Here is a 72,089-nt window from a genome sequence, read left to right as displayed (position 1 = left end):
ACAGAGTCCATCTGGGGTAAAACAAAATGGTGCAATGGTGCGTTCAAACCCTAAGTCGAACCGATACACGTTCGTGGTTTGGCAGCATCATATCCGTGCTTTGGGTTTGATGTAAGTGACGTATGAGATACTCATCAGTTATTGCTTATATACCTGGAATTCTGATTAAAGTGGTGTTAAACCCAAATCACTCACAGTTAGAAATTGGGACATAGCTACAGGAAGACAACATTGTTGTAGCTAATTTTGATTACAGTAGATTGTGTGCATACCATTGATTTCCTGCTTTTTTCAACTTCAATTTGGTATTTCAATACAACACAACGTCTGAAGGGGAAATTAGTACGCCTAATTGATTACCAGAGTCTCCAGTTTAGTGTTGGTGAGCACAAGCAAACATTTCGTATCCTTCAACCAATGGTTAAGTGGTCATGTGATCTACAATTGCCCATTCAAAGCATTTACTTTCAGTTACTTGCATGCTGTTGATCACTGGAGTGTCAGGTCCCGATTTTATGCTACACACAATCGCCATATAGCTGGAATAGTGCTGAGTGCGGCATTAAACAACAAACCAACCAAACTATTCGACAAGGAAACAAAGAAACCACCGTGAAATACACGATTCAGTTCATAATCTAATCGCTTATGGGACACTCACTATGCATCAATGCAACAATATGTCGTTGAAAGAGAATGGAAATCTTTTCTTTCTCCATAAATTCTCTGTCATGTATGTGGACATGAACGAAGACACATACCACAATTCGGATGAGTGAATATCGTGGCCCTGAAAGTAAAGGTAATAATAGTCAACTTTCTGTTTTGGATCAAAGGAATCAACTGCCAGATTAATTGTGACATTGTTGGTGCCATATGATGTGCGACTGACCATTGTCTTCAGGTTATGAATTCAGCTTTATCATTAAAGCTGCTGTCACTTAAAATGAGTGAGTGAGTGAGTGAGTTTAGTTTTACGCCACACTGGAATATAGCAATATTCCAGCTATATGGCGGCGGTCTGTAAATAATCGAGTCTGGACCAGACAATCCAGTGATCAACATCATGAACATTGATCTGCGCAATTGGGAACCGATGACATGTGTCAACTAAGTCCACTTAAAATGAACTGGTTACCTAAGGGACCGTGCATTGTGTCGGGGGAGAAAGGAAGAGGAGGAGATCTAGAAGGCCGAAGACAGCTGTTCTTCACATATTCTGTTTTTCGAAAATGACGTTTTTACCAATATGTCTTTTGCACTCCTACAGATTGATAACAATGACTTACCACTCATTTTCATTTTAAATATAATCACAGCAACAGTTTTATTCTTAAAGAGTTTTTCGATTGCTATTTAATATGCGCACGAAATATTGGTGTTTGTTACATTGTATTTTGTATATTTTCTTGAACTCTTATCAGACAAGAAGAGAAATATTTGTTGTCTTTTGGTTATTGAACACATGTTCTGGTAACGTGACTGCATTTTCAGAAACCTCCCCTATGTCTAATTCATCAATCTAACTTCTTTTATTTTCCTTTTTTGCTCTATCTTTGCTTTCTGTTATTTCATGCTTCCTGTGGAGCAATCATTCATCCCATACGTCAATGTTAGTAGAGCCATATGTTAATGTGACATGAAACATAGTGGTTTGAGAAAGATTTTTGTAATATTTATCCTGTCAGATGGTCTGTGATATGAGCTTTTAGTCGTGTGCTAGATTCTGAGGAAGCCATATAAAAAGCATTAATCCGGACTTCATCTCGGTTATTACTTTATGCTTTAAAGTTTCACGATCCAGAAAGGAAGTTGTAAATGATTTCCAACGTTGCATTGATTTTTAGTTTTCTATTTTACTCTATTTTGTTCAAACCAAATCGGGTTTTATGTGGGGTATCGATTTTAACGTTGTGTAATATGCTATAATACTTTATCATGTTCCCCGTAGCCTCTAATATGCTGAAAAGGCTTGTTACTGAATATAGGAGGATGTTGATGTATTTCTGTAGAGCATAAAACGTATGACCACGAATCGCGGGAATTGTATGCAGGCTTTCAGTGACACGTTCTTGGATTTCGCACGTCACACAGTATTACATATGAAAGAATACGCAGCAACATATTTGGCTTTATATTTTGGTTTTTGCCTGTACACTTTATGTGATGCTGGTATTAAGGTATCAAGATAATAACTAGCTGGGAGTGTACATTAACAAGAACGTCTAAATGAAACCTGCCATTCAGCGGTTACACTGCTATTTAGGTCCCAGAGACCACCGCCTGCCATACAAGCAGTATAATGAGCTTGACGTGGCTGTGTTTCCTTTTCTTGTTAAATGTGTGATTAGCTATCGTATAACGTTGTTCCTGACATTAGTGACGTCGGAGTTACGCAGCAATTATTCATTACATACGTGGAGAGAGGTTAGTGGAGAGCGAGCGTCTGGGTGTCTTCTGTGCAAAAGATATGGAAACATTTAAGATGGGAAAACGCGCATTATACTGCATCAAAATTTCAAAGTTCTATATTCTCGTTACATTCATTCAAAACCGATCGCAAGTGTACATTCCAGATTAGAACAGCAATGCCGATGTTTGTGCGAGATATCCAAAGAAAGAGGCAAATGCAGAACTGAAGCAGAAGCATTTGAGGGTTTGTGCTGGAGGGCAAAACAGGGTATGGCGTCGAACATCACACTTGTCTTAGACCTGTGAAAACCAGCGTCACATCTGGCATAAGAACGTGTGAGTCTTCTAATGAGTTTTGTAATGCTGCCAAGTAAATATCTGAGCAACATCAGATGTTTACCATAATCTCAAAAACTAATTGTCCTCTTTACATAAGTACGTGAATAAAATGGCAACGTAATTTTTCACTATGGGTTGTTATTATACTTAACACTAATGATTTGTGATTCTGGATTCTGTAACATGTCATTTCCAGAAGACACTCAATGTGCCAAAACTGTTGATTTGGTAATACTTTTGTGACGGGTTTGGCGGTTTTTTGCCCGTTTTGTTTTTCTTGCACAACAGTACAAGTATGTTTGAAGATAATTTTGTGTAAATAATACAATTTCCTAAATATTAAGAAATCTCTCGAAAATTCAAACCAGACGCCTCTGCAAGATTCTGACAACATCATAAGCGAATGGTTTTGAATAATTTTACCTGATTTAAAAATGCACATGTTTCTCTATGGTCAAAAGTGTGCTCCAGAATATAATAAGGAAAATGTGTGTGGACTTCATAGTGAATGCACAATGACATCATGTCCATACACATTAGCTATTAAATCCGGATCATTAACACGTTATGAATTACATAGTTAATCATTAATAAATGTTACTGTATATGAGGCAGTACATTGAAGTGCAAACGGAATTTTATGTAACACTATCATGTCTAACAATTATATAATTCTTAGCGTTTATTAGTGCGTTTCCAGATCGCTCATCCTCATGTTCGTATTCGAGCTTCAGCAAAGCAATAGTCGTAACGTGCATTGGGGAGATAACAATTTTAATGATGCACTTTTAATGTTGATGAATGAAACAACAATGCATAACAAAATATTAACGGATACAATCAGATCAGTGCATCCCAATTTTGGCCCTTTTATTATTCAGTTTATGTGTTTCACCCTGAAGGTTTGATCGAAATTCTGACATTCAGGTTTCATAATATATATAGAGATATGTTATTACATTAGCATTACATGTTTGATGTTTTTAACGCCATAGTCTTTACTGTTTTGTAATGAGGATGGTTATGATGGATATTTCGTGTGATATTCACTCGAAGCCAAATCATATGACTGCTATTCATCATATGATATTGACTATGATGGTATGTAAGTGTCTATCTTCAGGGATAAAGACGGTTCCCCATCCGAAAATGTTACGTGATGGAATGCATGAGAGTTAAATTCGTGTTCGGTCACTATGCTATGTATTTGGAAAGCTTGCCGTGTTGCATGTCTGAAATGTTTGCTACAAAGCCGAACAATCCCTGCCCTTATCAACAAGAAATCTCTACCAAAAACAGTGTGGGCTATATGGGATATTCTTCAAATTCACAACATTGTTACATTTCTTAAACTGGCCGAATGAATACAGACATCCCTAATCACGTTATTAATTATTTCTTACCATTTGCATGTGGTAGAAATATTCCTTTATGTATTTTTTCTGAAATCATTATAAATTAAGCATACAATTAGGAGTGAGTGAGGGAGTTTAGATTTACGCCGCTTTTAGCAATATTCCAGCAATATCACGACGGGTGAGACCAGAAATGGGCTTCACACATTGTGCCCATGTGGGGAATCAAACCCGGGTCTTCGACATGACGAATGAACACTTTAACCACTTGGCTACCCCACCGCTCTCATACAATTAGGTCTTCAACCATATCAGGATAATTGGTTTATGTAACCTACGAAAAGGGATAAAGCGCTAACCAGACAAACCTGAAACTTAAGGTCACAGTGACACTTACCACGGAAACATAGCAACTGAGACGGCAAGGCTTATCGTGCTTTGTTACGGTTATATAACACATCAGAACTTATTCAAGGCTGTGAAGATATATTATACGATAATTAGAGACGTTAACATTTGATCTTGTCTTGTTGAGCTGCTGCTGCTGTTAAGGCCGGTATATTTTGTCGCTATTATCTCATTGCACATGATCATTTGTGTTCGTATGACAACCTATATGATGTAGTGGATTTAGTGCCTGCCCAAAGAATAGTTCGATCCCCGACCGCGTCATAACTAAACGACGTAAAACGACACGCAGCAATACCTGGAGCTGCGCATTAAGGGAGTGGCTGGTTTGCTTAGAGTCAGCATTCAATGTTATTTTGGTATCCACATTTAAACTGAGGCCATGTATCTCAGTGAGTGAGCACTGCAAAACCGGTACTAATCCGAAATAGTACAATCAGCCACACACGTACACCTTACTACACAAGTGCTCAATCTTGAACGTCACTTTAAACCCTCACCTTTAATTCCTAGACATAAACCTATATATGCCAAACACTAATAGAGACGTACTGGGCACCTGAGCTGAACAGCAGTGGAACTGAATAGATAAAGAAAGAAACGGGTTCGGTGATGGCATTTACTGGAAAGAATATAACTCTTCTTCACACCCAGTGCGTGGAAGTTTGTCTGGAACGAATGATTGATCGTGACGTTCTGTTGAAATTGCACAGGACATACCATTTCAACTGGTGACTTGGGTAATCAAATCACGGAATTTCAGGAGTTCTCCAAGAAAACATATCGTGCATGTCATCTATTCCATGTGAAGTTGGACCGCCTCCGTGGTGTAGTGGTTAGAGCGTCCGCCCGGAGAGCGGAAGGTCGCGGGTTCGATCCCCGACTGCGTCATACCAAAAAGACGTTAAAAATGGTACTTGTTGGTCCCTGCCTGACGCTCGGCATTAATGGGTACAACAAGGACTGGTCGACTCGGAGTCAGTATAATGTGTCTAATTGGGGTATTCGTGCTTCACTGTGGCATGGTATCTCAGTGGGCTAGCACTATAAAACCAGCTTCAGTCTGGGCTAGTACAAGCAGCCGCACATACACACACACACGCATGCACGTCGTCATATGAGCGAAATATTCTCAAGCACGACGTTAAACCCAATTTCACCTCACCTCACCATGTGAAGTTGTATCTTGTAATGTCCATTTCAGCTATAGACAGAAAGTAAATCAATTTTGTGTTTAACAGACGTTTGTTACCAGTTTTATAACAGGACATTTTCAATCCTTCCTCTTCATGTACGCCCCATGCATGCTTTGCTTTAATGAGGCTTTAAAACCTATAAAAAAGGCAAGATGTTAACGCTGGGTTTTACAGCATCCCATGATTAAACTAAAGAGTCTTCCCAACGATTTTGGCTGGAGTTTGGATTGAAGAGAAAGATCAAATGTAGCACAAATAATGGTGTATGTGTACTTTCACTTTACCAATATCGTCGATGCACATGATAATTATACTTTTATATGATTTCATATACAGTGAACTTCCCTGAATATCTCTGACACATTCACTCCTTTGGTAACATCATAGATTGATTATTGGATGTGTCTTATGATTTACAGGTGTAAGCATTTTTCTTTTAATTTGAAAGTGTTTTGTCGGTTAAGCAGCAAGGAAAACTAGAGTGGTAGTTTTGCATAAGTAATGAATAAAGGGAAACCAGGCATAATACACGATTATTAAGCTGGCAAGCATCCAGTGACATAAATACGGTTGAAGCAATTTTAAGCCAAATCACTCACTGTAAAGTTTGACCACTTGAATGAAATCAATATCATTCGAAAAGTTAACGATTGTGCGTGAGTTAAAGCAAACCCCATTGGTCAGATACATTATGCTCTCGGCAGTATGGTGTGTCAGGCTTTTGTCAGTCACAATAGTTGTGTTTTAAGTCACTGTCCTATCTGTTGTATTACAGTCACCGTGGGTATGTTCACGTAATTCGTTCTTATACACCAGTTTTCGCTGGAAGGAAAAGTTTTGAAACAACCCGTTCTGAGATGAATGGTACCTGATAGACACTTGTACTGAATTCGGTTAATGAATGTTGCTAAACTCAAGAAGGAAATACTAACAGAAACATTTAGCAAATTAAAGGATGCGATTAAGATATTTCATAATATAAATCAAGTGAATGGAGTTATTTGTTGTGAAAGTTCTACCACAACCTGACGCATGGCTGATCTCAGGCCCACGTTTATGGCAGTTGTAATCCAACACCTTCCTTGATTAGTGGCAAGATTGTCAGATGTTTATGAGTGTGATCAATTTGTTTGGCAATATCAATTGTTTAGTTTATGGTAACGGCGAACAAGCGACAATAGAAACGACAACATGCTTTTGCCGTTGGTTATAAATAGGATAGAAGGAATTAGAATATCGATAGCACTGCTACATTGGGGATACGTGGTCAATTTAATAGATGAGGAGGTAGAAAATATTGTCACTGTATGGTAAAGAAAAGACACATTCTGACATTTTGAGATGTCTAAAATACAACACACACACTCGTGCGCACACACATTTAATTTATTCATGTATACACATATATTTATATAGTGTGAAAAGGTAGGAGACAGTGGGAGTCAAGATGTGTCACCTATTCCCTGGGGTGTTCAGGTCCCATGAGGTCCCAATCCCATCCGCATACAATGAACTGATAAAATCAACAGAACAGAGCACTACAGCCATCATTGCAAATTAATCCAATCTGCTATGTATATTTTGCTCCGCCTCAACTGACGTCCTCCAATGTTCAGATTCAGATTCTGCGTTATTACCAATATCCGTTATGGTTGTTGTTGTTGTTGTTGTTGTTGTTGTTGTTGTTGTAGTTGTTGTTGTAAATCCCTTTGATACCCTCGTGCTGTCTTACTTAATCCATGTTACGTGTATATAACTCGGTTCTGTACAGTATAAATTCACTCTTGCATGACAACGGTATTAGTATCTGTACCGAAACGTTGCATTATTATATAATAAATAAGTTGTTGTCCTTAAAGTATCGTACGTTTCTTAATAGTTCTATTTCCGACATAAACACGTCCTGGCCTTTGACCATTGAAATATGACGCAGCAGATAAATCAATGACGCCATTAGACCGCATTAGACCCCTTGCACATAGTGTGGGTACAGGTGTTTGCATTTTGTATCTCGATGCGCCGCCAACTGATTTAACCCTCATGGTGCCTGGCCGTCCGCTGACCTCGCGACTTAGTCGCAGAAATGCGGAAGTCATGCAATTAGTAGACACAAAATATTGATTTATGCCAAACAGCACTGAGTGAGTGGGTATGGTTCTACCTCGCTTTTAGCAATATCAGAGCACGGCGTTCTTCACACATTGTACTCATGTGAGGAATCCAACTCGAGCAAACGCTTTAACCACTACGTCATGGCTACCCTTCCGACCCTACATTCATAAACGAAGGGCCAATATTCTTTCCATAAACAGAATTGATTTTGCCATTCCGATATGCTGGCTGTAAGCATGGGTTTGCATAATTGGGGAATAGACATTAAGACACTGTGCAGCCAAGTATGTTCACTGTTATTGAAAGAATGGATTGGCAAAAAAACATTGAAATGTTCAGATATACTGATCGTTTAATAATGGTCAATATCGATTTTTCGTCCACTGATGTACCCACATGAACCAGAAATATAAGTGAAACCCATCTGTTTCATAATTAGATGCACTAGGAAATCTGTATAACAAAAGATCTGAATCCCAATGATCTGCATGCCTTATATTTTGAGCAAAATTACAGCGACTCCATCGTTTTAAGTAAACCCTCGAGTATGTTCTTTCTTCTAATATTTCAAAGCGCCAAGCATGAGAACAGTTGTTTGAACAACGTTAACAGTAAATGTCTTCGAGTTTTCAAAGAAACAAAGGTATCTTGAACACCTGCTATCATCGATACTTGATAGTGACTCATGAACATGATGCTTATCGTACAATCGAAAATGACTGAAAAGGATCGCATTTATTATTTTCCATCATTATAAAAGTGACAAAAAATGGGTGTTCAGGAGAAGAAATTCTGGGTCAAGTGCAGCAATGAAAGAGAACAGCAAGGGAGGGCGCACAGCCCACGGAATTAATATGTACACAATCTGATAGCCTAGAACATAGGAAATAAACCTTTTGGCAAGCTTAAATTGATGGATCTGCATCTTCCTTTCAGGTATTGTAAATACAATATAGATATAATTGTAAATAGAATCACTTTTAAAGGCTAGAGTGATCAAAATGCCTTCGTGGGGAGGCAGCATTGAGATAACTTGTACTTACATTTGGCACAAGAAGATACGATGTAAAAGCGACAAAACCCTTTCCATTCACAATAACTGTGTTGCTAAAGGCAGAGTCCATGGTATGATTTATATCATGGCTTCCACTACATCATGTGTGTCATTATGGAAAACGTTGTAGCACTCAATGGAAGTTGACACCCGCTGTTCGCGAACTGACAAGTGTATCCTGCTCAATGGTGGATCCAGTCACAAATACGTGAAAAGGTGAGTGAATTATCCACCTAAAAATGGAAACATATGGTAGGAATCAACATAGTTGAGTAATGTGACCAAACATGTTACTGCTTTCTCGATTAAAAGGGCAGCAGACACCCAACATAGACATTCCCTACACGTTTTAGCATTTCAGTCAATCTTCGTGAACAGGTATCGTGAACATGGATATGGATTATTTGGATGGGGATAAATTCATGTCAGTGTAGTTTTACACCGCTTTTCAAATGGGCTTCACACATTTCACTAAGTATATGTAAAAGCCACCGTAATTTTTATTTCAATGGAAACAGATATGCGTCAGATATGATCACACATAGGTCAACGTCCCACCTGATACAAAACAAAGGTGGACAATGAATGGCACTAGAATACATATGAACATAAATCTATATGAATGTGTGTTGATGAACGTCGTACTCAGCGATATCTACGATATTTACGGAGGTTAATGAATAATTGAGGCATCCCAGAGAGCATCGATCGACGCAACTAGAACATGCTGTCATGCATAAACCAAATCAGAAAGCCTGACCATCCCATGCCGTCAGTTACTTCTCACGACAAGCATTGGCTACTGAACAATCAAACTAACCCGAATCAGCACATCATAAATATCCGTGTTTATGACTTTAACAGAGATAAACAATGTAATAAAGATATAATTTTGGGTTATCTCCCATTTGACACACACCCATTTGACAGACAGTCAATTGACAGACACTGAACTGGAAGGTTAGTTAGGGTAACACCTACGGTCCACTGTCTAATGAGTAGAGTAGGGTGAGCCTGAAACAGGTTCGTTACTGAGAAGTTTGATTGTGTGTAAATAGAACTTTGTTGTGATTAAATGATAATCTGTCTTCTCTTCTCAAAATTGTTTTTACTAACAATTACTATCGAATATGAAAACAGCTTTGTCACTAAGATGTTTGATTGTGTTTATTGATTGAAACATATTTTATTCATTCAAAAAAATGATTGGGCACAACTTAGAGATCTAATTTTAACAATATTTTCTGAAGATTGTAACAGTTTATGTCTTTGAATAGTATACAATGGATATTCAAGGAAGTAATGAAAAACATTCTGGCCACATTGGCCACATTGACACGATGCATCATTTTTTTTTTTTATTTATTCTAAATAAAACATAATTAAGTGTATTCATCATATATCTTAATATTGTGTGCAAACCGGCATAAACTCTTGTGTGCAAAACATTTAACTTCCTTATTCCATATGAATAATATTTAGGTGCACATTTTTCTTTCACGTGGATATAAGACTTAGCAACAGAGTCGCAATTTCTAATAGCTAAGGGAATATTATTCCACATTTTAACTGTTGATGGATTAAGAGATGATTTTGAGTACCTCAGTCTTTTACGTGTTCGACTAAAATTATTTAACTCACAGTTGTCCAGTTGCCTACTACAGGTGGGAGTAAAACCTGAAAAAACTCATGTTCTATTTAGTAGGAACTTTAGTTTCTGAAATTCTCCAATCATTTTAGATGTATTTTAGAAAATGTTTTCAATATGATGCCGCCAACTCTCGTTAAACGAGAAAGTTAAACCCAAATGTTTATGACAATCAACTGTCTTCATATTGCAGCAATCAAAGTTCCAATTAATGTCTTTTTCTGCCATTTTTCAAAGTTAATGTTATAGCTCCATTATTTCTTGTTTTTATTTGGACTATTCCATTGTAATGGGTAGGTAACAGGTAGTAGCTAATCTGTTTATTGAACCATAAATGTTGATGTTTTAAGGCGTCTGCGAACTGCCTGTCTGCGTAATGGGAGGACACCAAATTTTGTAACAAGTCTCCTGAACCTCCATTTTGACGACCAAGCTTATTTCGAAAACAGAGTTGTCATACCCTGTCATACATGAACCAAATCAGAAAGCCTGACCAACCCATACCGTCTTTTACTTTTCATGGGCTACTGAACAGCCATACTAACCCGGATCAACACAGGGCAAATATATATGGCTTTCCAAGAGATAAACAATGCAATAAAAGTTACATTTACAACAGGTCCCCTGAACCTCCATTTTTCCGAGCAAGCGGTACCGAGAAGAATTATGACTCTTGCTTATTCCAAGAATAAACTTGTACATTATACGGAGGTATTCAAATAAAGACGATAGTGTAAATGTAGTGGACTATTTTCATCAAGTTCGAAAATTAGATGTAGAAAGTTAAAATGGGCTATCATCCTTGACATCATACAATGTCATAAGAGAGATAAAGGGGAGAACTTTGATGATGTTTTAAGTATCATGAATAACCGTTGGGTTATCTATGGTTGTTAGCACACAGGGTGACTGACCAAAGCACTGTTTGCCCAGACACTAAGTACAGTCTACAGTCTACCAACGAGTTTGAATCGTGTCGTAAAGTCGTCTATATTTCTAAGACGACAACCAAATCACTCCACCAATACTCTCATACATATGCAATGAAATATGAGGAGAAATGATTTCCTGGTCACGACCTTTGTAAAGAGTACTGCATACATTCATGGGCCATGGGACTCAGAGTGCGACAAGTGTAACAATTATTTCCTTCGTGTGGAGAGATCATACATCCCTACATAATACGTACGTCTTGAGCCTGACGGGACACTGGAGGCTCAAGTTCTCCGAGGCACCGTAAACCGTGCTACAGTGATGACTCCCTTGGCCAGGTCTTAATCCTGTGATTGTGGGTTCGAATCCTGGTTCACACTGACCATGTTTCTTCGTTTGTTATTTCCTCGAAGTGTTAATGCCCAATACCTACATTATTACCCAGTTCTCACCACACCAAGATGACACGCCGTTGTGTAACTGTTCTTTGACATAAAACCCAGCTCACGTCTGTATCCACTGGTTTCTAATTTAAGTGCAACTAATCTACCCTCTTCATATCGGTTTTGCAGACTGTGTACGTTTAGACGATAATGTTTATGCATCATTGATATATTATTATACAAACATTTGGCAGGAATAATACATGTATAATTCCAAACACTTTAGATACACACGGGGGTAATAATATCTTTAATATTATTTTAATCGATGTTACAGAGGTTATTTAACTCAACGAAGAAGCTTGGGACGGGGCCAATGAACCCATAGCCTGAATCAATTGTACGGAGCATCATTAATGTTCTTGTCTATGGACACACGACATCACATCAAGAAACCCCCATCTAAATATATTTCGAAAACAAAATAAATACATTATTGGAGGCAAGACGTTTCTAAGTATTTCCAACTTGGCGACCTAATTGGCATATATACTGAGAGAAACACATAAAGGTTCACAGGAAAATTCAATCGTTCCTTTATTATTTTCCAGTTGTTTTACGAGTATCACCACAGCGCTATACAAAGCTGGTGATGATAACTGGAAAATATTTAAAAAGGAACGCTTGCATTATCTTGTGATCCTTTATTTGTTTCTCTCGGTATATATCGGATCTTGTCCTCAGGTTTATCTAATGGCGTATCACAATGGTGACACTAGTCATTTCATGACAGGTGAAGGTAACCGGAAATGGAAGTTTCGTAACTGTTACATTTCGTAACACATTAGATTTGACGAATGTATACTCACAGCTTCTATAGGATTTGTTAAAGGGAAATGGAATCCTGATCTGTTTGGTTCGTAATAGCGCATCGAGTAATGGTTTCAGCAGACAATGCTATACATCATTTACGAATGAATACTCACGGCGAGGGATGACAACACCAAATTTAGGTTGCTTTGTGAAATCAGTGTTACATGAGATTAATGTACACTCAATTCTTACCTCACCGGTTAAAGTTAATTCTTCCTTTCGGACAGACATGTGGCCGTGACTGTGTCATTGATAGTGTTCCCATTAATCTCACTTCTTCTCCGCTTACTTCAGAGGATATATCAATGAAGAACAGTCAGTTAACACAAGGGATTTGACAAGAAATCCTTACACAAATACGCATGAAAAGATAAAACAGACAATGTCTCTCATTGTAGAATTCAAAAGGAGAAACCGCCTTGGTTTCCTCATTCTTGAGTAAACGTCGTCTTTGATGTAAAACCAAACACAAAACCAGGTTTGATACTTTTGCAGTTGATATTCTGCATGTCGTCCCCTGAGCAAGTTCTTAAGGGAAGGCTTTCAGTCTTTTAGTCGTTAATCATTCGTGATGTTCGTGTTTATTTGGTAACTAAATTACGCATATACGCTGTAAATTAGTACATCATTTAAACCAGAATATTCAAAACAAGCATTACTTTTTATCGTAAGCTGAAATTATGTTTGCTATAATATTTGAAACCTGTTAAAATTTGCAAAAGATAACAAAGCACAATTAGTTTCACATTCAATACCTTTAGTGCCAACCTGACATGATACGATGATGTAAAATGTGATACTTTATTTTCATTTTTTGTGGTATCATTATCACACACGTTATTGAAATACGCAAGTGAGATAAGGTTGATATATCGTTTTGATATCACAGTTGGATATGACAATGCGATATGCTGATATGATAGGTAAGTGTGATATCATTGTACCATGGCAACGGTTTTGTCATTGCAACATGACAATTGGATATGCAAATATGAAAAGGGAATCATATTATTACTGTCCTAAAATTACACATCATTACAATATTTCAATTTGTTACATACCACAGTGATATAACACAGATGCTACTGCAACCCTTGAGGTATCAGGCACACACAGGTTTCACGTGTATAATAGTTACAGAATCATCTTAATATTTACAAGTAAAATCAGCAGAGGTTTCATCAAAAGCACATGCACAAAAAAACATTTCATATTTGACGAAATAGCAGATAGATCCTGAAATGATACGTCTGTTACACTTCCTCTGTGTTGCAGACTTCTGTGACAGGGGCCTACTCAGCTATTCTTCCGGAATGATTGATCGTGACTCAGCGCTGAGATTTGGATCGGGGTGTCCATGCTTGCATGTGCTCACCAACACTCAACTGGAGACTCTGGTAATCAATTAGGAGTACATTATTGTCCTTGGTGGTTTTGTTAGACAAATGATTCCCCCTTTAGGCGTTGTGTCATACTGAAACACCACACTGAAGTTGAGAAAGGCAGGAAATCAATGGCATGCGCGCCATCTGCTGTAATCAGAATTAGCTACAACAATATTGTCTTCCTGACAAGATGCCCCAGTTTTGTTTTACAGTGAATGAGCTTTAATCAGAATTCAAGTTACATCAGTTATAAGTAATGAGTATCTTATGCGTCACTGATGCTGCCGCCGGGTGCGATGCCGCCGAACGAGTATCGGTTCGATTGACGTTACAGTTACGTTTCGAACCCATAATCTCACCATTTGTTTGCCCCAAATAAACTCTGTACCGTCAGCTAATTGAGACTGGCAACTGGCGAATTGTGGTTTGAACCTAAAATCATGGGGCAACCGAGGTCACAATTTGGAAAAAGGAATATATATTATTTATGTCTGTTATTTCGGCCTCTGTAATTCAGGTGAATCGTGGTTCTCCCACAAACACAAACACAGACACAGACACAAACACACACTCACACACATCGTCAAGTCAAGTTTTTATTTTCAATTTTTTAGTTCTCATTCTTATATTATTATCCCAACTTCATTTCTTTACATCTGACTTGTTTCGTCGGATATTAGAGGCAGGTTATTCCCTGGTTTAATTCTTAAATTTAAGTACTTTGTTGGAATTCTGATCGAATTTGCAAATTCAAAACCGCGAAGTATGCCGAAAAGTGCGATTTATGTTCCAGGTTTCGACAATTTGATACTATACTATTTGATCCATAGTAGTCTTAATATAGCTAATCCCTGTGTATTCATTTACACAACTTAAAGTATGTGTGTAAAGAGGGATGACTTTAACTTTCCAGCAATCAATATTTCTTCCAAGACTTGTAAAGTCTATGTGACGACTTCAAAGCTTGTCAAACGATTCTTGCCAATTAAGGGGCGGTGTGGTAGCGTAGTGGTTAAAGCGTTTGTTCGTCACGCCGAAGACCCGGGTTCGATTCCCCACATGGGTACAATATGTGAAGCCCATGTCTGGTGTCCCCCGCCGTGATATAGCTGGAATATTGCTAAAAGCGGCGTAAAACTAAACTCACTCACTCACTTGTAAAATAATGTTTGATCAGCATTCAAGTCCCGGGTAAAGCGTTCTATTGTAGATAGGTTGATAATATTTCCGAATTCCCATCTCAGACCAAAATTATGTATGATACGAGTCCCTATTATATCTCCGATTGTGTCAAAATGACATTGTTTTAACTTTGTACTTGTGGTGGGCGCCACAACTGGAGCAGGATACGCCCACCTTTTCCTGAGCAACTGGAGAAAATCTTAAATCAAATCGATACGATTTGGGCAGTAATAGTCTTCCAGCACGACTACAGGAAGCAATTATTCACATCTAATAGCCGTCGCATACGACTGGACCACCTACTCAAGTACAGAATCAGTTTCATACATTTCTCATGATATGGTGGGTTATTTGTTGCTTTTATGTTCAAACACATTTATGAGTCACACATGTTTACATGATCGAACGATCGGTGACCTTTTCGTTGTACATAGATTTATTTATCAAGAAATGTATTTCTCACACATTCAGCTACTTCGTTACCTGTAGGGGTTGGTCCGTTTCTTTGTGCAGTACTTAAAACACATCCATATTTACAATTGTATATAATTGAATATATACTGTATACTCGGTGTGTGTGTAAGCAGTGACACATCTGCCATCGTTCAAAACTAAAGTATATTTTCAGGTTCAACAGTGAGAAACACCATCGTGTCATGGGGTTATCTGGTTTGCTGTCACTGTATTGTCTGGTCGAGGAGCTGTTGGTTATAGGCCGCCGCTGTCGTTCGGTGAAGTAGTGTTGTGCAGCGTCAGACAAAATACCAATATTTATGCAAAATGCGTGACTGATGTGTGTCTTAATGAGCAGGACATCTTGTGTCAGTGATCTTCAGTGGTCCATTCACAATGGAAAATGTTCCCACAAACAATCGAGACGGATTATTCCCTGACAATGATGTTTCATATCATGATGAAGGATATGTATCGCCAACATGCCTACTTATCTCACTTATAGATTAGTCGTAAAGATATTTGTCATTACTTGCAAACTAAAGGTCAAGCTGCAGTCTAAATCTAGCCAGCACAGACGCTATTAATAAAATGGTGTGCGGCACATTTAACAGACATGATTTATTCATGACATCATAACACTATAATATGGCTGACGGATTCGTCAAGAGAAAACAAACACTTATCGATACATTTATGCTTGTGTGATCAAAGCGCAATATTCATCAGCATATCCTACATGTGGAAATGTCACCAATCACGCTATGGACAGCTGTCAGTCATTACTGAGATTAATCCGGTAGATTAAGGATTATATGTGGGCAGTTTCCACTTTGAATGAGTCACAGACATATAATCTTCAACACGATTTACAGCTCTTCAACTGGATGATTGGCCAGTCATATGAGTAAAGAACTGGCGTGAACTTACGGAGAGATTTTCTGTTCTTTTTTCATTTTCAAGGATAACAGTCCCAAGTCTATAACGTTGCCTCGGGCGGAAAAGGAACACACACCTCGTATTTACATAGTTAACCATTCGAAAATGTAAACTGTTGCATCCCTCAACCTGCACCACTGGCTGGGGCATTGAGCCTTTAGTTAGTTTGTCGCCATTGACAATTGCAAATTCAGGACAAAGACAACAACAGTAACTCGGTACCCACGGAACAAACATGAGTCACCACCAATGCATGTACACTTCTGCATATGCACCACAAAAGCCATGAAGCTTCGGTGTAAGTACGAAAACGCCTCAATACTCTATGAACATGTGTAGATCTATGTGTAGATCCTGAACGTCCTGGAGCGTCCCTTGCCGTTTAACGACGGGTCTAACGTTTTTGATAATCGAGGTTATTTGAACTTTTGAATACCGAGACCACAATGGATATGACTACATTGTCATCGGCCATGTAGTACGCACAGTTTCAGCTACACCCAGCTGGGATATTATGTAGATGATTTACCAAATAATGCCATTTACAGCAAACGAAAATGTACGCCTTCTACAGTTTAAAGAACGCCTGGGTACAGCTTCGAAGTACATAATCCTTACATTATTTATTTAGAAGAGTCATTTGTTTTATATTGAGATGTTTTATTGAGAAACTGTGTAATGCATACGAACACAGAACAGCTTAGATTGTAGTCCAACGTTGTCATTTGAAGGTTGGCAGGTTACAAAGAGAAAAGGCACATAAAGGTTCAGAACGAACACATCTGAATTCGTACTGATCCGCCATTTGGTCAGATCTCCGAGAGACCATATTCTTTAGACCATATTCTTTAGACCTTATTGACTGCATTACCGCAAAGAACATATCTTTAAAGAACCTCTTTTACAAACCGTTCGGTGATTCCAAATACTGACGGACCTTCTGTAACGTTGTTAAATAACATGCTGTCGCTCCTGTTTTATTCACAGCCATTTTGGCAAAGTATTTCAGGCTTGACTTGATGAACAAAGATTTGGAGACTTGGCACAACTCCATCGACGTATCTACAACACCATAAAGGTGGGATACATAAACTACAAAAATATTCAAATCTTAGAAGCGCGTTTAGAAGTGGAATGCATACGAAAAGCAAGGTTTATGGATGTCAACTTGTGACATCTGCATGTGAATAACACGACGTTTCGGAGTGTATACATGCTCCTTCTTCACCGGATACAATTTAAATGAAGTTATAGCTGGAATATTGCTGAGTGCGGCCGTCAAACAAACAAATTAAACTATTCGACAAGGAAACAAATCACCGTGAAATACACGGTTCACTTCGTAACCTTATCGCTATAGGGACATTCATCACGCATCAGTGCTAGAATCTGTGGTTGAAAGCGAATGGAAACCTCCATAAATTCATTGTGATATATGTGGAGATGAAAGAAGGCACAAATCAAAATTGGGATGAGTGAGTATTCTGGACCGAAAAGTAAAGGAAATAATAATCAAGTTACTGTATTTGGATCGAAGGAGTCAACTGCCAGATTAATTGTGGCATTGTTGGTGCATTATGATGTGCGACTGACAATCGTCATCAGGTTAGGAGTTCTCCTCTGTCATTAAAGCTTCTGTCACCTAAAATGAACTGGTTAACTATTTTGCTATTTCGAAATGACATTTTTCAGGTCACTTTAGGTTTTTTTACCAGTATGTGTTTCTCTCTACTACAGATTGATGTCTTACCACGTATTTTCATATTCCACATAATATCAGCAACAGTTCTGTTGTATTCTGTTAAGAGTTTTTCGGTCGCTATTTAATATGTGCACGAATTATTGGTGGCTAGGCAAAAGAGAAACATTTATTGTCTGTTGGTGATCGAATATATATCACTGTAACATGACTGCATTTTCAGAAGTCTCCCCAATGTCTAATACATCAACTCCGTAGATTCTAGCTTCTTTTTCCCCTTTTTCTATTTTAGCTTTCTGTTATTTCATGCTTCCTGTGTAACAATCATTCATCCCTTACGTCAATGTTAGTAGAGCCATATGTAAATGTGACATGAAACATAGTTATTTGAAAAAGATTTTTGTAATATTTATCCTGTCAGATGGTCTGTGATATGAGCTTTGAGTCGTGTACTAGATTCTGAGGAAGCCATATAAAAAGCATTAATCCGGACTTCATCTCGGTTATTACTTTATGCTTTGAAGTTTCACGATCCAGAAAGGAAGTTGTAAATGATTTCCAACGTTGCATTGATTTTTAGTTTTCTATTTTACTCTATTTTGTTCAAACCAAATCGGGTTTTATGTGAGGTATCGATTTTAACGTAGTGTAATATGCTATAATACTTTATCATGTTCCCGTAGCCTCTAATATGCTGAAAAGGCTTGTTACTGAATATAGGAGGATGTTGATGTATTTCTGTAGAGCATAAACAGTACGACCATGAATCGCGGGGATTGTATACAGGCTTTCAGTGACACGTTGTTGGATTTCGCACGTCACACAGTATTACATGTAAAAGAATATGCAGCATTCTATTTGTTTTTGCCTGTACACTTTATGTGATGCTGGTATTGAGGCATTAAGATAATAACTAGCTAGGAGTGTACATTAACAACCACGTCTAATGAAACCTGCCATTGAGAGGTTCCACTGCTATTTAGGTCCCAGAGACCAACGCCTGTCATACGAACAGCATAATGAGCTTCATGTGGCTGTTTTTCCTTTTCTTGCTTAATGTGTGATTATCTATTATATGAAGTTGTTCTTGATATGCCTGGGTTACACAACAATTGCTCATTACATAAATGTTCAGGTTCGATTGATCCACGCTGGTGTGGAGTGATAGAAGAAGAGAAAATTGAGAAAAGAATCACATGGCCTTGAGTACATGAGTGTTGCAAACCATTTATTTGAAACCATTGATAATTCTTACAGCTCATCAATTTCTTTCTCATTATTTTTACATAGATTAGCAAGATGTTTAACATGTCTGCTCAGGAATTAACGACAGACGAGACGACTGGAATTTCTTTTTGAGCAATATTCCTAGTTTCCTACTGATGTTCCACACAGCTGTTAGCAAGTCCACTACCACTTGTTTAATCTGTGATTTTCAGAATTACTGTCGGCTTCAAAACGATGTCAAAAGTACATGTCAAGACCATTGCTTGATCTGACCTTCACGCCCAAATGAGTTGTATTACCCACTGACTAATGTACATCAGATCATAGCAGTGCTTGACATTCCAGTAACGTTGTACAACATGTACACACCTTTTTTTGTTTTATTAGAACACACAACACTGCTTTATGGCTGAAGGAACAAAGAATATGTTTTATTTGTACATGATAAAATAGAGAGAAGAAATATATCAGATAAGACTAAGCGATGTGATTAGACAAAGCACATTTGTAATATTGCATTCATGTTACAGATGAGAATGATTTTGCTGGCTGCACCAGCAGTAGAAGCAGTGTTCGTCGTCGCAGTAGCAATAGCACAAGCAGTAATAGCAGCAGAAACTGCAGTAGTAGTTGTTACAGTGGTAGTATTAAATGTTTATCTTGTAAAATCAAATTATACGTTTCACGTTGGTATTGCACACAGCCATTTTCGTCAACAAGTGATTGTTATGTTCAAACATAAAATAAACGTCGTATTTAGTACAAACCATTTATTCGACAATACGCTCAAATTGAAAGCCATATATGCAACTACAGGAGACGACAAGTAATTCCTGTATCAGATAGAAACTGTCGACCAACTAGGAACAAGTTGTTGACACACAATGAAAGCCGTTATCTGTGTTGATTCACTTCTATGCGCCTAATGGAGCTTCTTCGTTGGGCGAGCAGTTCTTGTTTGCTAGCGCGAGTAATTGGCTGTGTTCTGACAATTTTTGCATATATTTCGAGAATGTTTCCGTCCATGTAAATGTCAAACTCGTCGTCATTATTCTCCAGACTTGAGAGAAAAGGCGTCATGCGTATTCATCGATTGGCTACTCGTTTACCTAACTGGTTAGGTTACATAAAATGCAAAAGTCTTGGTTGACAGCTTAATTACCGTTTTACACTTTACTGATGCATTTTGCAAAAAACACGACGTGCACACAACATGAAAAAACTTAACCTGTGACAAAAATGAAACTAATTGTGACTAAGGTATTCATCTAGTATTCATCCACTGGAGGCATATATAGATGAATAACTTGATCACAGCATTCATCGTTTTTCCAATATAATCAATATTACTTAGAATCATGGGGCCGTATGTATCCCAGTGTGACTGCGTGAGATAACGTGGTTATATTATAATTATATTATTATTATAGGATATTTATATAGCGCACATATCCACGCACTAGTGCATGCTCAAGGCGCTGGTATTTTTCTCTCGATCATTGGATGTCAATCTCAACGGCACATCGCATTATCAGTTTCAACTCCCTGGGTAGTATACAACTCTTGCAGCCACTAGGCGCACCGAGTTTTTGTGGCTTTCTCATCCTAACTTATATGAATACATGACACTATTATATGAAAACAAGACAACTTCTATACTTTACAAATGCGTTTCCGAGCTACTTCCTGCTCCTTCATTAGGCGTCAAAGAGCAGGAAGTAACTCGGAAACGTCATGACAAAAAATGACGTTGTTATCCATACATGCCTGTCAAAGACTATGTGGCTTCAATTTGCGACCTGTTACATTGTTTCTGCTCACACACCAAAGACGATTATTTACAGACTTCCATAAAACAAAGTCGCAGACAACTTATTGACATCAGATGATAGACGCAAATATAGAGAGCTTTTCATTTAAGTTGAAAAGCGATCGATTGCCTGTTGCCAAACTCGGCATTTTATAGCTCTACACCTGCGTCGTTTAAGAGAAAACTCTGGATCAAGCAATCCAGGGATATCTTGAGCGTTATGCTTGACTAATATGCTGTCAAGCAGGTCACGCTTGCTCAAAGGCACAACTGTACAGGCACGTGGCTGCGTCTGGCACGACTAATCCATCCGTTTTGAAGAAAAGCCAACTGGATTTACAACATCTGAACCCATTAGTTTGGTTTTACGCCGCTTTTAGCAATATTCCAGCAATATCACGGCGGGGGACACCAGAAATGAGCTTCACACATTGTACCCATGTGGGGAATGGAACCTGGGTCTTCGGCGTGACGAGCGAACGCTTTAACCATCAGGCTACCCCACCGCCCCGAACCCATTAGATACGGCACTGACACTTTGTATGGATAACAACTTATTTTATTTCCAAAGTGCGACATTTTGATGCGTCATTTCTCAGTATTGTACTTCCCAAATTCTAAAATGCCACTCAGTGAAATTATTATACACGGGTTTCATATCGTTTTAAGATTCAACACAGCCAGGACTGTGTTTTCTCGCGTGTCTAGAATTTGGGCATGTCACCGTATCCCAATTGCGTAGATCTACCGTTGATCACTGGAGTGTCTGGTCCAGACACGATTATTTACACACCGCCGCCATAGAGCTGGAACATGGCTGAGTGCGGCGTTGAACAACAAACAAATCCATATTCCACCGAGACCACAATGCAATGAAGATGGAGATGCACTGTGAGGTGAGAGGCAAGAGTTAATCCCCCTTATAAACTTCCATATGTCAGATGGTTCTGGGAAAAGTCCTTGTAGCCCTTTCCAGATCATTCTGATTAAGCCTACATACAGCATACCAGTATGCCTAACTGACTCTACAGATACAATGTATTACAGTTGAAACAAAACGTTTAATAGTGCCTCATAACAATTACAAAACAGTCGCAAGTTATATATTGTCGATGTTTTAGTGTCCAACAAATCATTTAATAATACTTAACAAGGTAGGTAGATTACAGTTTCCATACTTTAGTATCTGGACACTCTAGCTGACAGTTCAAGATAGAGGAACATCGCTATCAATATGAACTGAAATGTCGTAAACGCTGAATCTTTGGTCAAAGAGTCACCACAATGCTTATACCTACGCCATCTTCTAGGGATGAGACATTTGGAAACTTGTTTGAATTCGAACCTGAAACCATTGATTTCCCATCACGTTTGTTGAAGGGAAAGAAACGGATTAATAATTAAACAAAGGAAAGGCGGTCTTGGGTGACTTCTGTGGAATTAATCTCACACAATTAGAAACGCTTTTAGAAACGACCAACCTCCGTTATACGAATCAATGCATTATTGAATAGGCTTGAGCTATGTATACCCTTTCCAACACCTTTGTTATTACGGTCATTGTTGACACATTTACGTCAGGGAATATGTTTGACGCTTTTAAAACTACACTCATTCAAAAATAGTTGATAGATCAATGTCGATGGAATTTGGGTCCGAAAGAATGTGTCACGTACTTTTCACAAATGTTAAAAAACAGCTCCCCAAGTCGCCATGTTGCCAGCTCCCCAAGTCGTTGTTGTGTTTTACGTCAACCATGATAATGCCAATGAAAATGTTGCGTTTACGGGGGTGGGGTGGGGTGTGTGTGTAAAATGACATACTCCTTTCCTGTGGTATTTTCATATAGCTCTATGATATGTGTACGTGTGTTTAGTTTGATTGTAACCCGTGAAGATCACTTGATTGTCTGGTCCAGACTCGATTATTTACAGACCACCACCATATGGATGGAATATTGTTTGTCGCGGCGTTGAACAACAAATAACCAACTAACTTGGAATGTTAGAAAACACGAAACGCGTCACAGTCAGAATTGAATTTCCCTCACACAGCTTTACCGGTCTATCGTCACTGTAGGTGTGTAGAAGAAATAGAGAGCCCAAGGGTATTTGACATAAGTTATGAATATTTCAAGGGACTTGTTTGATCCATGATGTCCGTCTATGAATAGTTGTCTGTTACACAGCCAGTGTGCTGCTGGCTTTTGGATTTTCACCAAGTCAACCAGAATGATGGATCGTGACTTGCCGCTGCGAGTGGACACGGAGGTTCACACTTACCAGTTTAGCTGGTGACGTTCGTAATCAATTAAGGTCAAATCACTGCCCTTCAATGGTTCCGCTAGACCAAAGATTTCGTCAATTTCCTCCACTCCACTCCTAGTTTCAACCTGAAATATTCAATTTAGGATTTGATGGATAGAAAATCAATACCATGTTGTTTCTTACGTCCGAGTGCTTGATATGTGTATCGGAGATAACATTTGAATGGTTCCGCGTCACAAGTGCAAGATTTCCATGTGACATATTTCTATGATGCTTTAAAAAATCCTCGTCAGAATGCTATAATGTATTCAGTATAAGTGACATTACGTGTGTTACTTTCGTTTGCCTTTCTAACAATTTCCTTCAGCTGTCATCGTTTACGTGTTTCCAGTGTATGATATTGCAGGAAAATATGTTCCATACATGATAAAAACGGGGCGCGGTGGGCGAGCTGGCTAATGCGCCAGGCTAGTGATCCAGCGAGCATGAGGTGCCGGGATCGAACCCACCTGTAAAAACCTTGGAGTCACCTTTGTGTGCAGACTCTTTCAGTGTTGTCACAGCCCCTAGTGTACAGTACACAACCCTCTGCACTTAAAAGAACCCACGGATCCGTTGGTACATGACCAGATGGTGGCCACATGAATACGTGCAAACACCTAGTTGCGGGAACAGCAACGTGCAGCGAACTTGGACAAAGTACTGGGACTATGTGTCCCAGTCCACCCAGCTGTGAATGCGTCCCTCGTAAGGATGGGAAAGCCGCAATAACTCGGTAAGCCTTGTGGCAGCAAGAGTTGCATGATCCCCAGGGAGTTGAGATTGATAATAAGATGTGCCGTTGAGGTTGACATCCAATGACCGAGGGAAAAAATACCAGCGCCTTGAGCATGCACTAGTGCGTGGATATGTGCGCTATATAAATATCCAATAATAATAATAAATAACAATCATTTGACATAGAAAGGGAATGGTGAGTACTCGCTTGTACTCAATGCGATATTAATTGGATGACGTTTCCGATCCGCATAGACGTTGAAATGATATCTATGTCATATATAAAAACTCTATATATAAACAACTGATTTCATTCGGTGCATTAAATATACGTTCAAATATGTTTGCTGGTCAATCCTCTTGTATGTCCACAAGAGCATTCGCCGCGAAATAAACTAAAATTTACAGCATCTTGCATTCATAATTAACAAAATAAAACTTGAAAGGGAAGAAATATTAACTATGTTAGGAAATTAAGGAAATATTTCCATCTGTTACACACATTGCGGAAATCGTTTTGCAATATACCACGTACTGGCTTTTGATGTCATAATTGTTTTCCCTTTGGAAATAGTTCCTACCAGTTAACTGCAGGAGATCTGGAACTACAGCGTATCCAATCCCGTTTCATTACCGGTATCGAAATAGGATATACAGTGATTGGAGTGTTTGATGACCAGTATAGCCTCATCGGCCACAGGCAGTTACAGTCTGACGATACATGTGCAATATCACCTGGTCTCATGTGGATACAGAATAGTGCACTGAGTGCGTCACAGTCATTTTATGAAGCCTCCCTTAGGTAGTTGAAAATGTCTCCTTCACCAGGAAGTTTGTCCTTGCGAAACTGAAACAAGCACGATAGGAATACTTCCAAGAATAGAGTATTTATGATGGAGTAGAAAAGGCCCAAGAATTAGATGTTTGAAAGTTAATTAAAATTTTAAGTTTGGATTTGTGTAGCAAATGGTAATGGAAAAATCAAACCTTCCCGTTGCGTTTGTCCCTGCAGTCATGAGGGCAGGTTCATCAACATGGTTACATTTCGGGCCAATTCTTTCGCAGCTTCAAACAGTTGTGAACAACGCATGTGTTTCATAATGTTCATAATCCGGAGACATATTTAGAAATGTTAAGTTTGCTTATTTGAAAACTGAAACGATTTTACCTTAAAACAAACACACCTGTAAGTTGCATCTTTACCAGACATGACCACTATCTGAATCATCCATTGTCATCCCAACATATATATGCATCTTACCTTCAAGAAGGCTACCCTGACAAAGCATGGCTCAAAGCCACTCACTTGACGAGTCTAATAAACAAATGTGAGGTCACATAAAGCCGAATTTAGAGGTACGTTATCAAAGCGAATGGCATATCGCCCCGGTCAAAACAGTTAAATCTAATCACAACTGCCTCCTCTTTAGTGAGTGGGTTTAGTTTTGCGCCACTTTTAGCAATATTCCAGCGATATCCTGGGGACACTAGAAATGGGCTTCATACATTGTACCCATGTGGGGAATCGAACCCGGGTCTTCTGCGTGACGAGCGAACGCTTTAACCACTAGGCTAACCCACTGCGCCCTCCTCCTAATTAACATGATCAACTTCTTAAATACTTAGAGGACCTTGATTCATCCGGGTTCATATTCCCTGCTGCTTGGTTATAAGTGGAGTTCGAGTAATACAGTCTGGTTTTATGTGTGGGACAGGGCACACATCGTGGTAGCTCTGGAGTGCACCATTAACCTATTTCCTCGTGACAACCATAGAGGTGGAATGACATATATTTCCGGGGTTTACACACGGAACTGTGCTTTACCCTTGCCTCCAGTATGTTTCACCATCTTACGTGTCACCATTTACTCAAGATGACACGTTGTCGACACATGCTCCTCAGAGTGACAGTAATAGACTTCAAGAGAAGTCAATGATATCGTTCTTTCACAAAAGGCGCCCAAATTCTAAAATGGAACCCATGAAGGTCCGGATTAGAATTGATCTTCAGCAACCCATGCTTGTCGTAAGAGGCGACTAACGGGATCGGGTAGTTAGGCTCGCTGACTGGGTTGACACATGTCATCGTATCCCAATTGCGTAGATCGATGTTCATGCTGTTAATCCCTGGACTCGATTATTTACAGACCGCCGCCATATAGCTGGAATATTGCTGAGTGCGGCGTAAAACTAAACTCACTCACTCTATCACTCACTCTATCACTCTATTGCTCACTCACTCACTCACTCACTCCCTCACCATAAAATGGCATTGGGTTGAAAATGTTACACTAAACGTCTGACACCCGGACTATAGTCTGTTTGCAGTGAAAACGTACCGATGAATTTCACTTTAAACAAAAAAAGTAAATCAAATTAAGTGAAATTAAGATTGCGAATCCGCATAATTTGACCTTGCCACATGATCATTTAAAGCTCAGAGTTTTATTCAAATTAGGATAAAAGTTGTTTAACAAACTATCACAGATTCAAATCGCTATCATTGCTTTGTATTACGAGGGGGTAAGCGCAGTAGATGGAACAGTGAAACAAATGCACGTGCGGTACGTGATGAGCGTTAACTTAGACCAACCCTACTTGTTCTCATTGTTTAATTTAATGTGCGTACCCCCTTGTAATACAAACCAATAATAGCGATTTGAATCTATGATCGTTTGTTAAACACCTTTTATCCTAAGTTGAATGAAATTCTGATATTTAAATGTTCAATTGGCAAGGTACAATTATGAGGATTCGTAATCTCAATTTCACTTTATTCGATTTACTTTTTTGTTTAGAGTGAAATTCATCGGTACGTTTTCACTGCAAAACAGACTATAGTAAGGCTCATCATTTCAGCATCACATACCTAATTGACTTTAAAATATTGTGTTTTGTCTACAAATGCCTCAATGGCAAAGGCCCAGAATACTTGAAAGAACGTCTTACCCCATACACTCCAGAAAGACAGCTCCGTTCTCAGAACCTGAACCTACTCTCTGTGCCTCGGTTCAAACTGCAAACTTTTGGAAGGAAATCCTTTGCCTGCTCTGCCCCTCTACCCTGGAACTCTCTCCCTATCACCATTAAATCAGCAGTTGACTTTAATTCCTTCAAACGACTTCTCAAGACTCATCTGTTTTCACTGCATTATGACTAGGTACTAGTCCCTCATTGTATATATGTATATTATCCACCCACTTTGTTAGCGCTTTGAACATGGGCCTTGTGCATGGAAAAGGCGCATTATAAGTTCACATTTATTATTATTATTATTATGTTTTACAGATTAAAAATTGTATGCAGCAGAGAGGGTTCGGGTGATCCTGGCACAGTCAGGCTGGTAAGGCTCATCATCAGCTCAGGGCCCTTGCCCCCTCTACACGCAGCCCAGACAGCGAATGGGACTTCTCCCAGGAAACGCTGCCTAGTCGAACCCACCAAGAACTTTCCGGAGAATATGAAGGCTCCCCAACACTGCAGCCTTCTGCATTACCCAGAGTGTCAGAAGGGCTGTACTCCCGGTGGAGAACCCGGGCACTCTCCTGATCTGCGCCAAGAGATCAGGAGGTACCAAACCAAGGGCACCGAGAACAATGGGGAGCCTGACGACAGTGTACTTTGGATGCAAGCGAGACATTTCAAAGGCGAGGTCCGCATATTTATCATGCTTTTCCTGAATCTTGCCAATCACATTGGTGTCAAAAGGGACAGAAAATTCAATGATATAAATAAATTCATTGGCTTTATCAAAAGGACAAGATCAGGTTTGTTGGCTGGAATTCTTCTGAGGCTGTATATGGGCCTATTCCACAGAAGTTTGAAAGCATCATTTTCCATGACGCCCTGGACATGTTCAGGGTCGTACCATGGATGGACCTCGGAGTCAAAGCCACAGGCATGTCGGAGACGGTAGTAAAAGCAACGAGCCATGCCATCATGTCGTTTAAGATATGCTGTTTGTGCCAAGGAAGGGCATCCACTGACAAGGTGTTGGACAGTCTCTGTAAATTCATTGCAAAGTCGACATTTCATGTTAATATTCTCTTTAAGAATCACATTTAGGCGATTACGAGTGGGAAGTGACTTGTCCTGAGCAGCAAAAAGGAAGCCCTCAGTTTTACATTTAAGACCAGCCGACTTCATCCAGGCGAAGGAGTCGGTGGGATTGCTATTCTGTTCAACACACTGCATGTACACACGATGCAATGGCTTCTCAGAAAGCTTCTCCACAAAAGACCGACTCTGGGCAGACTTCGTAAAGGACTTCACCTGGTTTACTCCCATCACTGTACCGTCCAGCAGTACATTGCCATCAGCAAAGTCAACCTCAAATTTCAGATTCTGTCCAACAACCTTGGCACGCTTTAAATAGCTGTGGAATTCCTTGCTTTCATCATGAGTCTTCACATGCATCACTAGAGGATCATCCGATAAATAAATATGTGCAAAAGTACACAATAAAATTCTATCATGAAGAGCCTCCACATTAATCAAACCCCGACCTCCAGAATTGTTTGGCATATATAAACGGTTAAGAGAAGAACGAGGGTGGTGGGCTCTGTTATCAGACATGATCCTTCTGGTCAGGCGGTCAAGACTCTGCATGTCTTGTTTCGTCCAGTCAACTACTCCAAAGGAATAGGAGAGGACTGGCACAGCAAAAGTATTGGTGGCTTTGACCTTGTTTCGAGCATTTAGCTCTGAGCTCCAGATTTTCTTTAAACGAGATTTGTACTCGGCCCGAAGTTTTTCTTGAATCTGGGCATTCTGGAGCTTGTCTCGAACTTGCATTCCAAGATAGGTGTAGGCCTGATCTTCCACAAGATGCTCAATAACTCCTCCCCCTTGTAACCTGACCGATCCATCATTAACTACCTTGCCACGTTTCAAATGAAGAGTATTACATTTGTCGAGTCCAAATGTCATGCCAATATCATTAGAAAAGGACTCGACAAGGAGAACCTGATCTTTCAAATTGGAATCTCCTTTGGCAAGGAGCTCGATGTCATCCATGTAAAGGAGATGAGTAAGAGGTGTTGGGGATCTGTGCTGAGGAGGTCCGGGATGGTAACCCTCCTCTTTATTGAGCAGAAAGCTCAAAGGATTTAAAGACAGACAAAAAAGCAAAGGACTAAAGGAATCCCCCTGGAAAATGCCCCTTCTGATTGGAATAGATTCCGAAGTCTGCACCTGCCCTTGCGAGTACATCTCAAGTTGAGTCGACCAGCAACTCATTAAAGACTTGAGTAAATCAAGTAGTCGCTCAGGGAGGTCAATACAATGAAGAGACTTCAGAATCCATTCGTGAGGGACAGAGTCGTATGCTTTCTTGTAGTCAATCCAGCAAATGGAGAGGTTGCGGTGATATGCTTTAGCCTCTTCCAAAATCATTTTCTGTACAAGAAGTTGATCCTTGCACCCCCAACATCCCTTTCTTGCTCCCTTCTGCTCTCTGTAAATTATATCATTGGAAGAGCAGTAAGATGACACGAGGTTTGTCAAACACCCTGTGAATATTTTGTATTGTGTATTCAAACATGTAATAGGGCGGAAGTTTTGGGATCAGTCAAGTCTCCTTTCTTGGGGAGATGTATTGTGCGACCTTTGCAGAACCATGAAGGAACATCACCTGTGTATTATTATTATTATTATTATTATTACCTTACAATAATATTTCAGAAAGTCGACGATTCATTTTGGCAACATATGTCAACAAACACTCATGAAGAGACTACAGACAGGTTTGAACATAATCTTGCAGCGTCTCGATGGTAACTCTTATCATACTGTAGTCCTTAGTAGTCAATGACCTGAACTGACATCAGGATGTTTGCTTCATCATAGCCATTGCAACTACGACGGATTGCCCTTTGAAAGCTGTTACCGTGGTACATATGTACTTGTTCCGGGTTAGAATGGACCTTCAGTAACCCATGCTTGTCGTAAGAGGCGATTAACGGGATCGGGTGGTCAGGCTCGCTGACTTGGTTAACACATGTCATCGGTTCCCAATTGCGCATATCGATGCTCATGCTGGTCTAACGTATTATCTAACATTTTGGTCTAATAGGTCAAACATATTATCGTATCCCAATTGCGTAGATCGATGATCATGTTGTTGATCACTTGCCTGGTCCAGACCCGATTATTTACAGACCGCCGCCATATAGCTGGAATATTGCGTAAAACCAAACTCACTCACTCACACTCACTTTTATTGTGAAAATGTCTGTGCTGATAGTTTCTTTTCGTGGCAGTTCTAACACTTTCATCTGCCTTGTTCGGAAGCTCAGGAAACACTGTAGTTTTTTCTCGGACTCATATGTGTCTCTGTTTGTAAAATCTGAGTACGGGGAAGCCCGGTGGATGTAAAGATAAACAGGTCACGAGTTGACGAGACGAACGAGTGCTGATTTGATGCTGTCAGATCACAGTCGTGACCTAATGGATATCAAGGTTGAAGAAATATATTTATACTGATGGTTTCTTTGAGTGGCAGGTCGAACACTTTACATCTACCTGAAGTGTTTCTCGGACTGATATGTGTTACATGTGTGTTTCTGTTATCATTTCAGAGTAGGCGGAAGCCCGAGGTGACAACAAAGTGAACAAGTGAGGTGAGGTGAAATTGGGTTTAACGTCGTGCTTGAGCATATTTCGCTCATATGACGACGTGCATGCGTGTGTATGTGTATGTGCGGCTGCTTGTACTAGCCCAGATAAAGCTGGTTTTATAGTACTAGTGCACTGAGATACCATGCCGCAGTGAAGCATGAATATCCCACTCAGACACATCATACTGACTCCGAGCCGACCAGTCCTTGTTGTACCCATTAATGCCGAGCGCCAGACGGACGCTCTAACCACTACACCACGGAGGCGGTCAGTGAACAAGTAACGAGTTGGCGAAACCAGTGAGTGCTGATATGATGCTGTGAGAGCTATCATAACCATAGTGGATATCAGAGTTGAAGTGGTTTGTTTTGACATGTTTTGTATTAAAATTTTCCATTTGTGCAGCACTCGCGATAGAAACCAGAGGCATTTGGTTCTAATCCCAATGTACACTAATTATATTTCTCTAGCAACACTATCTCTATTGTTTGATTTAAGAGGTAAATACATTGAAATATCGGGGTGTAGCAAATGTTTCTAACTGAATTCCTTTTTACTATTTGACGCATTTAAAACAGATCTCAACGTAGATAGACAGTATTATAGGATATTTATATAGCGCACATATCCACGCAACTAGTGCTTGCTCAAGGCGCTGGTACTTTTTTTTCCCTCGATCATTGGATGTCAATCTCAACGGCACATCGTATTATCAATCTCAACTCCCTGTGGAGTATACAACTCTTGCAGCCACTAGGCGCTCCGAGTTATTGTGGCTTTCTCATCCTAACGAGGTACCCACTCACAGCTGGGTGGACTGGGACACATAGTCACAGTACTTTGTCCAAGTTCCCTGCACGTTGCTGTACCCGCAACTAGGTTTTTGCACGTAATCATGTGGCCACCATCTGGTCATATACCAACGGATTCATGGGTTCTTGTCACTAGGGGTTGTGACAACACCGAAAGAATCTGCACACAAAGTTGACTCCAAGGTTTTTACACCCGGTCACAGGTGGGCTCAATCCCGACACCTCAACACTAGCCTGGCGCTTTAACCAGCTCGCCCACCGCGCCCCACAGTACAAAAAATGGAAACAAACTTGAATTCATTCTCAAAAGTCAAATGCATATTTTTATAATACTGAGACGATTGACGTAAGACGATACTATATGAACATGTTCCAGCCATTTTTGTACATATTACACTTATTTCGCAAATCGATGCAAATGTTACAATTTGAATTGAATATCGAAGTTTGTTTCAGAAGGACAACGTATGTGGGCTATCTTGTCATGTGAGCACGTATCCTGCACAGACAAGCCATGGCCATCTACACAAATCGTGAATCCTCTTTTGAGAGGCAACGACGTCTCTTTATTAAAGTTAGAGTAAAGTCTCTCTTGTAAGGTTGGCTGGTCTCCCAATCATTTTAGACAGAGTACTGATCATGACTGTGTAACCAAAGAAGGCCCAGACTTGTACCGCTAATAGATTATACTGGAATTACAGTAATTGTATATGACTTTTGCTATTGATGAGTGAAAACGTCAAGGAACTGTTTGAAATAATGTTCACATTGAGAAAAAACAAGTGTCACATTACCATGCACATTAGACCAAAGGGTCAACCAGTGCATAGTTCATACCAAAAAGAGTCGTGCAATTTTAACTCCAACATTTGATTGTTCCCTTTGATAAACAAGCAACTGGTTTGTCTATGTTACACCACTATTGTGTGAAGATGTATTTGTTTGTTTGTTTGAAAACAATCGAACCTGGACCAGGCAATCAAGAGAGCATCATGACCATTGATATATACATTTGGGATACGATGACATGTGTCAACCAAGTCAGCAAGCCTGACCATCCCATCAAGTTAGTCGCCTCTTACGGCAAGCATGGGTTGCTAAAGACCAGCTGCAGTAACAACTCCTACGTGATTATCTGAAAGAGTAAATCCTAACGTGATCAACACCTACAACTACTTCCATAGGCACACTGGTATCTAAAGTATCTACCTCTTAGAGAGGGATAAAATGCACATGCAGTGAGGACGCATCACTCCATTCATTCAAGGATGATTCTGAACGACGTGAGCTCAACGTCACTGTGGCGAAGGGGACTGGTGGCAAAACTGTTTGCTCTAAGATTTTGGTACGATTTCTTTCATAGGTAGAATATATGAAGCACATTTATGACGCCGCCTCTGTGATATGTAGAATATATGAAGCACGTTTATGACGCCGCCTCTGTGATATGTAGAATATATGAAGCACATTTATGACGCCGCCTCTGTGATATGTAGAATATATGAACGTTTATGACGCCGCCTCTGTGATATGTAGAATATATGAAGCACGTTTATGACGCCGCCTCTGTGATATGTAGAATATATGAAGCACGTTTATGACGCCGCCTCTGTGATATGTAGAATATATGAAGCACGTTTATGACGCCGCCTCTGTGATATGTAGAATATATGAAGCACGTTTATGACGCCGCCTCTGTGATACGGCTCAAAATGCAGGATAGGCCTCTCATCACTAGTTACACATTAAATCAGTGCCATGTTTCAGGCCTCCACTCAAACCCAGTGTCTACCCCTTCATCTCCCTCAGCATCAAACATAAACCGTTCTCTTATTGGTCTTTCCCCACATGGGTACAATGTGTGAAGCCCATTTCTGGTGTCCCCCGCCGTGATATTGCTGGAATATTGCTACAAGCGGCGTAAAACATAACTCACTCACTCTTTAGGTCTCAGACAATATAAAATGGACTTCTCCACTAAGTATCCACGAGAAAAAGACAATTCATAATGTTCACAACATATCACACGTAATTTAACTTAGACACGTTTTTCGTTTAATGTCAGTATTTCCCGCACACTGCAACTACAAACCTAGAGACAAATACAACTGGACATTCGGCAGGAACATTAACAAGTTTTCTATTTTTTGTAGTCGGTAGGTAACAGTATGTATTGGCCATGTCATTAATGTCGTAAAACAGTTCCTGGAGCTATTTGGATGAGTTACAGGCACTATTCACGACGTTTTCACATTAGTTCTGCTTCTTAACGGCGAATTCCACGCGATTGTATTTTAGAGCTGATAATTACTGCTATTGATGTTGTGACTATACTCTCCTGCATGCCAGATGTTGAAGAACTCCTTCTACAACGATTGTCTCACAAGTCTGTAGAGTAATAGCCTATAATATAGACTTATCTACAAACGCATGGTCATCGTCATTCACTCCACATTCCTGTAGGGTGGACATTTGTTGGATGGGTTATGCTTCGTGGTTATCTGCCTTCGTGTATGTCACTGCTATGTGAATTGTTACTTGTACGTACATAGTTCTTTAACGAGAACCTTGAGTATGATATGGTACGTATTGTACACAGACGAGCTCTATACGTTATGGCACGCGACACTGGCATGTTTCTATCAAGGGTATTATGACTAATTTGTGGTACCTACAAACATTTTTAATGTAATTGCGGCAGTTAAGTTATCCTATATTGTGACCATATGCCAGACGTATCGACAATTTCTTTGGTCCAGTGAATAGTGTCAGGACCGCCTCCGTGGTGTAGTGGTTAGAGCGTCCGCCCGGAGAGCGAAAGGTCGCGGGTTCGATCCCCGACCGCGTCATACCAAAAGACGTTAAAATATGGTACTTGTGGGTCCCTGCCTGGCGCTCGGCATTAATGGGTACAACAAGGACTGGTCGGCTCGGAGTCAGTATAATGTGTCTGAGTGGGGTATTCATGCTTCACTGCGGCGTGGTATCTCAGTGGGCTAGCACTATTAAACCAGCTTAAGTCTGGGCTAGTACAAGCAGCCGCACATACACATACACACGCATGCACGTCGTCATATGAGCGAAATATTCTCAAGCACGACGTTAAACCCAGTTTCACCTCACCTCACATAGTGTCAGGGTGGAATCATATGGGAGCTGCACTAGCCTATGTTCATTGTTTATATTTCCGCGAGAGCATGACATGCTTACACTTTTTACCTGATGTCGTCACTGGCATCAGAGAGCCATTCATGTCATGTTCATCACACATGTATTTAGCCATATATCTTCAGCCGAATCTGTTTTGGTACTGCGACCGTTCATCCTCTAACGTTGACGTTATATAGTATATGAATGCTGTGTGATGCGTGCATTCATACAACATTCAAGAACGCCTTTGTCAAGGTAGAAGACAAAACTATGCTGAAAAAGACTGTTTCCAACAAATTAGCAAAATATTGTCAGATTCAATATAAATATCTTATTATTTTGCTATACAATGCAATACAAGTAATTTAAAATATCTGTATATCTATTGTCACTGCAACATAGAAATCTGTTTACGTCAATGAAGTGAGACGACTTCTGTCGGTCTCTCCATATAACACTTCTGACATCGTAACCTATCACAGCCACATGTTGCGGGTATCAGTGATGTGAGCGATGACTGCCCAACATGCAGAATATGCAGCTTAACACCCACAGTCACCCTTTAACAACAGGCATCAATGCAGCGATAACGGTTGTCTGTAGTCGATACGGTTTACCTGCCTCGTATACATACATACTAACATTTGTATAGCGCCGATATCCAGCTCAGCTCAGCTGCTCAAAGGCGCTTTGTTTTTCCCTCGTTCACTGGATGTCAATCTCAACGGCACATCGTATTGTCAATCTCAACTCCCTGGGGATCATACAACTCTTGCTTCCACTAGGCGCACCGAGTTATCGTGGCATTCCAATCCCATTTACAGCTGGGTGGACTGGGACACATAGTCACAGTACTTTGTCCATGTTTACTGCACGTTGCTGTACCCGCAACTAGGTGTTTGCACGTATTCATGTGGCCACCATCTGGTCATATACCAACGGATTCGTGGGTTCTTTTAAGTGCACAGGTTTGTGTACTGTACACTAGGGGCTGTGACAACACTGGAAGAGTCTGCACACAAAGTTGACTCGGAGGTTTTTACACCCGGTCACAGGTGGGCTCGATCCCGTCACCTCAAGCTCGCTGGATCACTAGCCTGGCGCTTTAGCCAGTTCGCCCACCGCGCCCCAATAGTGTAATGGAGAAATAAATCATATGCATGCATTGAGCCGAGCTCTCCTGTCATTGATACCGACTGTGTAGGCAACATTATAAAATACGTTAGATGTTTCGCTTACCTACAAAAAAACATATGGAGGATACGGGAAAAACAGTGTTGCGAAACCATAAGGTGGAGGTGGGCATATGTGTATGGGCTGTATTTATGCAAGAAGAAAGTTTATTGAAGAATATATTCTTTGAGTTTGCTCGTTGTTTTGTTCATTTCAACTGATTACCCAAGGTACCACACCAGATTTACTTCAAAATGGGTAATGTGACAGATTTCCTCTCTGACAATATAACTACTGGAATATCAGTAAAATGATGCTGACATTAGCAAAGTCAGAACAATGCAATCTTAATAAAGAAGTACCTCTGGCATAGGTTCTGGTTAACTTGAAATGCGCGGAAAAGGATGCGTATCTTGAATAATCTTATCCAAGTCGCCAGTATCATCCTGATGCGCAGGGTAAACTGAATTCCTATACTCAACTAGTTTATTAACTTTGTCCTTAACCTGAAAGCACCTTTTACCGTTATATGTGTTCTTTATCATAACTTCGGGCGTTCCTGACGCTCTTATACAACAACAAAAATCAACGAAACACTCTGCTACTCATTTTTCTCAGTTTCAGAATGGATCAAACAGAAGGCTTCGGCCTGTCACTCAGCGAAGCTGTCAGTACAAATATGTTGGAAATAACAGCTTTCAAGTGGCAATCCGACGTAGTTACAGTGCCAATAATGAGAGAAACATCCTGATGCCAATTAAGGGAACTGGCTACTGAGGACTCAACTACTGGATGACAAGATTCACCCTCGAGGCTCTGAACGATTATGCTCAGCCCCGTGTTTAGTCTTAACATGAGTGTTTGTAATTACATGTTCGACTTATGCCAAAATGACGTTCTGAAAGATTATCCTCAGGTATTTGATGGAGAATTGAAGAGATTTACCGATCCGATTGTCACACGTCAAATGGAGTCTATCAAAAATGAGGCAAAGGTGTTTTTAGAACTTTGGTGCCTTATTTGTAACAGCGATAGAATGTCCGTAAACTCTCTTTTCTATCTGAATTACCAGGCCATTGAAGGGTCTTTCCTTCAGTATTCGGAGAATGCATCAACATCACGTCAAATGGAGAACAATATAGAAACAAAGGTTGTGAAATATCCTGAGGGTAAGTGCGAGGCACAGTGCTGTGTACAGCCCGGAAAAATATGCCACTCCAACGCAAGGGTTAGAATATGCCTACCCAGATCTGTTGCCACTGGTATCTTGTGTGATCAATGCAGCAATCTGCGATTATGTAGTACCATGTGTATAAAATGCTTTTAGAACTTACATTGGGAAGCATGTTGCAGTGTTGTGTAGAATCAGAAAATATATGTCATTCCAATTCGAGAGTTTTCTTTGAGAAATAGCTACTAAGATCTGTAGTCACTGGTATCTACTTGTAATCACCCAAACAATCTGTGATTATGCAGTGTCATGTGTATACAAAATGCTTTAGACCTTACTTTGGGCTGTATACTGTCCCAGAGCGCAGCCATACAGCTGGAATATTCCTGATAACGTTAAACAACAACAAAACATAAATATTATCGTGAATACGATTATTATAAACTATTATCAGAAAATTTGAGTCATAAGTCGTACATAGACTTTAAATGAATGCTTATTACGGTTGCAAAACTATCAATCCAATTTGAAGTCTTGAACACTTTTCATTTGAATATTATCGTGGATGTGATTATCAACTGTTATTGCAGAATGTCTAAACAGACAGACTTGAACTAAATGCACATTACGCTTGCAAAACTATCAATCCCGTTTTAAGTCGTAGAAGGATTCTCGACATTTTTCATTTGGACAAATGCATTGACATATTTACTAGAATTTACAACTATTATACAGCAAGCCAAACGTGTTGCGACGTTGACGTATATGCCCCCGTGACAACGCACCCAGGAAGGTCTCCGTGTGGAAGGTGTGGCCTGGATGATTATGTCACGCCAACTTGGTAGTATTGTCGTGTTCAAAATACTGTTGCTAAAGTAATTTGATTTGAAAGTAATTAAGAGGGTAAACTATGTCAGAAATAAACCCTCTTCTGCTAAGTACATGGTTTTAATGTACGCCACATGCATTCACACAATCTATGCATTGAAATGTCGTGAAAGACCACTACTTCATTCAGAAATTTATCTGAAAAAAATAAAATAGGTAACAAACGTGATGTTACTTACAATGTGAATCTTTAGAGATCTGACGAGACTTTATCAATCCATGTGCAGCATTACAGAAATATACAATATTGGAAACCTTTCATGGAGTGACGCAGATAAATTCAAACATCGTCTGAGATAAATGCTTCTAGCAATCGGACGTAAAATATAAATTGATTTTCCTTCCATCTTAATCTCAAATGGGTATTTCGGAATGGAACTAGGAACACAGTGAAGGAAATTCACGAAATCTTTCGTCCAGCAACACTATTGAAAGGCAGTGATTTGACCTTAATGGATTACGAACGTCACCCGCTGAATAGGCAAGTGCTTGCAAGCATGAACCTCCGTGTCGACTCTCAGCAGTAAGTCACGATCCATCACTCTGGGAGAATTGTTGAATATCCCGCAGCCAGCAATACACTGGATGTGTAATAGACATATATTCATGGAAGGAAATGTCTGCATCATGGATCAAACAACAATCTTCAAAGATTCATAGGTACAGTCACGTGCTTCCCTGTGGGAATGAAATTGAATACTGGCTGTTAGAATGACGCGATTCAGGTTTTCTCAAAAGTAAGCATGGGTGCCCATGTTCACAGTTAAATGAAAACACCACTGAAAAGGAAAATATATCATTTTATAACATCCTCTGGAAGCGTAATGACAAACATTTTCATTTGTATTATAATGGTGGAATAAAAAGCAATTATTTCGAGTTGGGGAGGGGGGTTGGTTTGGGGAGAGCTTGTGTCAGGTATTACCATTGAGCCGTTGACTTCTAAAAAGTACAGTCATTAGTTTCTTTAACCCATCGAAATGTGTTCAAAATTTTTCTATTAACTATATTAAAATGATATATTTGATAGCGCAAAACATGCTCAGTTTGTAATGTACACACCCTTCGACACGCACGATTGTGGGTTCGAATCCCAGTTCATCCCAATATATTTCTAGGTTTGTATCGATATCGATACGAGGGGTTTTCACAAAAGCAGTATCGGTGAAATAACAATGTCATGCATCGCTTTAGGTTTTTCACCCATTTTAAGATGGGTTAACTAGAATACTGTTAACGGCGGCATTAAACCTAGCTCACTCACTCCAGTACGGAAGAAAATAGCATTTGCACTTGCAAATTTCTCTCTTTCAAAACATACATTTGTTATTTGCTCTCTGTTATAAACCTTGAAATATGCACCGATGTCGTATGTATCAACCTTCAATGTCTGAACTTGGTAGGTAATGAAAACTATGACTTATGGTACTTACATCATAACAGCGTATCTTCTCTCCTTATTATACAACAGATTGATAGCCATATCCATCTTGTTTGATCGCCCCTTGTTCCCCAGACATGTGTCAAAACACCATCGTTAAAGCTAGGCATATCTAATTGGAACCAGCTCGTTGACCATAATGTCACAAAACACTGACGCTAGCAGACTTACCCAACTGAGACAAGCTATATATATATATATATCAAAGTGAAAAAGCATCTGTGTTGTCACCCATATCATGTTTTCATGAAATGAATTCCTTTGTTTGGTTATTTGCGTTCTGTTCGAAGTAGTGTACATAACTAACTTTGAGAGTCCAACACATCATGGGGTAAACAATGTTTCTTGTTTGTTGTTTTACGCTGCATTCGGCAGTATTCCAGCTATGTGGTGGCAGTAAATATTTGAGTCTGGACCGGCCAACAGCAGTGATCAACAGCAACAGCATCGATCAACTTAACTGGGATACGATGACATGTTTCAACCAAGTCAGCGATTCTGACCATCTGATTCCGTTAGCCGCCCCTTCTGACAAGCATCGGTTGCTGAGGACCCATTGTAATGTTCATCTTCACGGGATAACTGTATTGACTTATACTTTACATGGTTATAAGTGCAAATATTTGAGTCCTCACCGATCACATATTTTAATGTGAATGAAACTTATTTCACTGCTTTGAGCTACACTGAATCACACAAGAACACAGTTTTTCTTTCATTTTTCTTTACATATACCTCATAAATTTGTATATTCAGATATATGATTTATGAAAAGAACTACTAAATATGTACATGCATCTGGAATTGCGGAATAATCCTTTAAATCAGAAGAGAATATTTAAGATATGTACCAATTTAGCAATACCATTTATTACCATAACCAAAATGTTTAAAATGAAGTTTAACATTAAGTGGATGTTTCACAATCTGATTCTGTAAGTATTGAATATAAAGACTACAAACTTCCACAATTTTTTTCACTAGTGTACTGATGCCAATATAGGTCCTACCATAAGTCAGTCACTTTTGTTGGTATGTATTTAGTAGTTACACACATTACATCATACGTTCGTGCTTGATGAGGTTTGCTGTCAACACTATTTTGGGAACACTTCTATGAAACTAACAACCAATTCCTTCGACGTTCGATCAAAAGATGGATAGTATTCGGTGGGGAATCTATAATCATATATTTTTCATACGTTTCCTGAAACGGTGTCTTAAAACTCGTTATGCATCAAGCAGTAACAGAGATATATCACGACGTTTTTCGCGATCAATATCATATTAAAGTGCAACCTTTCAAGGAGGGCTTCAAAGAAGGTTGCATAAATGTAGTGCACAGATGCACAGTTTTAATCAGCATGCAAGGTTTAATCATAACGTAGTTCACCAAACGTTTCTTTGAGCTACGTACCGAGCCCTATACCATCAAACACTTAAAACAGTGGCAACACTCACTCTAAGTACTATACTGTTTGCTTACAATTGGAGTTGTAATTGGTTCGACATACTCTGCAGATGAAACACCACCAAAACGGAAACGTTTGTGTTAAGTTTTTAAGAAAAAGAAAAGACAGCCTCTAAGCATGCTTCAAAGGTAGAGAAGACTCACGAGCGCTGAGTAAGCAGTGAAATCCCACCTTCCATTCCAACAACTGATATTTCATATTGACGTTCTTAAACAAGTGGGACCGAATGAATGTTGTCACTATGCGTCCATAATTTTTACGACCTTGAAACATGAGAGCTCAATGCAAGTTAGCAGGTCAACAATCCTGCCGTCAGTCGGTGATTGAAGGTGATTGATTTTACATTTCGTATTATGTTGGATTACACGGTCAAAATGATTTTAAGTTGTGCATAATTAATTGTCATCTATCACCTCTTACGACCAAGAATGGGTTGCTGAAGACCAGTCTAACCTAGATCTAAACGGTTAAGATATAGATGGGATTGATGGGAACAAGATAAGATGTGAATGTCCAAAATGCTTGAAATATCTACCACTACAGCTACATTTGTCATTTCATCATCCCCATTAACAGCTGTTCATCTGAACATACAGCTGGATGGGTATCACAATTGCAGTGACACAAGCACACTGAGAGAAAAACAAAAACCATGTCAACATTCAAACAGCATTCAAGACTTGGCTGAAATGTATATTTCCAGGTAAAATATGCATGTACTATCAGCTTCATTTTAACCTTCAGGTACAGTAACAATAGCTACGTTACCTTATCTAAACCACCAAGTCCTTCGTTTATCGTGATCAAAGGTACAAGTACTACCACAGGCTTACCTGTTACTACCATATCTACCTCCCCGGCGGGTGCAGTGCATCTACAATGAGGGCCCATCGTTTCATTCAGACAAGTTGTAAGTATGATTTGGTATGCCATGCTCTCAACGTTCATGTGGCGAAGTGGCCTGGAGGCAAAAACATTTGCCCTAAGACTTAGGTATCGTTTCTCTGGTGGTAGAATCCATAAAGCACATATCTGCCGCCACCCATGTAATGCTGCTCATCAAGCAGGATGAATCACTCCTCACTCAGCAGTATAGGTGTTACATGTCGCAGTAAATCTGCCATATGTCCTAGGCCTCCGTTTAAACCTATTATTCCCCTGACACTAGCTCGCTCAACATTAAACGTAAACTGTTTTCTGTTGAACATTCCCTTCATAAAAACCTGCAGGGGACCTCGGCTTTGAATTTCAGAATGGGTCATTGTGGTAAATTAGGCATCACCTCCACCATGTTTCCACGAGAGAAAACAACTGTTCACATCCTGCTAGAAAGTCAGTGGCAAACAACTGGGGATGTGAAATAACTGACCATCTGGTATAATATTCTTTAGTAGTTTCCATATGATACATTACATAAGTTATACAATTTGTACATGTTAAGTATGTTATACGTTATATATGTTTCTCCCATATTGTCTTTAATTTCCAGTCACTGCGCCTCTAAAACTAAAGACAATACCACTAAACATTCGGCATGAGCATCAACATTATGTTACAAAAACAGCGAAGGACTTTAAATTGTTTTTCTTCTCTCATAATTCCTCTCCTTAGCACTTGAACATGGTTTCTTGTTTTTTAGTCGGTAGGTAACTGTATGTATTGGCCATGTCATTAATGTCGTAGAACAGTTCTGGGAGTTACTTGGATGACTTACAGGCACTATTCACGACGTTTTCACATTAGCTCCGCTTCTTAACGGCGAATTCCACGCGAGTGTATTCGTAAAGCAGATAATTACTGCTATTGATATTGTGGCTATACTCTCATGCATGCATGGACGTTGAGAAAATAGTTGGAACAACGGCTGTCTGATCAGTCTGTAGCTTTGTAAATAAGGAAAGAAACCTAACAAAACGTGTAATTTTCTTGTCATTTCAATAAATCAATCTATTTACTTCATTAAAGTCTCTCCGCATAACAGTTCTGGTATCTTAACCAATCACATCAGTGATATGATTGACGACTGGCCAACGTGAAGGATATGCAGTTTAACATCCACGTCCGCCCTTTGACAACAGGCATCAATGTAGCAATACTGGCTGGCTGTAGTGGATCCGATGTAGTGTAAATAATTCATATACATATGTAATGAGATGAGCTATTTGTCATTCGTCTGTGTAGACAACATTATAAAGAATGTGGATGTTTCACTTACCGACAAAGAAGAATATTGTGGAAACGTCCTTGACAGTGAAAAACATTGTTGAGAAACTATAAGATGGAGCTGAGCATATGTGTATGACGTGTATTTGTGTAAGCAGAAAGATTGTATTCAACTTTGAATTTGTCTGATTTCTTTCTTTTTCAATCGTTATATACAACCACGGTTCACTCAAATGATTGCTAGCCAGACGCATAAGCTTTTATTGTTCAAATATGAAAAAAAATACACAACGTACCACACCAGATTTCCTTCGAAACGGGACAATACAATTACTGCAAGATCAATAAACTGATGCTGACATTGCCAATGTCAGGGCAATACAATGTAAATAAATGATTAACTACGATTCTGGTTAGTTTGAAATGCGAGGAAAAGCATACGTATCTACATCTTTGAATAATCGTATCCTAGTCTCGAGGTATCATCCTGATGCGCTGGGTAAATTGAATTCCTATAATCAACCATTTTATCACCCTTGACCTGTTAGCACCTTTTACCGTTACATGTCTTCTTTATCATAACCTCGGGCGTTCCTGGCGCTCTTATACAACAACAAAAAAGCGGAAACACTTTGGTACTCATTTTTCTCAGTTTCAGAATGAATCAAATAGAAGGCTTCGGTCTGTCACTCAACGTAGCTATCAGTACAAATATGTTGGAAATAACAGCTTTCAAGTGGCAATCCGACGTAGTTACAGTGCCAATAATGAGAGAAACATCCTGATGCCAATTAAGGGAACTGGCTACTGAGGACTCAACAACTGGATTGCAAGATTCACCCTCGAGGCTCTGAACGATTGTGCTCAGCCCCGTGTTTAGTCTTGACTAATGCCAAAATGACGTTCTGAAAGATTATCTTCAGGTACTTGATGGAGAAATGCTGATCCGGTTGTCAGACGTCAAGTTGAGTCTATCAAAGATGAGGTAAAGGCTTTTTTCTCGGACTTTTACCTCCTCATTTGTAACAGCGATAGAATGTCCGTAAAATCTCTTTTCTATCTGAATTATCAGGCCATTGAAGGATCATAACTCCAGCATTATCAGAATGCACCAACACCACGTCAAGTGGAGTAATATAGAAACAAAGTAAAATATCCTGAAGGCAAGTGGGAGGCACAATGCTTTGTAGTGCCATATGTGTCACTTCAACTAAAGGGTTACAAATAAAACTACCAAGATCTGTTGCCACTGGTATCTGCATATGATCAATGCAGGAAGCTGTGACTATACGTGTATACCAAATACTTTAGACCTTACTTTGGGCTGCATACTACCCAAGAGATGAATGAACTGAACTGCTGACTGGGGTACAGATGGCATTCCCTTTCACCACGCACTTTTGTGACACCTCTTTTATGTGGCCTGATACTTTTGTTGTTATTCTCACTCAAAAACACTTCAAATACAGCCTATAAGTATGTCTAATAATATAAACATGTGTTTAAAAGAGATAACCAACTGTCGTCATATATAAATATGTTCGTGTGCGTAGATCGATGCTCATTCTGTTGAACATTGCTGTCTGGTCAAGACGCGATTATTTACAGACCGCCGCCATATAGTTAGAATAGTGTTGATATTGTTTAGCAACAAACACACAAGCAAATATATTTATTATTGTTAATATTACTATCAACAATCATTTCAGGATTTCAGTCACAAGTCATACATAAACGGATTGAAATGAATGCAAATTACAGTTTCAAAACTATCAATGCTGTTCAAATCGTGGATTTGTTCTGAACACTTTTCATTTGGACAAATGCATCTGTCATATTTACCAGAATGTATCATAATACGTTGTTGTATATGCCCCCGTGACTGCCGTGAAAACCCATCTAGGAACCTTTCCGTTTTCTATTTCCAGTTTATAACACACATAACACTGACGGAGATAAACATACTATGTTTACAACATATAAATGTGGAGACCATTTCAATTCTTTTTAAACTGTAATTCCAAATTTCGTGTAAATGTTCTATTATTCTTGTATTAGTTTTGCAGCCTACGAAAATCCTGGCGGAGGAGACATTTAATATCAACGTAAAGTAGGGTGTATAAAAAGAGTAAAGACAATGCACCGAATATATTGTGTATTCACATGAGAATAGATGATATTGCACCTCTATTGACAGACTGAAATTGTCTGTGATAATTATTTGCGTCTCCCATCAAGTTTTCTTTGAAAGCGTATGTTGGTCAGTTTGCAGATTAAAGTAAATGATTTGTCATTATTTCAAAAATTGTATAGTGGCTTCAGGTCGGATGTACATAAACATGAACATGACCTTAGGTGTGGAAGGTTGGAAGACTCGCTACATTTAGAAAATTGTCTGAAAGAATAAAGTAGGTAACAAACGTGATGTTACATAAAATGAGAAACTTTAGAGATCTGACGAGACTTTATCAATCCATGTGCAGCATTACAGAAATATACAATATTGGAAACCTTAATGAAGTGACGCAGATAAATTCAAACATCGTCTGAGATAAATGCTTCTAGCAATCGGACGTAAAATATAAATTGATTTTCCTTCCATCTTAATCTCAAATGGGTATTTCGGAATGGAACTAGGAATACAATGGAGGAAATTTACGAAATCTTTCGTCGAGCAATTCTATTGAAAGGCAGTGATTTGACCTTAATGGATTACGAACGTCACCCGCTGAATAGGCAAGTGCTTGCAAGCATGAACCTCCGTGTCGACTCTCAGCAGTAAGTCACGATCCATCACTCTGGGAGAATTGTTGAATATCCCGCAGCCAGCAATACACTGGATGTGTAATAGACATATATTCATGGAAGGAAATGTCTTCAAAGATTCAAAGATTCAAAGATTCAAAGTACAGTCACGTGCTTCCCTGTGGGAGTGAAATTGAATTCTGGTGGTTAGGATGACGCGATTCAGGTTTTCGAAACTACACAAATAAACATTAGTGCACATTTTCACAGCTAAATGAAAACATCAGAAGCGCAATGACAAATAATTTCATTGTCATTATCATGATAGAATAATCAGTGAGTGAGTATGGTCTTACGCCGCTTTTAGTAATATTTCAGCATTACACAGGGAGGGACAAAAGAAATGGGTTTCACACATCGTACCTATGTGGGGAATCGAACCCGGGTCTTCAGCGACACGAGCGGATGCTTTATCCATGAGGTTTCAACACCGCCCCCGTGGTAGAATTATAAGGCAATCAGGACACTGGGGGACCTTGCGTCATGTATTACCACTATGCTGTTTTAGACTGTTAAAAATACATTCGTTATTTTCTTTAACCCACCGAAACATGATCAAACTCTATCAACTATTTAAAAATGATATATTTAATAGCGCAAATCATGCTTGATTTGTAATGTACACAAATGATTCCCTTCGACACGCAAAAACTCTATAATTGTGGGTTCGAGTCCCAGTTCACCCCAATATGTTTCTAGGTTTGTATCGATACGCGGGTTTTTCCAAAAAGTAGTAAAGGTGAAACAACAATGTCATTTGTTTGAGTGGCATCCTAGAAGTTGGTGGTATATTGATGACAAACTTTATGGATGATCGAAGTCTCCTAGCATATGTAACTTTCTTTAATGCCTTGTTATTCCATCTCTGTTATTGTTATCCCATTATCATATATACATGTATCTTGTATATAACCTGGTCTAATAAAGGCGACATTAAACCCAGCTCACTCACTCCAGTTAAGAAGTAAATAGTGTTTACGCCTGTAAATTTCTCCTTTCCAAACATAGATTAGATATATGCACTCTGTTCTAAACCATGACCTATACACCAATGTCGATTACATCAACTTTCTGAACTTGGTAGGTAATGAAAATGATGATTGATGGCATTTACACCATACCTGTGTATCCTCTTTCCTTATTATACAAGAGAATAATATCCATCTTCCTATGGTGGCCCCTCGTTAGTTGTACATGTGTCAAAACACCATCATTAAAGCTTGTAGACATATCTAATTGGAACCTGCTCGTTGTCGTGAATGTCACAAAGCACACGAGCCGAACATTAGTTGGACATGTGTCAAAGCACCATTTCTGACATTAGCAGTCTTACACAACTGAGACAAGCTATATATCAAAGTGAAAGAGCACTTGTGGCGTGACGTATATTATGTTTTCATGACATTCTTTCCTTTGTTTGGTTATCTGCGTTCTGTTCGAAGTTGGGGAATATTGTATATGACAGCATATTGCTCACTAACAATGAGAGCCAGCACGCATCATGGGTTTAACAGTGTGTGTGTGTGTGCGTGCGTGCGTGCGTGCGTGTGCGTGCGTGCGTGTGTGTGTGTGTGTGCGTGTGTGTGTGTGTGTTGGTTTACGCCGCACAATATTGCAATATTTAGCCACGGTCTGTAAATAATCGAGTCGGGATCAGACAGTTCAGTGAACAACAGCATAAGCATCAATTTACACAATTGGGATACGATGACAAGCGTCAACGCTTACGACAAGCATGAGTTGCTGAAGATCAATTCTAACTCGGATCATAACGGATATTCATAATTCACATGGCTATGAGTGCAACGATCATGTATTTTTATTTCATTTTGAGCTACAGTGAAGAACACATGGATGGGGTGGGTGGATATGTATCTTTACGTACACCCCAAATGTTATAAATGTTATAAATCGGTTGACATGGAGTTCATGATTGCATGTATCACATCGGCAATTCAATTTATTACCATATCTCCAATGTTTCACATGGAATTTTACATTCAGTGGATGTTTTCTTCACAGACATGTTTCACAATCTGATTTGGTGCAGTCCAATTTAATTCTGTAAGTATTGCCCATAACAATAACATCCATTCACATGAATACATACGGAAAATCCTACTGATGAGTACATGAGGACCACGACCAGGATTTCCACTGATCAACGTATTGATGTCAGGCGAGGTATTACAATGTACTTAAACACAATTGCTGTCAACACTCTAAAGGCAACACTTCAATGAAACTGACGACCATGTTCCCGTTGACGTATATGATCATATATCAAACATGAATAGTATTCAGAATGTTAACGATGTCACTTGTTCCCTACAACTGTAATTAAATATTTTTCATACGTTTCTGGAAACGGTGTCCTGAAACTAGTTCTGCCCCAAGCAGAGATATATCACGTCGTTCTTTGCGATCAATATCGTTTTTAATTGCAGTTTTTCAAGTAGGGCTTCAAAGAATGCAGTGCTCAGATGCACAATTCTAATCAGCATGCAATCTTTAATGATAAAGTAGTTCACCTAGTGTTTCTTTGAGCCACATACTAAACCCATACCCTCAAACACTTAGATACAGTGACAACTGTTACTCTTAAGTGTCATACTGTTTGCTTACAATTGGAGTTGTAATTGGTTCAACAAAACCTGCGGATAAAACACAGAAACATCTTTGCTCATTATTTTGTGAAAAGAAAAGACTTCAAACTTCAAAAGTTGCTAAATAAGCAGTGACTTTCAACCGTTTATTCCAACAACTGATATTGTGACACAACTGTGATTAAATAAACGATGTCTTTATGCATCCATAGTTACTGCTGTCCATTAGTACTTGAGGTCTATTGATATTGTATGTCTTATTTTGTTCGTCTTTATTTTGTGAACAGACAGCCTCTAAGCCTACTTCAAAAGTAGAAATGCAAAGTAAGCAGTAACTTGCTACCTTTCATTCCAACAACTGTTTATATGTATCCATGATTATTAAAAACTTGAAACATGAGAATTTATTTTCGCAGGTAAACCATCCAGAAGTCTCATTTTGTTGCCTACAAGGGTCAACATGATTTTTGGAGTTGTGCATGATCAAAGTTGTTGCAGCCTTAGGTAGTCTGTATGCAAAAGCCAAAACATATTGTCATGTCTGGTGTTACATCAAAACAAGATACGGGAAATGCATAAATCTGTTTGATGTGATGTTGATATAAGTAGCAATGACATTAATTTTATTAATTACTATTTATGAGATCACATAACCTTGATTGCGACCATGAGAGGTTATCATTGATCATCGATCACCCCTTTTGACATTAGAGGACCTGATTAATAATTAAACTAACAAATGGCGGTTTCAGGTGACATTTGTGAGAATTAGTCTGGTAGGGTTGGAACAACTAATTAATCTCTCACTGCTAGTTGCAGCACCTTCTTATTTTCGTTACAAATGTCAATGTATTAACAGAAAATAGACCAGTAGTTTATCTCCTTATTTGTTTTGCGTGTTACGTTTTAAATTATTATCATTTCTTCATTTAAGTTTGTGCCCATTACAAGTCACACAAGGCGACTATAGGGATCGGATGGTCAGGTTCATGTGTCAGCTTGGTTGATACATGTCACCGTATCCTAATTGCGTAGGTGATGTTCATGTTGTTGATCATTGGAGTGTCTGGTCCAACTCGATTATACAGGTCCCCGCCATATAGCTGGAATATTGCCGAGTGCAGCGGTAAACAACAAACAAACAAACAAATTATTGAATGGGACAGTGATCGTTCTGATGTGCATGACATAAAGTGTTTCCTTATGACAACCCTAGAGTTGGAATCACATATGTTCAAAGATCCTACGGGGCATTTTGATTTTCACGTGCCTACAGAATGTTTCATTACTTTACATGTCAAATTCCATGTTTTACTTGATTTGACGTTGATCCACATCATTACGCTAAAGATTACATCCTTCACTGGCCTGGTAATTTAGATTGACAAGAGATTCAATAGAAATTCTATCGATCGAAAAACACAATCTCGAATGTGTGAAAGTCTGACAACCGGATTAGTAAGTCTCTTCAATTTTCCATTAAATACCTGACGATAATCTCCCAGAAAGCCAACGGTTCATTTTGGCATAAGTCGAACATGTGATTACAAACACTCATGTTAAGACTAAACACGGGGCTGAGCATAATCGTTCAGAGCCTCGAGGGTGAATCTTGTCATCCAGTAGTTGAGTCCTCAGTAGCCAGTTCCCTTAATTGGCATCAGCATGTTCCTCTCATTATCGACACTGTAACTACGTCGGATTGCCACTTGAAAGCTGTTATTTCTAACATATTTGTACTGACAGCTTCGCTGAGTGGCAGGCTGAAGTCTTCCATTTGACTCATTCCGAAGCTTAGAAAAAGCAATACTGAAGTGTTTCACACATTGAAATGTGTGTTTTTATTATGATATCAGAGTCGAAGGAAAGCCGGAAGTAATTGCAACGAGTTGGCAAAACCATCCAGCATGATCAGTTTACTCAGCCCACGCAAAGGAACTCCGCAAAGGTGATATCACTGTGAGACTGGGTGCATTATAAAACAATCATTTTGAAACTGGAATATGATAATTCTAGGATCTAGATATGCTTCCTTTTCACAGCATTTCAAATTAACCAAGACCTTCTTCATGCACATTTGTTTACATTGTTAGCTTGACTTGCCATACCTTGCAAACTTCCTTATTTTCTAGACCTTGTACGTATTTCATTTCTGAGAGCACATGAGACGTTTTGGAATACTAGTACACGTCACGCAGCCACAGAAGAGCCATTCAGCAAATTAGTTAGATCTCTGTTATAATTGGTCTTTGGAAAGCCATGCTTGTGGTAAACAGCTCCTGGCGGGATCAGGTGTGTCATCGTATCCCAGTTGCGTAGATCGATGCTCATGATATTGATCACCGGATTGTCCGGTCAAGACTACAAAATAGCTGGACCATTGCTGCCGTGTTAAACAACAAACAAACCAAATTCGAAATATATGCAGTGTGCTCATTGTATCTGTGTTTGGCAGAGTTACTAATCTTCCTACAAGTTGTCGAGTTTGGTATTTGTTACCACGGTGGCCCGTGCGTTCATATTCGAACAATCACTACTGTTAAGACGCTGCTGTACATCTGTTGTGACAATAGCGACAAGATACAACGATTCTGGAGCAAATCCAAACCCGACTGAAAGTTGACTACAATCTTCAATAAGGCAAATTCTCACACTTTCGGTTTACAGAAATACAGTTACTGTAGCTTCTCAACACTACTAAGAATTGAATTGCAGAACATGTACACACCATAATCACATACTTTATGTAATATTTTTGTCATGCCCATACTATATTTCATCTTGAATTAATGCTTCATAAATATTTTGATGTGTGATATGATGCACCAAGCAAAGCATAACATTTTTGTTTTGTGTGTAAATGTGTGATGAAAAGAGTAACTCATTTCCGACATCTAGCCTTGACCTAAGACGTTCTGACTATACTGCTATACATAAACACTCCCGTCGCCTAATAACTGCAAACAGGCGTTAAACTGGCAGATCCCTCTGGTAAATATAATCACCGCCTTTAACAACGTGTATGTGGTTTTCGACGGCATTCTTCATTGGTCGGAAAGTAAAACATCCAACAGTTTCTGTTATGTTGCCGACACAGACGGTGTTAATGACAGGAAAGCTCGGTTCATGTAATGGATATAGTCTATTTACATCATTACACTACACAAAGCTGGAAAACCAGACAGCCATTATCGCTGTACTGACGCCTGTGGTCAAAGGGCGGACATGGATGTTAAACTACATATCCTCCATGTGGGGAAGTTATAAATTATATGACTGACACCTGTCAGAGATCATCACTAACTGACGACGTGACAAAGGCTGATATTATTGTTGTTACAATTACAAAGACAAGATTTTTCTGTCTTGGCAAATTTCAAAACGTTTAATAATTGGTACAATATTTCAAGTACTTGATGGAGACCCTGGTCGTGGTCACAGGTACAGGTGCATGTTTTAATGATTTGAACAAGGAGGTTGATTATTAAGTTGATGCACATATTTCAGCATATTCCTATAATAAACAAATTCCCGCGATTAAAAAGTCATTCGTGATAGTGTGCAGACAGAAATTCCAATTAAATTAAAATATAGGATTGCGATATAATTATAAGGAATGGATCAGTCAGGACACCGGGTCTTTGTGCAAAAGGAAGCAAGTGTCCGCTCTTCCGGAGACAAATCCAATGAGCACAGATTATGCCTCACTGCAATGGAATAGGAATTCCGAGTTGAGTGAGTGAGTGAGATTAGTTTTACGCTACGTTTAGCAATATTCCAGCAATATCACGGCAAGACACCAGAAATGGGCTTCACACATTGTACCCATGTGGGGAATCGAACCGGGTTTTCAGCGTGACGAGCGAACGCTTCAACCACTAGGCTACACCACCACCCCCTCCGAGTTAGAACACGACGGGTGGCTGAATGAATCTGTAGTCCAACATTTGACCAGATTAGGTCTGGTCATACAATACCCATGTCAATGTGTCCCCAAAGTTCTAGCCTTTTCCGACCTGTGTTATTTGCATCCCGTAAATGCCGACCTCTGATGATAACACTGGTACACTGTTCAAGCGGAGTACAACCTCACTCACTCACTGACGTTGGGTAAAAAGTCATAACGATGTCCTCACACACGTTACTGTTTTGAAACTGACAGAATTGACGCACTATTTATGCTATAATATTAGTCATCTGTGTTCAGACAGATGACTTGACCCTGTCTCAAAGTGAAAAATTCCCACAGTTTTTTACATACTATTTAAGATTATCTAAATATTTTCATTTCATAAAAAAGAGGCTCAATTCGGAATTTTCAACGCGAGCAAAGCTTTATCCCGATTGAGGATGAGAGATGAGATGTGTTTTAACTTCTCGTTCAAAATCCCTTTTCAATCTCTTAAGGTATTTCAGTGGACATGGGTAGGTTATTGACTATGGACAGCCGATCAGTATGAAGGTAGCATATGGCAAAACAAAGGATCATTGTTTCAGATTTGATAGTTGTTCAATGATCAGTAACCAGATCTTCAGAAAACACAACTCGGCTTTCATGTTAGGTCATCATAATGATTCAGGACCCGTGAAGACCCTGTATAGAATTGGTCTTCAGGAACCCATGCTTGTCATAAGAGGCAAATAAAGGGTTCTGGTAGTCAGGTTCGCTGACTTGGTTGACACATGCCATTGTTTCCCAACTGCTTAGAACGATGCTGATGATGTTAATCACTGGATTGTCTGGTCCAGACTCGATTAATTACAGACCGCCACCACATAGCTGGAATATTGCTGAGTGCGGCGTTAAACAATCAACCAACCATAATGATTCAGGAAACGGTTCACAGAAAGAAACATACGAAACGAAAATAATCTGAAAACTCCATCTTTAATGGGTGGTACACAATAACGTACAGCGACATTTTCTGAAATGTTATGCATTAATTTACACTGTCCTGAGTAAAATATTGCCGATGCGATGTAACATTTTAACTCAATCACTGTCCTGAGTAAAGCCCATAACCTTACTTCTACTAAATCATTTAAGACAGGTTTAAATCAGTTTAAAATCTACTCACAGGATGGGAAAGTAGAAAAGAAGATTTACATGTTTGAAATAGTAGGTGCTTTGACTTTGACTCAGCACCTCAAGAACATTGACTTTATGTTAAGGCTGATGCACTGAATTTAGGACGACTTAGCTAATGAAGTATTGAATCAATTGTCAGTTACATTGATTCCCAGACGAACAAAACTGAACATATGTTACGTCTGAGACCTTGAAAAGCCATTAGATTTCTTAACATTGGCGTTTCAAGCGGATAAACGTCTTTGTTGACTAGAGAAAACAGAGATACTTTTTTCAAATCGGACAAAATTAGCATTTTCTTTTCAACTCTTGACAAGGGGAGATCTTTAAAGCATCTCAGAAAATGCAATTTCAAACACACCAATGTCACTTGTGTCTCACTACAGGTCATGTCATAGATAGTGAACTAGGGTCCATTTAGCAAAGGCACTGTAAGTCCCCATGGCCCCTAACATGGTGATCTACCTTCAGTTAATGGCGATCTATAGCCCGTTTTTATATTGTATAGCACTGTTTAGAAATCCACTTTTAGAGTTAGATGCTTGTTTTATATTCTGGTTCTGTGATGTGCTAGTGATTTTTGCTGTCCTTTGTCCACAGTTTGTTAATTTAAATTTTGTTTTAGTCACGATATGGATGAAATACTACCGATGTGACTTTAAATTTTAACTCACTCACTCATTCATGAATAGTAACCCGGCACGGTGAGCTGTGCTTCTGTGAGGTTCTGTTTCACAGGATATAACGCATGTGATGACGCCTTCGCGGTGGTTCCTGACATTTGAATGAAAACCTCCTAGCAAAGTCCTTAGAGACAGCTGGAGTCGTGCACAACACTGCTATCCGAAGTAAAAGATGGTGTTTGAAAGAGCAAGTCAAATTCAATCCATTGTTTCTTCACAATGTCACAACGCATAATTTCATAGATTCTCGACAGGTAATTATAAATAATGCTCGGTATCATATCGGCAATACCAACCGATACCCTCAAGTAAAGCAACATATATGTCTGTGCTATAATTTAATGACACCCCCTTTTTTTATCAACATCCCTCTTTGTGCTATCAACGACTGATATCACAGCAATTTGAGTACGCGTGACATACCGAATGCTTCCTGCAGACAAGCTGGATTCTGCGCAAACGTAAATAGACAGTTTGTGCATAATGCAGATGCAGTGTTTCTCGATCAAACAGTATTGTACATACAGCTCTTGGGTGGCTGACCATCCCCAGACCGTCATCACAGTTTTGATTTGGTTACTATAAATAAATACAGGTACCTCATTCTGAGCCAGCATGAAGACACCGTCTATGTCGGACAAATGTCTGGTTGTACTGTAATCCAAAAGGAAGTCAATTTCCTTTCACGGTGCGCCATTGGCTTGTAATTGATTTGAGATTTGGGGAAGGTCATGTCTTGAATTTTCGAATGTAAATTGGATGACTAAAAGCGGGAAGTCAATACAGTTCACGCAGCAGAATACATTCTCGCAGATGATCGTAAAGAAGACAACGTGCCCAAAATGTAAAACAAAATGTCATACATGTTTACTGGATTCGTCCCCCTCTAAGCCTTTTACCTTGTACAGAATGGTTGTTTTGATATACTTGACTTCATGATTAGCGTAATCGCACAGCTCTTGGTATTTTCACATGCGTCATCTGCACTTGTCTCTTTGTATCCAATACATAAATCAAAACAAAACTTGTATAAACACATGTTCATCTAGTCTGCCAGGATTGGGTCTGGTTTTCTCATATATTACAACAAATCAAGTTCCATGGAAAACATCTAGTAACTTGAATATTATGAATTTTATGCTGAAAATATGTTAAGATCTAACTATTAGGCATAATAGGAACAATTAGATGAAACAAAAATTACATTTACTTCCTCAAAACAAATATTCTTCATATTCTAATTAACGAGAACAGTTTGCTATCAAGATAATAAAAGCGGAAGCGCGCCATAAAGCTCCACTGTCTATTCTCCTTCGTAGAAAAAAGTTCTCATGGGAACTGAAGTAGAGAAAATGTCCCGTTGATGGATGATGTAAGTGACTAATGACTACAGTGAATGAACCTCTCAGCTGGAATCCCTGACGAAATTATGCGCTCTCGTTTTTTGTGCTTCCAATCTCTGTGAGAACGTAGAATAAAGGGCTTTTCTTTGGTTATGGACACAAATCTTATAGTGGATTCGGGTTTTCTCTGTGTTCAAACATTACACCTCTCGTATGTTTTCATTTAAGGTACTTTACAAATAATAGCTACAAAAACCATATCAATTAAAAAACAAATATCTGCTAAAAGCAGAAACCATCTTATGATTCCTACTAGCTCATTGTGATGTGTTACTGAATCATTTTCAAAAATCTGCGGGTCGCGAAAAGGTAAACATACCCCTTTCTCCGATTGCGCACGTCATGAACACATGCAACGTCAAGTCAATTCATTTAAAGCGGATGTTACGTTAAATTACATGCCTTTGATCGTTACCATCAGATTAGCTTTCCGTACACAACTTGCGAATATAGCAACATTCCAGCCATATGGCGGCGGTGTGTAAATAACCGAGTCTGGACCAGAAAAACCAGCGACCAACAGCATGATCATCGATCTACGCAACTGGGATACGATGACATGTGTCAACCAACTCATCGAGCCTCACCACCCGATCCCGTTAGTCGCCTCTTGCGACGAGCATGGGTTACTGAAGACCAATTCTAACCCGGATCTTCACGGGTCACCGAAGAAGTGTGACGTTATGTTTCAATTGATTCTCAAAAATGATAATATTGTAATGAGGTGGGCAAGTTGTTTGTCGGATGTTCGCAAAAGGAGTAAGCATGCCAAACTGCCACACTTTCTACAGAAAAGAGCATGCTTGATGCAACATTACTCCGGGCATGTGGCTACGGCATAAAAACCAACCAGCCAACGTTTTCTGAATATTGATGTGGTTAATTCAAATATTTTATTTCATTAATGACTAACCTGTCAATGGTTGATGGACTGATGATTTAGTCCATGGGATATGTTTCTGATGTGGGTCAAAGACTGACTGAGTTTGGTTTTACGCCGCTTTTAGCAATATTCCAGCAACATCACGGCGGGGACACCAGAAATGGGCTTCACACATTGTACCTATGAGGGGATTCGAACCCGGGTCTTCGGCGTGAAGAGCCAACGCTTTAACCACTAGGCTACCCCACCGCCCCTGTGGGTCAAAGAGAATGTGTAATATATTTGTGTAAGTGTAAAACAGCTCCATGGTTACACCAGATGCCAGATACCCAAAACTCGTTATAACTTTCAGTCTTTCATTGTCATGACAATGACGATGACAACTTTTATTCAACGCTATAAAATGAAATAACAAAATCAGTGGTGCTACTGATCTTATGATGAACCTCGGCGACTTCAGTCCACAGCAGGAACATCGAACCAGTGCAAAAGAATACTCAGTCATGACTATCCTCAGAAAATCCCGGTGACACGTGACTCTACTTATATATTTGAAGGGAGTTGTCTGATCCATGATGCAGACAATTTCTGAAATGAATATACGTCCATTACGCATCCAGTCTGCAGGTGGCGGAGGGCTTTTCAACAAGTCTACCACAATGATGGATCGTGACTTACCTCTGAAATCCATGCTTGCAAACACTTACCAATTCAGCTGGTGACTTGAGTAATCAATTTACGTCGAACCACTGCTTTGGAACTGTTCTGCTTGATCAAAAACTTCGTCAATTTCCTCCACTCCACGTCTAGTTTCATTCTGAAATATCCATTTGAGGGGGTTTTGAAGGAACGAAAATCAATATTTTGTTGGGCTTTACATCCGATTGTTGGATGTATTTATCAGAGATGACATTTGAATCTTCCTGCTTTATTCAGTGCATGTTTTCTATGTGGCATATTTCAGCCTCGTCAGATCTCTGTAAGGTATAATAAGTAATATTACGTCTGTTTCTTTCGTTACACAGTATTTTACAATTTTCGTCAATAGTCTTCGTTTACGTGGTTTCAGTGTATGACATCAATAGAAAATTGTTAAGAGCATAACACTCATTGAACATAGAAAGGGAAACAATTGAAAGGCAAGATTATTTCTGTATTTCACAAAACTACAGAAATATTTGTATTTGTTACATACATTGCACTTGTTTCGCAAAACTGGCTTTTGATGACGTCACAATTGTTTTCCGTTTGTAAGGGTTTTGAGTGAGTTTACTGCGGGATATCAAGAACAGCAGCGAGTCCAATCCCGTTTTTCTGTCCGTATCTATACCGGTTATACACTCATATGTATGTTGCATTATGGCCACAAAGGTCATGCACTGTTATAGTCTGTCGATGGACGTACATTACTATCTGGTCCCATGAGAAGACAGAATCAAGCATTGTGATCGCTACAGTCATTTCAGGCAACCTTCCTTGAGTGGTTGGAAAAGGCTTATTAACCATGAGGTTTGTCTGTTGCGAAACTTACACAAACACAATAGAAATATTGCCAAGAATATACTGTTTATGAGGAAATAGAAATGGACTCAACATTGAGACGTGTGAAAGTTGTTTGATTCAACTCCGGCTCTTGTTACAAATGATATCGTCTTTACAAATAACGCGCGTAAGGTCAAAAAAGTGTTATTTTTTAACAGACTCAACTTAACGTATATTGGTAAATCTTTTTATGTTTCATCAACACTTTTCATAATACCCGGTGTTAACCTTTTTAGACCGCCCGTGGTTCATGTAGACAAAAGTATTTCCGTTTATAGGAAAATAGCTCAAATACACATGCTTGCCACTATCTTGTAGGTTCTCGACACTCGACATTCATATATGTAGAACATGTACACACCTTATAAGCACATACCTCATGTACTATTTAACACGTGGATCATAATTCTTCAGCCTGTGATATGCACGTTGTTAAACTGGCAGTTCCCTCTCTTGCATATGATATATATGTATTTAATGAGAGCCTCCATATACACTTGTACACACACAATCACACACCCAAACTGGAAACCTTGCACTGAAACTGAATTCTGTGTATTGTAGCGCATATACAGTTGAGACAATTAAACATCAACACTAAGTTTTATCTACACCCCCAACACGGATAGATCGCCAATATCTAGCATATTACTGATATTACAAATTCAGCAAAATATTTGTACTTTGTACACATGATGGAATGTACGTTAAGCTGTAATACTGCCTGTGCACAATGCTTCTACATACAGGCCTGGGACCTAGGGCATAGACACTTGACGTGAATCTAATCATCTTGGTTATCACTGTCAAGAAGGTTTTTGATTATATTGATCATATGTCAGTCATTCCTCACTCTATATAATATACCACACACAGACGGTATTAATGACAAAATAGCTCGGCTCAGTAGATGTATATGATTTATTTACACCATCACACTCCACCAAACTGATAAATCGGATCGACTACAGACAGCCATTATCGCTGCATTGACGCATACGGTCAAAGGGCAGGTGTGGGTGTTAGTCAACATATCCTGCATGTTGGGCAGTCATCACTCACATCACCCACAGAGGTCACACGTATACTGTGGGTGACTGGGATGTCAGGGTTGTGAAGAGAGGCCACTGGAAGTAATTATTTCCACAAACATATTTTAGATTTCAGTTGCTTACTTCTTGGAGAAGGTTTTTGCCAGTTACATATGTTCATGCTTCTACTAGTCTGACAAAGGACTTTGTTTCATGAATATCAATATTCGTACAATGTCAAGAATAGCCAAGTTCGACTGTATTGAAACAGGGGGCGGTGGGGTAGCAACATCGTAGAAGACCAGGTTCCCCCACTGGGCAAATGTAAGCCCATTTCTGGTGTCCCAATATTGCAATATTGCTAAAAGCGGCGTAAAACTTCAGTCAATTGAAACAGACAATGGGGCATAATTGGCCCTTCAGATGTATACAAGACTCACAGACACGAGAGATGACACTAGGCTCCAAGCGTAAGCGTTGTGCTATCTCGGAAATGCAAACAGTCAACAAAGATGAAAGTTCAGAGAGACAGAGACGGGTCTTGAGAAGGATATGATGAAATTAGACTATCCTTGACTATCTAACAGTCCTTGAGATGAATAAGAAAACACACAATACTCAGTTTATGTTGTTGGGTCATTGTAAGGTCATATCGTTTATCGGTAAGGTCATACCACACAAAAATAAACTCCAAACTCCATCTTAAATGCGTATTTCACATACATGAACAGCGACAATACAGGAAACGTTACGTGGGAATGTATTGATTACCACTGCTGTTAGTAAAGGCCTCGGCATTAGGTCTACTAAATCTTACGAGACAGGTTTAATCAGTTTAGGATCTATTCATAGGATGTAAAGGTGGGAAAAGAACATTTCCATGTCTGAAATAATATTTGCGAGAAACAATTTGACTTCATCTGCACCTGAAGAACGTGGGATTTATGTTGATGACGGGGCACTGAACTTAGGACGCAGAGTTGGATGCAGAAAGGCAATGAATTATTGAAACAATTGTCAGTAACATTCACTTTTCGCATTACGTTTCTCATTATCGACTCGTGTGACACGTATTATATCTGACACCTTATGAAATCATTAGAGGTCTTAAAATTAGCATTTAAAGCAGATAAACGTCCACGGCTACCAGCTAAAACAATGGACAAAAACAAGTGTTCTTGAATTATTCAAATGAACCAAAATTGATATTTTCTTATTCTCTGATGGCATGACAAGGACATGTAGCCCGTTGAAGATCTTCATTGTGTCAAAGAACGTCAATTTCAAAAACACATATGACTAATATTAACAACACAGAGGTCACACTTCAAATCAGGCTATGCATGGACTGTGACCTTCATCAGTATTCATTTCTTCTGAGAGCTTCTGAATAATGGGTTATACTGCACGTGGTGTCTCCTCTGTGACTCCACCTAATACGGCTGAATGAAATTTGAATGCAAACCCTTCTAGAAAGAGTCAGCTTGAGTTGTCTTACCTCAAGGAAGCTTAGAACAAAGAAGTATATATACTGATCCGTTGACCAGTGTGAGGCTGTTGCACCATAAGCACGTGTCAGGGTGGGAATATGGATGTCACAATAGAATAGTTATGTCTGAGTGATTAAATCAGCGCTGGTTACTGTCAAAGAAAAATGTAGGATATTCCTCCAACTGTTTTGACGCGAGTCATAACATGACAATTAAACCTTGAATGGTCATAAACTTTACGTTATCAAAATGCCCAATCAATAATGGTAGCCACTTTCTTGCACTGTTGTAAAAGATCGGCTACTCAGTTCATTTAACTAACTGACAGATTAAAGGTTGATGATGCTGGCGAATGGAACAGCACTTTTCGTCTCAGATGTGGTTATTGTGCCAACAGTTAAATTCTTCCAATAACAATACTGATGATCGGCAGTAGAAAGATAGGCGTACGAGATGGGCGAGAAGTGGAAAATGATGAATTCATTATGTACCAAACTTGATGGCGTAAATAAGAAAATAATCTAGCCGTGGGGAGTAATTCCTCATAACGCAAAGGATGAGCTGGTTTGAGGAATGGAAAACAACATATAATTGGTAATATACCCAGTGCTTCAATGTCTGTTTGCATAACATACCAATCCAGGAGTGAAAACAATACGTAATATCACTACATATCAGGGGATACAAATACTCATTTCACAAAGTTTGAGATACAATCGAGCATGCTCTCTTTACCACTCTTGGTCAGAAGTTGTTTGAACATTCAAGGCCTCCGTAAAGCTTTTAAAAGGGTTTATGGTAGACATATGGAGAAACTTTCGAAATTTGATCCATCAGTGACAAAAAGTATGTCCGATGCTATTCCCTATTTTGACTTGTACCATACATTCCCGAATTATTTCAGGTGAACAATGGAATAGACATTGCAGGATACGCTCACTTTTCGCGAAAACCTGATATCATCACTATTCAAAGTGATTCATAAACACATGCTCAGTCATCGAAAAAAAATTTAACAATCACTGGAGTGTCTGGCCCAGACTCGATTTGTTTACAAACAACATCGTACAGCTGCAATTCTGCTGAAACAAATATATACTCATGATATAGTCACAATTGTATAATCGACTGTGTCTTAGCCGAGATTTCTTAAGAATGCAGTAAGGGTTTTGCCACTTCTATTTACTGATAACCACAGCAACATCAGTATTTCTACTGTAATTTACTTTCATGAAAGTCTGTCCATGACAGTAAGATTATGAAGCATGAGAGAGTGTAACCCCATCCAAAAGGTATTTTAATTTAGCGAATGACTATCACAATACACTTGTAGATAAGCGTGCAGAACATGCTTTAAATTATATTCCCCCAAAGAACCGTTGTTCAGAGGATTTCGTAAATACCAATGCATCCATCATATTATAATCACAGTATCAATGGCAGTAGCTATCCGCCTTACTTGTACTATCGCGTGGGGTGCACCGTTATGTGGCAGAACAAATGAGTATACCTCGTGAATATGGCCTATTAGGTACCTACGTGGCTCAGGAGACTGATGTGCTGCTTAAATGATATGGCTAATTCATGGGCCAAGTACCTACTAAAACAGAAAACATATGTCAGATGAGAACAATTTTCAGCAAAAAAACAAAGTCTTCCGTAGGCATTGAAATCCTGTATTGACTCGTCTGACTCGAATGTCTAATTTGTGGTACTATCATTATATTTAGAGTCACAATGTCTGAAACATATACTTACATGATGAGAAAATCATTTTAGATTGTCCATTATTTCACAGCCAAGGTCGATTATCATTGCTCTTCTTGCATAATGTGTCTTTTTCTCTCGGTAACGTCAGCAGATATGCGATCCACATCGTTTGAGTTTGCGTTTGCTGAAGAATACGTTTGCATGAAGACACTGTTGATTGGATGGAAGACTCTTGATTCAGTGAGAAATGAATCATCACTATATGCTGTTTGTTTGAACATATAACTTCACACTGAGGTGATGATATTTCAGAGGTAGATGTAACAATAGCTCTTCCGATCCCTGTTCCGTATGTACAGATGCACAGAATGTATTTGCAGCGTCCACAATTGCTACAGTCATTTCTGGACAAGAATGAATTCCAACTGTACGTTTTTGTTTTGTTTTTTCTGTTTATACGAACTGTGCACTGGTTCAGCCTCAGCTACGTTGTGCAGGTTATGTCCTTTCATCTGGTGATTTGTTTTCGTTCTAAAATGTACGTATTATTGCAAATATTCCCGAAAGTGTCAATGTTTAAATTATCAGCAGCAATAGGCGTCTGCGATTATTTTAACGGTCGCGCATTGTGTCTGGGATGTCTTTGGTAATCTGCCATGTATACACGATAAAACAAGTAGGCTTAACCAACAGTGCAAGGTATTCGGAAGACCAGACAACCTTACTGCATGGCTTTACTCCTCATTTACATTCTATAGAGGGTTGAACTTTAGTGGATCAGCTCATCACATTAAATATTGCATTTGCAGATGATCATGGATTGTCTGTGAAAGATACGTGCTGACATCACAAAGCAGCACGCAAACATTTCCCTGTAAACAAAAAGCGATATTCTGTGCGCATTTTTAAGATGTATTTCTTACACTCATTTGTAATATTTACAATAATGACAGTGTACTGAAAAACACATTTAGTAGTGCCATTGCAATACTGATTGACGAAAACTGTCATGAAGTAGGACATTTGAGAATTGATTCCGTTCCGTTTTCTTTCTTCAGACTGTTTTGTCTACCGTTATTGCATAAATGCATCAAATAATGAAAAAGAAACTGAAGAATGATTTTATGATTATATATGGGGCTATTCCATTCGTATCGTAATGAAGTAGGTCTTAAATGTTGAATCATATATCACAGGTACTTTTTATGGAAAACCTAGAAACATAGTCAGCGCCAATTTGGATTCGCCATTTGCAGATGACCACGGGTTGTCTGTAAAACATACGTGCTGACATCACAAAGTAGCACGCAAACATTTCTCTGTGAAACAAAAAACGACATTCTATGCGCATTTTCAAGATGTATCACACAATCACACAATAGACTATTGGCAATGTGTTGGATATCAAAGTGTGTCCTTTTCCCTGAAGTGATAAACAAATGGACACAAAATGACGGTGTGGACAGGTATACTAGGTTGTCTACTCGTCACATGACCGAGATTTGGCACATGGCTAGTTTGGGTCATATCACGTTCGACGTTCAAGTTGTCACTATCGTACCCAAAAGCACAACTCTTACCTGTAGACAACATGTATAACATGAACATAACTCAGTATATTATGTTTCTGCCAATGCTTGTTGCTGCAGTTGGTAAAAGTCATTGTGATTTTGTTCTGCAAATGCAGCGTCGTTGACGTGATGTGGGTTCAGTGCATGATGTGAAATTTTACTTTTTATGTGATGCCCCGGTTACAGGGGACGAAATAGCATGTGTTAGGACGGGAGAAAATTGCAATGGGAAATATCGGGTTAACGAGACAGAAAGGAAATTCAAAGATGGATATAGAATATAGGACACAAACCGTATGAACCACACTTACTTTATGACATATAATATGGCCAACATTATATGAAACAAACAGAAACACATCTATATTTCGGGTAAGTTTTCCAAACTATTTCTCGACTATGAGTTCAATGATCAGAGTAAGAGGGTCAGATAGGTTCTCACAGCAGATTGCATCGTGTCAGCTGATCCTGACAAATACAATATTTGGATAACTTTCTAAAATTTTCAACTCATGCATGTTTACTGACCTGCTGGAATGATTCCAATTATATCATGGTGTTACATGTTTGATTCCGAGGAAAAGAAAACCGACGGAAACATATGACCCCTTCAATACTGAAGAAAGTGGCGTCAGTGTACTGTCAATGTTTACGTTTTCTGGAACTGCAACAGACAATCATGATCGACAATCTGCAACGAAGTCAGACTATCAATTGGCAATACAATTCTATAAAACTACATCAGTTAATAGAAACTATTAACGGAAATCTTCTTAATGGAGCACGCACTTGCCAGACGGCTTCCATCAGAGCACAGAACGACACATGAGAAATGAAGCGACACTTTCGGAATGTCAGCTGAAGGGATTGGGGATAACAGTTAATGTCTGTAGAACACATTTTTACCTTTCCATTGGCCAAGACTGTTTGCACTATAGTTCTGTAATTTCCTATGAAACGTATCGACGTGGTGAGGAGGCATCGTAAACAAATGCCATCATCGTTTTGTCGGTCTATAGCTGAGAATACATCATAGTTGTGGATGGCTTACCTTGTAGACTCAGGACAGAGAAGAGATTTAATATGTCCCAATGTATACTGATGTTACCATATGCATTGTAGAACAAAAATGAATACTATATCAGTAGTTGTCAGCGATGTCTTATACAAGAGCAGATAGTTACTATTGGTAAACAAAAGACCAGCTAGCGATTAGTCACGCTGATATTGTGACTAAAACTATCTATCTTAATTAGTGAGTATATATGAGCTTGTCCGTGTGTGTATGTGTGTTATGTATATTGTATACACCAAGTGACCCCTTCTGAGAGAATGGCAACAACTACATGAAGTCTGGGACTACAGTGCCTACTTGCAACAAGAAACTTGAGACATATACAACATTAAATGGATAGCCTTACTTGAACCTTCAGCGATTTCATTTATGGCAAAATTGTTATTTTCTATTGCCAAATATTTCCTGAAGTTGACAGTGCCGTTATAGATTGTAACAAGATGTGCCTCAAGAAGTAGCTACAATATGTTCACGATGGCTTCCAAGATCAATATGGCATCAAAATAGGAGCTTTTCAAGTAAGATTTCAAAGAAGGCTACAAATAAGTAGGGTATAGATGCACAATCTTAACATGCATGAAACGTTTAATCATAAAGAGGTTCACCAAGCGTTCCTTTGAACCACATACCAAATGCATTCCCTTAAGCACCCAGGATCAGTGATGGCACTCGCTCGTACATGTTGCTTACAGCTTGAGGTGTAATTGGCTCAGCATGTTACATCTGAGGATGAAAACGTTTTTCTTAGTTTCGGGGGAATAGGCAGCGTCGTAATCTGTTTCCTTTGTAGAGAAGACTCACAAGTGCTATGTAAGCACTGACCTGCAGTCATAAAGTGACCAATCTGAGCGAAGTTCATCCTCAGACGTATTGAATGGTGTAGTAAGTATGCGCAAAATAAACAACATATTACCAACTTGGATGCAACGAAATATTAGAACTCAAGGCTTGATTGCTGAACCATTCTTTTGTGACTGTGGTTTATTGATATTATTATGTTTTTCATCTTATTGGCAAAGAATATAATGTTCAGTCACCAAAATGATGAAAAAGCGGACTGGCATAAAAATTGTGAACGAATTAACCGCCGGTCAATTTAAGAGAAACCAAGTTAGTTCTGACCCTGTTAGGCCGGACTTCTGTGAATCTGGTTTCACTGAAAACTTCTTCAACAGACTCCGTCCATAGCGTCATCAGTTCAGTGGTAAGTTCAGAATACAATTACATGCAGTTATATTCCTTTTTGAATTAAGCATTTTCATGTCACCATTGAGAGCGATGTCATTCGACCATTGAGTCATACATTATTCATACGGCGTCAACAAAACATATTCCTTCAGTTTACAAAACTCCTGAAAAATATACCGTTACGTTTATCTCGGAAACAAATTCCAAGCATGTCTATGTAAATTTCATCACCCAAAGATTATGAATTACTTGAAAGACAATGAATATAGATGTGTTTTAAATTTACCTTCTGGCTTCTAATCAAAGTATTATTTGTCCTTTGTGATCTTTTGCAAATGTCTTAAATTTCTTGAAGTCTATCAGTAAAGTAATACCACATTTTTTGTTTCAGTCAAGGGAATGTTTATGCATTTTGTATTCTGTTAAGGTCAATAACCTGTCAAAGCATGGACTATAACACATTCAATGCTCTTTGGTTGATGACAATCTTAATCTGGTACCTAATACATCTCCAATTGGAAAATATCCATACATGTATTTGACCATTTGTAGCTTTGGAAGAACAATGTTTCTACGAAACCTTTGGGAATATACTTCTCTTTAAAATGCTAAATCTGACAAAGTAGTATTTTACAGAAGTTAAAGCATAGTAAAGCAACCGCCAGCAAAAATGCTAAGAAGCTTGTGTGATCCATTATTACAGACTCTCTGTCCTCTTGTTTGGAACCATATGACGCCAGTCCTGTGCGGAGTCAAATTGAAAAACTCCCAAAGCGCTTAACAAACGTAACATTTTTTTGTATTGCAGAGATAATGTGGTGGTGTCCTTCGGTGCTGTGAATGCAGCAGATAAACAAAAGTGAGTTTGAAGAGTTTTAGTTACTGCTGAGAACAAATGCTTAATATAACTTGCTATTATAGAACTCTGTACATATTGATACTGATAGATTGCAGATATGTTGGCTTCTGTTGACGTCTTTCTTTTGACAGCGCCAGGTATTATTGCATGCATCGGCTGCACTTGGTAATGTAACTTAAATTACTTTGTGCAAACAAACACTCGTCATGTCTGACAGAACGAGATCGGCAAAATCGCAAATCTCCGACTTGTTGATATGTTTATGATTTTGAGGAAATCACCTAGAGACGAAATTTTAATCAAAATGAGATTAACGTTTTATGTAGAAACATTGAAAGAAACCGCTAGATCTAAAAACTGACCAAGAAGAAGCCTTTTGGAAAATGTTCATATTTCGTAATCATGCAAAAATTACTTTACTCAAGTTTCGAGATCAATATGCCAAGACGGGCCTCTCTGGGAATTACGATAGAATATCTGACACTTTTGAAAATGAAGTCTTTCACAAATTATGAACCTGTTTGTAACTTCGAGTCAAGCGTGGTTGATCCTTGTTCAGCGATGCGACCATCATTCCATCGTTTACAAGTCAGAACGTACCATCATGTGTTACCCACGTAGGATAGATAAAGTCATTAGATAAAATGTTGGTATTTGAAACCATTGTTTCCCAGGTTGGTTCAGAAGGATTCAAGAAGTTATTGACTATATTATTTATGTTTGTCAATGTGAATATCTATCAACACAGAATTCACGGATCCGTGAAGATCCGTGTTAGAATTGGTCTTCACGTTTTTCGTAAGAGGCGACTGACACATGCCATCGCATCCCAAAATTTCGTAGATCGACGCTGATGATGTTGATCACTGGATTGTCTGGTCCTGACTCGATTATTTACAGATCGCCGCCATATAGCTGGAATACTGCTGAGTGCGGCGTTAAACGACAACCAAACCAGAATTCACGGTATAGGTATGTATATTGGTCAATGTCGTGATAACTACTAAACATGCCTCACCAACAACATCATTCAGAGACATCTGGCAAATGAGAGATCGTCCCCTCTCTAATTAAATGGGTAGTGTTGGCCATGTGGAACGTACTTGCCACAAAACACAAGACTAATAGAACAATGATACATCACCGGGGCATTCTTCTTAAACTGCTTGAAGGCTAATGTACTAGCATGAAGAGTTCTGTCAGAGAATTCAACCGCACATCTTCGGAAACGGAAACGATGCTTTCTGAATAATAGGATTAGCTACAAATGTCTGCAGAACATGTCTGCATATACATTGTCCATGTTTTGGGTTATGCAATGCGTGTTTACCGTCCTGCACTATGACACTTGTCAACGAACACACACAAAACATGTTGGTTATTACTGTTTTCTATTAAAGAAGAACATATTCCTCGTTTACACAAAAGCGATGAAGAGGGCAACATTGTGACCCAAATGAATAGGAATGTGTTTCACAGTCTGCATATACATTGTCCAGGTTGGTGTTAGTTAAATGCTTGCTTTCCATCCTGAGTATTTTACTCTATGACACTTTCTCATTTGGACTGGTGTATGCAGGGGACAGTCTGCATATACAGTACAACCAGAAATTATTGAGAATTTAAAGATTGTAATTTATTTCTTTTCACTCATTACTCACGTATTAAATGTGAATATTAGCAGAACATAACTCCAGATTCAAAGACAGGTGAACAGTTAGTATTTTGTCAAGTCACCATGGGTAGCAATGCAGGCTTCAATGCAGCGGGGCATACTACTGATCAAAGAAGTTAGAAAGTCGTGGTCCATGCTGTCCCAATATCGGACCACCTCTTCTGTCATTTCAGCAATATTTGTCAGATTTTTCTTATTGACACTTTCCTTCATAAGTCCCTAAACATTTTCTATTGGATTTAGGTCAGGGCTATAGCTTGGCCAATCTAATAATGTCAATATTTTGGGTCCGAAACCAGGCCTGTGAACGCTTTGAACGATGTTTTGGGTTGTTGTCCTGCTGGAAAATCCAAACATTTCTATAGAACACGTGAGCAGATGGAAGTAAATGTCCCTCGAGAATATCTGTGTGCGGCTCACTGTTCATGTTCCCTTCAAATACACAGAGGGACGTTGCCCCTAACACAGATATGCCACCCCACACGTTAAATTTCGGACTGTACTTTGGGTGCTGATACAAAGGTTTTTCAGTTTGTTTGGTCCAGAATTTCAGTGTATTAGGAAACAGCCACACAGAACTTTCATCTGAGAACATCACATTGTCCCAGTTAAAATTTCTATGCTGTAAGCACCAGTTCAACATTCACTCCTTTTGTTCAGGTTTCATGATCGGTGATGGAATTCCTCGACTTTTCTGCCAACCCATTGCATGCAGCTCAATTCTAATTGTCTCCTTACAGACAGCCACAGTTCCTCTGTCAATCATATCCAGCCTTAAGTTTTCTAAACTCCTTCGTTTGTTTTTAGAAACAAACATACCAAGCCATATCCATTTGCAATATTTTTCAAAACACGATAAACTGTGGATAAAGGGATGCCTGTTCTACTTGAAAACACTTTAGCTGATCTGATGTCCTTGTTATAATACTCTAAAATCAACTTCCTCTTCTCTAAATCATCCATACTGAGGATCACTGAAAATGTCGTCTGCTAGCAAGTAAACAAAGGGGGATAACTCTTCACAAACTAATGAAAAAGGATTAACGGAGTTGTCTCTCTTGAATGAAACCAAGCACTTGATAGCTGGTCAGGGTTGTTTATACTATAAATCCAATTAAACATATTCCTAAAATTCTCAATAATTTCTGGTCATACTATACATGTGTCAACCAAGTGACCAAGTCTGACCACCCGATCCGTACGCCTCTTACGACAAGCATGGGTTACTGAGGATCAGTTCTAACCCAGACCTTCACGTTATACCATAAGACGTTCTGTTGGAATATCTCATCTGCGCAGATCTATGCTCATGATGCAATTGTATTCTCTGGTCCACCCGGAATACCCCACTGATACATTGATACATTGTTGGCTTGTCATTCCTAAACACTGGTCCCAAGGTGTAAGGCCAATGACTGTTGGCCTATGCCACGAACTACAAAGGTTAAAGGTGAATGCAATTGGAAATGGTTAATCGTGGCGGAGTGTTTAATATGGGTAGATTTCTTCTGTTTCGGGTCTCAGGTTTGCAGTTTTTTTAGAAACAGTTGTTAGCAAGTAACGTGTTGTTATTTGTTTGTCCAATCCAATTTTCAAGAATATGCGTTCTTTTGTCCGGTAGTTTACCTGAATAAGTTGATGTGTGTACATGTTTATGGGTCACTCCAAATCTGATCGATGCATGTATCATTGATATGTTTGAATTCCGAGCACACTGGACATTGGCATGTTTGAACCAGGAAAGATGTGTGGGTCCTCAGTTTGAATTTTTACTAATTCTTAAGGTACATTATATTCCTGTGAACTCCTGTGTAATATTCTCCTCAGTTGCGTCTACGCAATTATACCTATTTATGTCTAAGAGTATACAGGTACATAAATATAACATCCACTTGAATGTCCATGTGGGCTTCTGTCCCACATTTATGTCACAAGTTGTTATCTGCAATGTTACTAGCTAGAACCGTATGTATTTTGTATTACTTCACTCACCGAAATGGTTTCTTTAGAGCTCCTATATTGATCTATTAACAAACCTTAATGCACTTTTAGTCGTCTTTTGCTATTCATGACTGCTGTGATAGGGCTAAGTGTTAACTGATATTTTCCTAAGTTCACAGAAATACGTTCTTTATAATGCTCATTTCTTCCTCTACGTGACTTCCGTACCTGAACGACGCGGGCGGAACTAGTCGAAAGAACATACTAGCAGTCTAATCTCCAAGATAAAGGTCAAATGTTTCTGCCGAGAAAGCCAATGACCGGCGTCAACCCAGACTGTAGTCGGTTTTCAGTTACGAGCCCAGTCGCTGATGCTATATGGCATGCTGTCAATGCTGTGATAACCTCCCAGATATTTATTGACTGAAGATTTGCAATGACTCTCGGAAAAACAGAAACGCGTAACCGTTGCTATACAGCTGTACTGTCTTCAGTTACTACTGAATGTAATCAGCTGGTACACTGACTGAGTTTGGTTTTACGCCGCTTTTAGCAATATTCCAGCAACATCACGGTGGGGGACACCAGAAATGGGCTTCACACATTGTACCCATGTGGGGATTCGAACCCGGGTCTTCGGCGTGACGAGCCAACGCTTTAACCATTAGGCTACCCCACCGCCCCCGGTACACTATTTAGAAGACGAAAGTAGGTACATTTCAAGGAGACATTTAACAGACAACTTGTGGAAACCAGATAGGTGTCCAGTTCATATTCCTAAGTTCACGCATTATCTGACTTGATTTTATATGTGCAGGTATGTAATGAATGCAGTCCAACCCCAGTATTGTGGAAACTCACAGTCCACATGGTTGCTAGAAGGCCATTACTAATACATAATGTCCTACACATTTGTCCTACTCTAAATTCGTTAATCTGGATATAGTTAAATGGACACTAAAATACAACTACTTCCGGATTAAGAAAGCATCATGGTGTGTTGTTTTGGAGGTTTTTTACTCTATGAACTAGTTTACGTACAATTTACATTTACATTTATAAGTGTCTAGTCTTTCTAACTGTCCTTCATCAAACAGCTAAAAGTAACTAATATTGCCGTCTCCTGTCTACAATTCTCCTAATACGCTTATTCCAAGTACGTTACCAAATGGGCTTAAATATCAACAGTGCCTTGGGT

The 72,089-nt window shown here is 39.2% G+C and overlaps 1 long non-coding RNA gene across 1 annotated transcript; it reads right to left on the bottom strand.

Moving 5' to 3' along the window:
- Positions 1–37,877: 37,877 nt before the first annotated feature.
- Positions 37,878–54,377, bottom strand: LOC124269119. The gene is made up of 3 exons (XR_006896429.1): positions 54,271–54,377; positions 43,782–43,785; positions 37,878–37,889 (listed from the first exon to the last, which is right to left on the bottom strand). It is a non-coding gene; the product is annotated as an uncharacterized LOC124269119 (long non-coding RNA).
- Positions 54,378–72,089: the final 17,712 nt, after the last annotated feature.

Source organism: Haliotis rubra, unplaced genomic scaffold (genome assembly GCF_003918875.1).
Source record: "Haliotis rubra isolate DU_JTF1 unplaced genomic scaffold, ASM391887v1 Scf142, whole genome shotgun sequence".
NCBI classification, from domain to species: domain Eukaryota; kingdom Metazoa; phylum Mollusca; class Gastropoda; order Lepetellida; family Haliotidae; genus Haliotis; species Haliotis rubra.
This window is presented reverse-complemented; position numbering and strand designations above follow the sequence as displayed.